The following is a 67,995-nucleotide window of genomic DNA, read 5'->3' as shown; positions in this document are numbered from 1 at the left end:
TGTTCAGTGTTTCACAGCTTCCCTAGGAAAGCATGACTGGTAGATGTGTGTGCGAGACATCATTTTATACTATTCAGCAAAGCAAAAGAAAGTATAACACAAACTTTCATTTTTAAACCATCTGTGAATGATGTCCATGAAGCTGAATAATACATTTAATGGAGAGTATAGACAAGTACCCATTTGTACAGGCACACAGTTAAGTGATTGTGAGCCCTTTGGTGTACCCAGATGAAGTACACTGGAAGTACGCATACAATAGAATAGGAGAATTCCTACATGTTCCTGATATTAGCTTACATTCTGTGCATGTTTACATCTAGTCAGCAGGATTTAAGTTCATATGATTACAGCCATGGTTTTTGTTTAAATGAAATGGTTCTGGATTTAAATCCATGGTTTTGGATTAGATGAAAGCAAGCTATAAGAAGGTATGCCAGATACTTCATAGAAATATAGGAAGCTGCCTTATACTGAGTCAGACCATTGGTCCATCTAGCTGACAACAGTCTACACTGACTAGAAGAGGTTCTCCAGTATTACAGGCAGGTGTCTTCCCCAACCCTACCTGTAGATATCAGAGATTGAACCTGGGACCTTCTGCAGTCAAGCAGATGCTCTATCACTAAGCTATGGTTCTTCCACCAGCTTGAGTTCCATGAATAGTTAGTTCCACCAGTGTGAGATCTAATATTTATTTCAACATAACCAGTAGTGTTAGGTGGCATGGGCATTGTACACCTGGCTTCCCAACATTGAGCTTTGGTGCTGGTTACCAAGATGGACAGCGGCAAGGTGGAGGGGAGCATGGTGCAGATGCAACCATGGGATTGAATCTACTGCTGCACCTACACTGCACTGAGCTCCCTACTGCCTTGCCCCCTGGGAAAGCAGATGAGCAACTCCATGCCACTATGCTACTCCGCTGCCCACTACTGAACATAACTTATTTACAAATGCAACACAAGGCACTGTTGTTCTAATCAGATGATAAAGTCATGAGGCCAGCCATGTCTCTTGTGGTTCATGATCTTGTTTACTGAAGAAAAGACTGAGGGTTTTATTCCTGTGCATGGAATACCATAATATGTGGAGTGCATGCATAAACTCAAATCAGTTCTTAATACAAGTCATTCATTCCCTATATTGACTCACAGTTCCCCCTAGGTGAAACATTTGAGATTATCTAATAGGAAAACAGGCATTTCATGCACAAAGTAACTATTTTAATACGGCTGGAGTTTGATTCCAACGGAAGAAGGAAGTCAAATCTCCAGTAAAAGGGGTCGAGGTCCACTCAGCCTTCCATCCATCCGTGGTTGGTAAAAGGAGTACCTGGCATATGCTGGGGGGGGGTAAAGAAAGGCCGGGGAAGGAACTGGCAATCCCACCCCATATATACGGTCTGCCTTGTAAACGTCACAAGACATCACCCTAACAGTCGGAAACGACTCGCACTATAAGTGCAGGGACACCTTTACCTTTTTATGCTCTAAAGATTTTTAGATGACAGTGGAAAACAGACTATTTCACAGATTTGGAAAGTGAAATTTGGGCTTTGATTTAGCCCATAAAAGAGCCACATCATCCTGCTCTGCTACAAGTAAAACTGAATAATCTGTAAAAAAAAATCTTTTCCAGTTTGTGAATTAATTATGTGTGATTTCTGATTTTTGTGCTGTTTCTAATTATATATATATATTGTTCCAATATATGCATTAAAAACAGAAGCATACCAGATCATTCACTATTAGAAAGTATTATTTAAGTAAAATTTGAATGGTGTACATTTTCAAAAGTTAAATTAAACAAAGTACAATAATTTAGCATGATAGTGTATATTGTATATAAAAAAGAAGCATATCAGAATGTCCCCTATTAGCAACTATTCTTAAGTAAAATTTGAAAGACGTACTTTTTTAAAAAAAAATCACACTAACCAAAAGACAGAGAAACAGGGCAATATTCAAGTAACTTTTTGTGCTAGCACTAGCACAACAGGGTTTTCCCCACTCCTTCCCTGTGTGTGGCGTGCACTATCTCAACTTCTAGAGGGTTGGGAGATAACTCGGGACAGATTTAGGAGACACATGCAGGGAGGAGAGACGGAGATTGTTTCATTGGGCGAGGAGAAGTCCTTGCACTGACAGAATGATTGCCTTAGCACTACATTGAATAATCTTGTATTTGATTAGGCAGCATTCAACGCTCTTGTCCCGCTGGTGCAAGAGACTTGCACTAGTGTAACAGAACATTCCCCTTCTCTACCCTGCAGTCCCCTGCATACCCTCAAAATTAACTCTGGAGGGTTGAGGGACCCTCCAGAGAAGATCTGGGGGACATACGGGGGAGGGGAGAAGAGGAGACAGAAATGCTGACATGCTTCAGTTTGAACCCCCATTATATGGTATTTGCATGGTACTTGCGATGGTGAAGCTCATCACAAACAGGAAGAAGGTGGAAAACACACACACACAAGACAGAGGGTGGGATGAAAGATGGAGAGAGATGGGCACGAAGGTGTAGAGAATGAGATGGGCAAGAGAGGAAAGGAGACAGGAAAGGAGGAGGCCAGCAAGACAAAATTTGCCAAAAAATAAAGATGGATAAGAAAGTAGGGAAAGGGAGAGAAAGAGACCATGATGACAGAGAGGTAGACCACATGGTGAAGAAGGCGGCAAGAGAGCAACAGAGGAAGTGTCATGAGAAAGAAAGAGAAGGTGGAGTGAGAGACAAAGACCCATAACAAAAAGTTGTGCATTAGTTCATGAGAGAGAGATAGAACATAGCTGAGAGAGAACAAGAGATTTTCCCATGGTTCACTGAGTAGGCTCCTAGACTAGGTGGTCTGAAAAGTTGTTTGGGAATTTATCAGCCAAAACATTGGCTGCAGCAGGCCTCTCAGATTATTCTACCGTTCAATTCCTAGTGACATTTTGGCAAAGAGTTATCACAGGATTGCACCGCTGCCTCCAAATATATTCAGGCATGTAGCAGCTAAAGTCCCTTGTTATGTTTCTCATGAAGCTCTTGGAGCACTTACCAGATTCACATGGGAAGACTTTAGACAGAGAGAAAAACTGCAGCCATGATTTATTGTTGTTAGAAGCCATAATCGATCTTAATACTGTTACACTGACAGAATAAACCATTCTGACCTTTCAATCACCGAATATGCCACACAAATAATGGCTTGCACTGTTACTACAGGGATGCGAGAGATCTACAGCATCCCTTCCCCATAAATCTAAGCCAAGCCCACAGAGTAGGCTCAGTATTAGCATCTAGCTTCAAATGGCAATGTTTGTTCACAAATGCTGTGTAACCACGAATCTTTAGCACAGTTTAAAATAACTGGCTTGCTGCTTTCCCATCTCCTTGCTGCCCCTCATTTTCAGCAGTCTTGAAGAGCTGCGGCAGGAGTCAGGGATGGGGAACTAACCCTGAGCCTCCCCATGCCACCCCACTCAACAGTTTCACCGTCCTCCACCCAGGAACAGAGACAGTTAGGTCAGGCTCCCATAACTGGCTTCTGCAAACAGGTCTCATTCAAGTCCCCAACCCCACCATAACCATTGTTCCTTCTTACCTGGGGAGACAGCAAGCTGGATAGGAGTTTGGGTGCTCCAACCCATCTTGCCTCTCCAGGCATGAGTGTCAGTGACAGTAGGCAGCTGTGCAGAGACACTAGCAGTCTCAGAGGGCCCGGAAGAGGAGACAGATGTTCATTTGTGAATCGCGCATATACCATAGTTTAATGGGGTGGTATATAAAAGCTATAAATAAACAAATAAATTCTGTGGTGGCAAGCTCCTCCTGTGCCTTTTGTGTCCTCAGTTCTCATGTCTTCTCTCTCCTCTGCCACATTTTTTCTGTGGTTGTCTCTTCTATGTCCCATTCTTGTGTGTGGGCTGGTTCACACAGAGGTTTAGTGCAGGTCTGGCGCTACTCACAGCCCCTTTTAATTTGCATGGATCACATGACATTGCAGGCAATCAGCAGCTAGAACGCAGTTTTCCCCTTTAAATCCGTAGTATATCAATGATCTTTTAATCCAAAAAGGGAAGGAAAAAAAGTCTCCAGTTCGTATCTCTTGTGCTTGTAGACGCTTTACTCTGATGCTTTAGGTGGGTGTGTCAATTGTCCCCTTTCCATGCCAACTCCCTCCTCCTTTCTTTCATTTCATTTCCTGTTTGGCTGCTAGCTCCCATTCTGTAAGTCTGCTGCAAGCCTGCTGCAAACTGTGCTTTATTTTTCTTTTCCCCCTAATTTGTGCACAAAAGCATAACACTGTTAAAGCAAATATTTGCATTCCAGCTGGATTGTAGCAGTGAAAATACAAAGAATTGTACTTCAGGTTTCTTTTCTTTTAATGAAACTCTGGAACAAACTGAGCATGCTCGGTTGCCAAGGTAACCAGAGGAAGTGGAATTTTGACCTTAAGAAGGTGTGGTCATTAGGAAGCTGCATGATTGATCCTTTCCCTTCAGTGTGAATTAAAAGCACCATGTTTGCAGCTGGCTTTGAGTCCCCTATGTGGACTGTGCAAACAGAAAATGGAGGTAAAAGCAGCGTCTTTAATATGATGTTTTGCTCCCATGTGGATAAGCTCTGTGTCTCCTTTTTTGGGTGAAGGACAATGTCAAAGTGGACCTGGCTGGTGTCTAAAAGTAAACATCAGAAGTCTGGTTTTCAAAAGCCTTTCCTATCAGCTATTCCACACTATTTTAAATCATTTCTATTATTTGTTTTTAAATTAAGTAGAAAAGATTACAATGAATACATACCTGTAGATCGGGGAGATATTTTCACATCACAGTATCACAGGGTGAGAACCGACAGGCTCAGTCAGTAATTTTTTAAAAAATGCATTTTTAATTTTTTACAATGACAATTGGGGGAGCTGGAGCCACAAAAAACCTGTTGCGTCACAGTATCACAGTTGGGGACTCATGGGAGCAGTCACTAATTTTTTTAAAACATGTTTTAAATTGACAAATTTGAGGGGCTGTGGCACAAAAACCTTTTGGCTTTATGGCATCATAGAGGAGGAGGATGGGATCAGACACTTTTTAAAAAAAATGACAAATACTGGGGTGTGTGGCTTGGGGGGGCTATAATACCTTTTATGGGGACTGGATATGGATTGCAGGTTGCCTACCCCTGACGTAACATGTAATCCAATGCATTGTTCTTGTAGAATGAGGAAAATTAAGGATAAGTTGAAAAAAAATCTGCTTTGTTCTATACCTGAAGAACGAAGTGGTAAACACTCATATCCAAAGTCATGTTCATACAAACCTTTGGACCGCTCTTTCTTATGCTTAAGGGAATAGTCAAGGATAATAAGTCAGAATGGATCCCTAGATCCTTCAAGAAGCTTCGTCACATAATTTCCGTACTGTTTCCTATGCACATTTACTTAGATGTAAACTCTGCTGAACTCAGTATCTGTTATTTTCCAAGTAGATATGTTTAGGACTGTGGTATAAATGTTTCTTGCTATCTTTTGGTTTCACAATTTCCTTACGGTCAGTTTGCAGCTCTGTAACTATCACTGATGTTTGGAAAGAAGCTGGGTTAATTCTCACCTGTTTTGCTTTGGCTTTGAGCAGCAGGGAAGATGGAATTTCTTTTCTTCTTCCAGAGCCAAGACCGTGATGACATGGGGATATTCTCTTCTGCTGGGCAGAAATAAAATACCAATATTATTTTTCAGTTCATTCATTCATTGAGTCCCTGTTTATCATGATTGCCATGTGAATACTCCTAAATAAAAAACAACAGTCCAGACCTAGCTAGTTAGCTTGATGGATACATACAATCTGATTTGCAATGAATGCAGAATAAACAGATTAATTTACTAGACATCTGCCTGATGTCTGAAATGTTAACCCAGATGTTAAAATGTCCAGGCAGTGCTACTTCCTTTGAGGTCCTTCCTTTAGAAAAACCTCTGGAGGTTTCTAGGTCCTGACATGAAGCAACAACTTTCTGCCAAGTAAAGACTTTTTTATTCCGATAGGCTTTTGAGATAGAAGGTGTTTAGGATTGGGTTCTACAAGGTTTGTTTATTGTTTTATGCTGTTATTTGTATTATTTTAAATTGTTTTTTAGTATTTTAAGTGCCTGTTTCATGGTTTTAAGGTTGCGTATAGTTTAATTGTATCTTAATTGTATATTTTTGTATGTTTTTAATTACATGTAGTTTTATTTGTAAGCCGCTCTGAGTTCCAGTTTGGAAAAAGGGCGGGGTAAAAATAAAGTCTCAAGTTTCATTCATTCATGCCAAGACACCCAAACCAGTTTTATAATTTTAAAATATGAATATAAACAAATAGTACAAAGTATGTAATAGTACATGTTGAACTTCCTGGTCGCTCCTGCTCCACTTTGTTCCACTCTGTGCAGGTGGAAGGCACAACAGATGCTGTGGAAAATGCTGTGAATGCCACAGACAAAATGAAGGCCTTTGACACTCCCATGTATGTTCAGTGCATTTAGGCAAGCTGAGCACCATGCTCTAAGCATGTAGTGGCACTGTTGGGGAAGGATATTGGGACAGAAGTCTGGGGGACCCCTTCAGCTGAGTGAATGAGCAGGAGGCCTCCAAACCAGAGCTTTATAAAATTGGCCTGGAGATGGAACACACAGGGAAGGAGGAATGTAGGAGCGGCCAGCATAGTGGGGTGGAGCCCTGGAGGCAGTGGTGGCTGGTGTCTCCATGTCAGTGGGGCGGTGGAATCCACTCCGGGTTTTAGTCTGAACTTCACCTTGTACAGCGCCTTGAAAGTTCAGACTAAAACCTGGAGTGGATTCCATTGCCCACTGGCATCGAGCATCTACTGCCTGGAGGAAGACTCTGCAGTACTGCCCCACTGCACTGACCACTCCATTAGAGCTCCAATGTCAGGAGAACTGAGTGCAGACCAACTCCCTGCCAGGTACCTGCTGCATGAATGCTGCATTTGGGCGTGTACTTGCAAAGGCAGCATGTATCCTGCTGCTGCTCTCCTATAGGTTTACAGGGAAGGAAATGAAGGGAATGTCATCAAAACAGGTGGCATGTGGAGGTAGGTAGGCAGCAGCTCCTGTGCCAGCAGCCATTCTTCTCCCTCTCCTATCTTCTTCCTCATAAATGTGTGTGTATGGGGGGGAGTTGTAACCGATGTTTACAATTCTCTGACAGGAACCTTCCTGTGGTGGACCTGTATCTTTGGAATACCCATGGAACTATGTATGACCCTCTCTTTGTTAGCCTTCAGGAGAACTCTAAAGATTTTTTTAAAAAATCCAGTCAGCATTTGGATGATTTTCAAGCTTTGTGTTTTTCCATTGTTTTAGCTCCTGCTGTTATTTTAATGCTATGTTATTGGGATTTTAATAACTTGGTTTTAACAAATAATATTATTGTATTGATGCTGCCCTGGGCTCCTGCTGGGAGGAAGAGCGGGATATAAATCAAATGGGTGGGTGAGCAGGGAGAAGTCAGTCTCTCCCAGCTATGTCCACCAGGGTACCTGGTCCAGCATCAGGGTAGACCTGAGGGTCGGGGAGGGGGGGTTGCTGTGGTCTGTAGGAGCTCCATCTCCCTCTGCAAGCACCCTGTCCATGTGACTACTGGTCTGGAGTGTTTGCACCTTATGTTGGGTCAACGGGACAGACTAGGGATACTGGCAGTTTTGGGGCGCCTTTGTTCGGGCGAGAGAGTGGCTGGCGGCCGGTGTGGTGCAACGGGTGTATTCATGTTGCCCGCTGTGCTCTTGGCGTTCTGGCCATAGTGGAGAGAGGGGAGAGGCTGTGGCAGTAGCGATTGGTTCGATGTGCTCTCCATTGGCCACGATAGTGGAACAGGACTCAAGACCAAGGAGGATAACAAGACGTTTTGGCCGCGACGGGAGACAAGAAGAAGAGGTCCAGCGACTGCAGGCAAGCCGACCCAACTTTATTTTGGGCCAAGAAAGACGTGGGCAATTTCTAAAATTTTTATTAGGGGTGGGGGACCTGCCTGATCGGCAGAGGGGGAGGAGGACATGTGCAGGCCAGAGGGGAGTACTGTGGGAGGGGCGGGGAGCCATGACATTACAAGGCTAGGCGGCAGATCCTGGAGAGGTGTGGGTGGCAGGCCACGCCAGTATAGGGGAACAGGGGATAGATGCATTATACCCATCCCCTGTTCCGGGCCTGTCCACAACCAGAAGATAACTGGGGGATGTAAGACTCCATCCAATCTTCGACTGTTGTTGTGTAACGCCAGGTCTGTAGTTCAGAAAACATCGCTTATCCATGATCTTATCCTGGATGAGAACGCAGACCTAGTGTGTATTACGGAGACCTGGCTGGATGAGGCCTCAGCTCCCATACTTGAGGCCATGTGCCCAGCCGGTTTCCAATACGCACAGCAGCCGAGGATCGGTAGGCAGGGAGGGGGAGTGGCAGTTATCTATCGGGAGTCCTTGGTTTTCACCAGACCTCCTCTCCATGAGACCAAGTTTGTTGATTGTATGTACTGGAGGTTGGGACCAAAGGGCAGTTTAGGGATTCTGCTTGTGTACCGCCCACCTCGCTGCACAGCAGACTCCCTGACCGAGGTGCTCGAGGTGGTCTCGGGTGTGCGGTTGTTCTCCCCAAACTTGTTAGTTTTGGGGGACTTCAACGTGCACGCTGAGACCACTCTCACTGGAGCCCCTCGGGATTTCATTGAAACCATGACTTCTTGGGAACTGCACCTAAGTAATATGGGTCCCACCCATGTAGCCGGTCATACTATTGACCTTGTGTTTGTCTCGGGAGAGGAGGGAAGTGTTCTGAAAATGGGGACTGTTTCTTCTAACCCCGTGTCATGGTCAGATCACTACCTGGTGAATATGGATCTCTCAATGCCGCATACCCTCCGCAGGAGACAAGGACCTATTAGGATGGTCCGCCCCAGATGCCTGATGGAGCCTAAGGGATTCCTGAATGCGCTGGGTGATTTGGAGCTGACTGAAGGACGCCCAGTCAAGACCTTGGTGATGAAGTGGAACAGGGAGATCACTAGGGCGATAGGCCGGGTGGCCCCAAAACGTCCTCTCCCCCTGAATAGAACTCAGACTGCACCCTGGTATACACCACGGTTACGCGGTCTGAGACAGGAGGTGAGATGACTAGAACGCTGGTGGTGGAAATCTTGCGCTGAAGACGATCGGACACTGGTTAGAGCGGCAATAGAGGCCTACCAGCTGGCAACAAAGGCAGCAAAGAGGCAATTATTTGCTGCCTCTATTGCGTCGGCAGAGTGCTGTCCCAGGAGGTTGTTCCAAGTGGTCCGAAGCCTGGTCGGTCCAGTTGCTCAGGAACCTATGGAGCATTCTAAAGCCTCCTGTGACACATTTGCTAAACACTTTGCCGATAAAATCGAGCACCTGAAGAGCATGATTCCGCACACCGTGGTTACAGGTAGTGGTCCAGAGTCGGCCAGTTGCATTCCGGTCTGCTGGGATCAGTTTCAGCCTCTTCTCTCTGAGGAAGTGGACAAGGTGTTCTCTACTGTGAAGCCAACCACTTGCTTGCTTGCTCCTTGCCCTTCGTGGCTCGTTATGAGCTGCAAAGAGAGACTGGGCAAAGGGATCAAGGCAGTGGTAAATACGTCCTTGGAAGAGGGTGCAATGCCACCAGCCCTGAAGGAGGCAGTGATAAAGCCCATCTTGAAAAAGTCCTCCTTGGATCCCCAAGAGTTGAACAACTTCCGCCCAGTCTCTAATTTACCATTCTTGGGCAAGGTGATTGAACGAGTGGTGGCTAAACAGTTACAGACACACTTGGATGAAGCAGATTACTTAGATCCTTTCCAATCGGGTTTCAGGACTCGACACGGAACTGAAACAGCCTTGGTCGCTCTGGTGGATGATATGAGGAGGGCGTTGGATAGGAGAGAATACACGTTCCTTGTCCTCCTGGATCTCTCAGCGGCTTTCGATACCGTTGACCACGGTATCCTTTTAAACCGCCTGGAGGGATTGGGAATAGGGGGCACTGTTTTACGGTGGTTCTGTTCCTATCTCTCCGGTAGACATGAACGGGTAGCACTGGGGGATGAGGTTTCAGACCCTTGGCCTCTTCATTGTGGAGTGCCACAGGGTTCTATCCTCTCCCCCATGCTATTCAACATCTATGTGAAACCGCTGGGAGCCATCATCAGGAGTTTTGGGTTGCAGTGTCACCAATATGCGGATGACACTCAGCTCTATCTCTCATTTAAGTCCTCACTAGAGTTGGCTGTGAATACCTTGTCCAAATCCCTGGAGTCCGTAAGTGGACGGATAAGAGAGAACAGGCTGAAGCTAAACCCCGACAAGACCGAGGTGTTGCTCGTGGGTGATAAGAGAAGGTTGGGAAATTTAGACTTGGTGCTTAATGGGGTGAGATTACCCCTGAAGGACCAGGTCCGCAGCCTAGGGGTCATTCTTGACTCCCAGCTGTCCATGGAGGCTCAGGTTTCGGCAGTGAGGCGGGCAGCTTGGTATCAATTACATCTGGTACAGAGGCTGCGACCCTACCTTCCTGTACATCTGCTCCCACGAGTGATACATGCCCTGGTCTCCTCTCGCTTAGACTACTGTAATGCGCTCTACGTGGGGTTACACTTGAAAACAGTCCGGAAATTGCAGCTGGTACAGAATGCGGCGGCACGCTTGATAAAGCAGAGCCGTCGCCGGGATCATATCACCCCAGTGTTGGTAGATCTACACTGGTTACCAGTTGTTTACCAGGCCCAATTCAAGGTGTTGGTACTGACCTTTAAAACCCTATACGGTTTCGGCCCAGTTTATCTGAAGGAACGCCTCCAGTATCACCAATTATGCCGCCAAACAAGATCAGCCTCACAAGACCTTCTCTCGGTCCCACCGGTGAAAACAGCTAGGCTGGTGCGGACCAGAGAGAGGGCATTTTCGATCGTGGCCCCCACCCTCTGGAACTTGCTTCCTTTTGACCTCCGACATGCCTCCTCCCTGATGGCTTTTTGCCGAGCCTTAAAGACCTGGCTATTTAGGCAGGCCTATGGGATTTCTGGGGCAGACTAGTTTTTATAGTGTATTAATTGAAAGATGGTTTTAGATGAATTGATGTTGATGTTGTGACTTGTTGACTGTATATTGTTTTATATTGTATTTTGTATTGTTGTACGTCACCCAGAGTGTCCGTTAATTCAGACAGATGGGCGACTAACAAATAAAATTTTATTATTATTATTATTTATTATTATTATTATATGTTGGTGTACCGCCCACCCCGCTGCCCCGCAGACTCCCTAGCTGAGCTGACGGAGGTGGTCTCGGGTGTACTGTTGAGATGCCCCAGACTGTTGGTTCTGGGGGATGTCAACATCCATGTCGAGGCCACCTTATCCGGGGCAGCTCAGGATTTCATGGTTTCCATGACAACCATTGGACTGTCCCAATACGCCATTGGCCGAACACATGTAGCAGGGCATACTCTAGATTTGGTTTTTGCAACTGGACATGGAGTTGGTGATCTGAATGTGGGGGGCCTTACATCAGTCCCTCTGTCATGGACAGATCACTGCTTGCTCAAGTTTAGACTCACAGCAGCTTTTCCCCTCTGCAAGGGTGGCGGACCTATTAAGTTGGTCCACCCCCAGAGACTAATGGATCTGGATGGTTTCCAAAGGGCTCTGGGGAGTTTTCCGGCTGATAGGGCTGGCGCTCCTGTCAAAACCCTGGTTGAACTGTGGAATACAGAAATGACCGGGGCGGTTGACATGATTGCTCCTGAGCGCCCTCTCCTGTGTAGAGCTCGTACGGCTCCATGGTATACCCCAGAGCTGAGAGCGATGAAACAATATAGGAGACAGCTTGAGTGCAGATGAAGACGAACTCCTGGTGGATGTAATTACACACTGTTAAGTGCCTATGATAAGCTGTATTTCGGGCAGTGAGGGCAGCAAAAAAACTATTTTGCTGCCACTATCAAATCATCAATCTGCTGCCCAGTGGAGCTGTTCAGAATTGTCCGGGGGCTATTACACTCTGGTCCCAGGGACAAGGTAGAACCATCTGAGGCTCCCTGTAATGAATTTGCTAGGCACTTGCAGGATAAAATCTTTAGCATCCGGCAGGACTTAGACTCCAGTGTTATAGCAGATGAATCAAATGAGATATCCAGAGCACAGCCTTGTCCCAATTTCTTGGATGAGTTTCAGTTGGTGCAGCTTAAGGACGTTGACAAGGTGCTTGGACAGGTTCTTGCAACCACTTCTGTGCTGGATCCTTGCCCTTCTTGGCTAATAAAAGCTACCAGGAATGGAACAGCCGGCTGGGCCAGGGAGGTGATTAATGCCTCTCTGCGAGAGAGGGTGGTCCCTGGCTGCCTGAAAGAGGCAGTAGTGAGACCACTCCTGAAGAGACCCTCCCTGGACCCACAAAATCTTAATAACTATAGGCTGGTAGCAAATGTTCTATTCCTGGGCAAGGTCCTTGAACGAGCGGTTGCGGGCCAGCTCCAGACACTCTTGGATGAGACCGATTATCTGAATCCATTTCAGTCGGGTTTCAGGCCTGGTTTTGACACAGAAACAGCCTTGGTCACCCTGTATGATGACCTTTGTCGGGAGAGAGACCGGGGGAGTGTGACTCTGTTGATTCTCCTTGATCTCTCAGCTGCTTTTGATACCATCGACCATGGTATCCTTCTGGGATGACTGGCTGAGTTGGGAGTGGGAGGTACTGCATTGCAGTGGTTCCGCTCCTACTTGGTGGGTCGCCTCCAGAAGGTGGTGCCTGGGGAACATTGCTTGGCACCCTAGACTCTCCAGTATGGGGTTCCACAGGGGTCAGTTCTGGCCCCCATGCTGTTCAACATCTACATGAAACCGTTGGGTGCGGTCATCCGGAGCTTTGGAGTGCGTTGCCATCAGTATGCTGATGACACACAGCTCTATTTCTCCTTTTCATCTTCTTCAGGTGAGGCTGTCAATGTGCTGAACTGGTGCCTGGCTGTGACAATGGACTGGATGAGGGCTAATAAACTGAGGCTCAATCCAGACAAGACTGAGATGCTGCTAGTGGGTGGTTCTTCTGACCGGATGTTGGATGTCCAACCTGTCCTGGATGGGGTTGCACTCCCCCTAAAGAAGCAGGTTCGTTGCTTGGGGGTTCTCCTAGAACCATCTCTGTCACTTGAGGCTCAGGTAGCCTTGGTGGCATGGAGTGCCTTCTACCAACTTCTGTTGGTGGCCCAACTACGTCCCTATCTGGACAAGGATAACCTGGCTTCAGTTGTCCATGCTCTGGTAACCTCCAAATTAGATTACTGCAATGCACTGTACATGGTGCTGCCTTTGAAGACGGTTTGGAAACTGCAGCTTGTGCAAAATGCAGCGGCCAGATTGGTAACGGGGACCAGACGGTCCGAACATATAAAATCGATTCTGGCCCGCTTGCACTGGCTGCCTCTATGTTTCTGAGCTCGATTCAAGGTGCTGGTTTTGACCTATAAAGCCTTACACGGCTTGGGACCACAATACCTGATGGAACACCTCTCCCGATACAAACCCACCCGTACACTACGTTTATGATCAAAGGCCCTCCTCCGGGTGCCTACTCCAAGGGAAGCTGGGAGTCTGGCAACAAGGGAGAGAGCCTTCTCAGTGGTGGCCCCCAAATTTTCCTGACGAGGTGTGCCTGGCGCCAACACTGTTATCTTTTCGGCGCCAGGTCAAGACTTTCCTCTTCTGCCAGGCATTTTCGCATGTGTTTTATACTGTTTAATTTTTAAATTGTGTTTTAAATTGTTTTTATAAGATCTGTTTTAAATTGTATTTGTTTTAATGTTTTTAATTACTGTAAAGTGCCCAGAGAGCTTCAGCTATGGGGCGGTATACAAGTATAATGAAATAAATAAATAAAATAATAAATAATCTTTCAAGCCTCAAGGCCTAGATTTTCTGGCAAAGGTTCTCTCATTCACTCTCTGTTTTAGAGGAGGGCCTGCATCAGGGCCAGCGCCAGAGGGCGGCCAGGTCGGGCCCTGGCTGAGGGCCCCTGAAGGGCCCCTCCTTAGGGTGGTGGGTAGCTCTCCCTTCTGCAATCCATGATCTGCGGCAGCATCGGCTCCTGACCCTGCTGGAGATTGTGAGAGGGAGCTCCCAGGCACCCCCCTACTGCTGCACAGGCCCACGACACCCGCCTGCATGCAACACCTACCTCTCCCTTGATGTAAATGCTGGTTGTGCTGCGGGCACAAACCTGCCATCAGCCAAGATGGCAGCCTAGGTTTCCCCAAGGGGCTGATGCCATTCACCAAGGGAAAGGTAGGTAGGTGGGACGTGTGTGTGTGTGTGTGTGCTGGGGCCTGGGGCAGCTGATGCCCAAGGGTCCTGGCATGCCTGGCGCCGGCCCTGGCCTTCATCAGTAGTAGGGCTGGGCAATAAATGTGATTCAGTTTGCATTTCAAACCTAAATATCAGAACCACATTTTCTGAAAAAAAATGAGAACCAAAACACAGCCATCCTTCAAAATTTGCACTTATCCAAATTTTGCAATGCAGTTTGCCAACAAAATAATGTTTTCAAAAATAGATACGTTAGAGGAGAGTGGGTATGAAAACAAATACATGAGTGCAAATAACATACAAAATGCATTATATGATTATAAATTGCTTGCAGAAATGTGTACATTAGTCAAAACTGCTTATAAAAATGTGTTTATTAGGAGAAATTTACACTAAAATTCTGGAGAATTTTCATGAGGACTTTTTTTTAAAAAAAATCACAAATTGCTGCAGAAATGCAGAGAACTGAATTTAAGATTGGAAAAATGAGAATCCAAGAAGACCTAAATTGACAGATCTTTCCATCCCTAGCAGCTTACAGTTCAGCATATTGCCTGTTATGTTTTAATACTGCATGTCTTCCGAAGCCCTTACAAGTTTGTTTGGTTTTAGCTGTATTTGCATCCCCAATGAAAGACAGCTGGGGTATATATTTCAGACCTACTTTATTCTCTGCATTAAACGGTACTTTTGGTGTTGTCTTTATTGAGTTTACCTGGCTTTAATTAACTTGTATCACTGTTTTGTTGTGGCTCGTTTTGGCAAAGGGTGCATCAGAAATCCTTTACATACATCCATACTGCAAGGCTCTTTCTCTTTCTTTTCATTGTTTATTATTTATTCCATTTAAAAGCTTTATAAACGGCTTAATATTCTAAAAATCTCTAAACGGTGCAGAACATTAAAACAAACAATATCATTGAAACAAAGGTACAACCTAAAACCAACAAAACAGCAGTATAAAAGCATATAAAAGCAAATAAAACAGAATCAAGGGATTCAAACACATTAAAAAAGGTCTGATCTTATGGGTCGGGGAAAGTTGGACATAAAGATTGTCTTTTTAAGACATCTGAAGCAACTGATGGTTGCTGCTTCACCTATGGCAGAGGAAAAGGCATTCCACAATATAGGAGGAAGAGCAGAAAACACCTGTTTTTAGATCACGTTATTCCAAAAGATGAGTTCCTTATCTTTAAACCAGACTTGGACAGTTACTGGATAGCCCTCAAACAGAGAACACATTCAAATAAAGGACTGCCCTTTGTAAAGTAGGACAGATGCCCACCCTAGAAGTTGGGAAGTGGCAGAAATACACCAGTGCTCCCCCCCCCTCTCTGAATAACAACAGTTGACTTCTTTCTTCTTGATTCATGTATAAGTTTGACTACATTACCACATAAATATGCACTCACAGGCTTTCCATCTCCACCCCGTAACTGAAGCAATATTCTATCGTTACCACATTATTTCACATATAATTTGTCTTTTCTAACCACATAGCTCTCTTGACCATTCAGGTTCTTTAGCCTTGGGCAATAATGTTGCGTAACATAATTACCAAACAACCTTCATCTTTGTATCCCTTTGAACTGCTTCCAAACTCTCTGTTGGCCTTCAGTTTTTGTAAAACACACACACACACAAGACAACACAGAAAATCACCATATGCCTTTAGGGCTGACTGCCTTATTATTCTTACCCCTATGATAGTAGAAATAATTGAAGGCAAATTTATATACAAGGAGTGATATATGAATACAATTAAGAGATAAAGCAGGAGAACAAGAGCATAGCAATTAATACCTCCTGTTATTACTCGCTATAATTTATTATGCTTATGTTATTTCTGCGCCTTTTGGCAATGCTCTACTGTGTTCCAACTGATCAAATTAAAATTAAACATGTTGAGGGAATAAATTTCAAAACTATTCTAGCTGTCCAATTTACTCTAACAATTATCTATGGTATATTAAGTGTGGGGGGAGTATTCATTTTACTAATTAGAATATTGCTTAAATTACGTTCAGGATTCTTAGCATTTATATAAAGGCATTAGGTGTTCAAAATGGTGCACAGATAACTGACCTCCCACAAACCTGAATAAATGATACAAGGACTGTAGCCCTATTGAGCCAGGGGCCATAGAATAGTATGGACCTCCCGGCCATGGTTGGAGAAGGAGGTCCACAGGGAGACAAGGAGGTTTGTCCCCGCAAGCCTTCTCATTTTGGACATAGAAATGGCTGCTGCTGCTGCTATTGTTCTGCTATAGCAGCCTTTCCCAACCAGTGTGCCTGCAGATGTTGTTGGACCACAACTCCCCTCAGCCTCAGCCAGCATTGCCAATGGTCAGGAAAGATGGGAGTTGTGGTCCAACAACATCTGGAGGCACACTGGTTGGGAAAGGCTGTGCTATAGTAAGTGGCAAATAAAGATATTCCAGAGGCATCAGGGGAGTGTCGGGGAGGGCTTTGAATTTACTGGGTCTAAAGCCCCCTCATTTGCAGGACACCTTTCCCTCCACAATGTGGGAAGAAACTATACAATTCCTGGAATTGGTGTAGTTGTCCGGGGTCTTGGGGGGAGTCCTAGTCCCCCTACTTTTTTGGGAGCAGGGTCCTATAGCATCCTATAAATCAATCAGCATGAAAAGGGAGTGTGTTAGTTACTGAGAACAGTCTTCTAACATGCTTCCTTGTCATTTCCTGCTGATTGGAGCTAATCAGAGCACAAGGAGGTGAGAAGACTCTTTTCAGTAGCTAACACTCCCCCCTTTCATGCTGATTGGCTCCTAGAGATGTCTGTTGTTGTGGGAGAAGGCATTAGCAAGGATCTCATTCTCAACCCATGAGCAAAAAAGGGTGTGTGTGGCTGTGACTATCATGAAGGGCAGGCCCACCCATAGCATGTGCGGGGCCTGGGGCAAAAGCATAGTTGCCCCCCCATTCTTTCTCTCTCTATATATATATTGAGAGAGAGAGAGAGAGAGAGAGAGATTTTATTTATAAATATATGTAATTATAATATTTACATATGAGGCTAACAACCTATTAAATACAAATATGATTACCTTCACTTCAGGGAATAGGCCTCTAGTCAACCTGTTCCATACATATCCATTTCTTCACTGGTCTCTCGACATCTGTCTTCCCTTTGTTGATATCTGCTAGATAAGGCAGTCTATTTCTAGGCATATTTTCCCATCTTTATCTTCCTAACTAAACAACTGAAAACACTTTGTGCGGAACCATTGTTTTAAATATTGAGGATGACATAATTTAATCATTTCTGTAAATGTCTGGGCCTGGCTGCTTTGTTGATGGGCAATTACTTTTGGATTAAAATAAAAATAATACAAATATAAGAAACTATATATAACTTCACAACTAATGAGCGGCGGCAGCACAGGGAAGCCACTGACTCAGGCACGCAGCCGAAGAGCAGGCAGGGGATTCAAACCTCCCACCTAAAATCAGCTCGGGAAGCGGCTGGCAAGACGGCCGCTGCACAGCTGAAGAGAGAGGAAAAACCCCGCCGCAGCCCAGCTTCTCAGATCGCCAAGCGCGGCCCCCCCAAAGCGTGTGGCCTGGGGCAACTGCCCTGCTTCCTGGTGCCTAGGGGCAGCTCTGATGAAGGGACCCTGCACTTCTGAATTTGCCACTACACAACTGGTTGGTGTACTTATTTTCCATCCCATTAGAAACAATTGTGTCTGTGTGTGGTAATTTTTTAATTAAAAGGAAGAAGTGGTGTGGGACAAGAAGATGAAAAAAGCTGAAGCCCCAATTGGCAGGAGATCTGCCATGGATTCTCTCTCCCTCATCCCCATAGGATTGCTCTGCCCAGTGTACTAAGAAAGAAAGAAGCTATGCACATTTACCTGCTAGTGAACACAGTGTGGAATTTCCTTCTGACTAAATATGCATACAATTGTTCTGTAATTTAATGCTTTCTTAGGGTGCAATCCAACTGCAATTTATGCCAGGCTAAAGGAAGTTGGATATGGCAGACCCCTCGCTAAGCCAGCAGGATCCTGGCTCAGCTGGGCTCTTCTGGCAGAAGCCCTCATGGCCTCATCCCAGTGCAGCTGGGACCCAGCTGGCTCACCCAGGGGTTTGCTGGGGTAACCCAGCCTGGCAGAAGGGAAACTAGTAGAATCTGGCATAAGGCACAAAAATGAGTATTCTGTCTGTGTGTCAGAGGAGGGGCCATGTGGGGGGGACTTAAGCCACATCCAACTCGTGTTCGGAGTGCTCCTGCAGATCTGGATCTGGGAAAAAGTTATGCCGGGAAAAAGGTCAGTCTAAGAAAATAATTGCAATGGAAGTCTATGAAGAGCAATTACTCAGTGGTAAGGGTATTCATAAGAGCTGGCTTTTACTTTCCTGTCCCTGTGCGCAGCTCCTGGCTGAGCCAGTGCTCAACCATCCCGGAGGCTCTCAAACAGCAATTGGATACTGCAGATCTTCCCGCCGGCTCCTCTTCTGCTAGCTTCCTCTGAGTTGGATTGCTCTGTTACTCCTATTTATTCTAGATTTATCAGCATTTCAATCACAAAAATGGCTTTTTCATGTTTATAGATTTTACAGTTTTACACATTTGTTCTTAATTTCTTCAGTAATCTTACGGATACTTGAGGAATTTGATCTTTGTGAATTGATCCATATCTCCCACGCTAATATAGCTATTGGAACATAGCTATCCGCAGGTTTTTGCATTTCTCAAAATGTGATGTAGAAGCAAAACAAAGAAGAAGCAAAATGTGTACGTTGAGATCAAATAATAATAATAATAATAATAATAAATTTAATTTCTGTGTCGCCTATCTGGCCGATGGCCACTCTAGGCGACGTACAAAACAGTTAAAACACAATATGATAAAATACAATACAATATAAAAACAGTATAAGAATAGTACAGCAGCAATAACAATATTAAAACAGGGTAGGAGGCATTTCAGTCATAGCAATTAACCCTCCCCGGAAATCCCAAAGGCCTGTTGAAAGAGCCAGGTCTTTAAGGCTTTACGAAATACATTTAGGGAAGAGGCGTGCTGGAGATCTTGTGGGAGGGAGTTCCAGAGGGTGGGGGCCGCCACTGAGAATGCCCTCTCTCTAGTACCCGCCAATCTTGCTGTTTTTGTTGGCGGGATTGAGAGAAGGCCCTGTGTGGCTGATCTTGTCGGGTGGCATAATTGGTGGCGTTGAAGGTGCTCCTTAAGATAAACTGGGCCGAGACCGTATAGGGATTTAAAGGTTAATACTAACACCTTGCATTGGGCCCGGAAAGCAACTGGAAGCCAGTGTAGATCGAACAACACTGGTGTGATGTGATCCCGGCGGCGACTGTTCATAAGTAGTCGAGCCGCCGCATTTTGTATAAGTTGTAATTTCCGGACCGTTTTCAAGGGTAACCCCACGTAGAGCGCATTACAGTAATCCAAACGAGAGGTGACCAGGGGTTCATATTTAGATGTTGGGTTTTGTGTGGCTTAAACAATTAGCAGATTAAGGCAAAATATGTAGAATGGAACCTAAGCAAAAGTCACATAGCCCAGAAATAGCTGCTCTGTCTTAAACAATGAATTTATTAGGGATGATGAATCAAAGACCAACATAGTATTGAGTTGTGTCCTATGCCGTTATGATGGCAGAAAAAGGCAAATCTGTGAGGTACAAGGTGCCATTGCCAATATGCTGGGAACAACCATCATCACCAGATGTATCAAAGTGATGTTTTGTAAAGCTTTTACATGGGTGGGCTAGAGAAAGTGTTCAGCTGGCACCTGTCAAAAGGCAAGGCCTATCGAGCATCCTGTTGGTGGGAGGGAGAAGCTTCCGCTTGGTGATCCATGGCAGTCTGGTTGCGGGACTCAGCACCTCAATGCTACTGTGGATCACAAAATGGGAGCTCTCAGGGAACCCCACCCACCAATATAGGCAATTTCTTCACTTAGAAATAAGTTCCAAAGTTCAATGAGACTTAGTGTGGGCTAAGTGGGTATAGGATTGCAGCCTGGATTAAATAAGCCTGCCTGCCTCACCTACCGGTCGCATCAGCATGCATGCTCCGCACACTGCACATGCATGTCTCCATCACCATAGATGGTGGTACGGACGTCCTTAAGGGGTTGATGTTGTTGATCTTGGGTGATGGCAGGCATGCACACGGGGTGTGTGCACAGATGTGCTGATGCGACAGGTAGGTGACTTGAGTAGGCTTATTTAAGACCAGCGCTGCCTGAATTGGGTAGGGTTGTTTGGCCTTATGGTGCTGTGGGCCAGGGCAGGCTGGTACCCAAGGGCCCAGTCATGTCTGGTGCTGGCCCTGATGTACTGTACAGTGAATACCACTTACCTATCTTGACTTGTTAAAGATAATATGTCTAAGATAAGTTTTGAAACAAATGATACATCAGTAATATTTACCTGAAAGATTTGTTATCATCCAGGTATCATATATGATAAGTTATTAGATGTCATTTAAATGGCTTCCACACTATTGTTCTCTAATTCTGCTGGGGCATTAGTAGTCTGCAATAATTGGAAATGACAATAAAATAGTGGCTCCATGAAGCTATTAAAATAGTGCTTTATTATTGGGCATTGCCTTCTCCCTGACCAGTTTGTATTTTCTGCAATTGTGTATATCTAGAAATCAAGAACTGGCTAATTAAGATGCTGTTGAGCAGGCTATTGGTCAGTAATGCTACTTCTCCACTCAACAAGAAATTATAAGGGGAGAAGCTATAAAGAAGATGCTACTAATGAATATTGCAGGGGACCTTTGATGAGCAGGACTTACTTCTGAGTAAACATTATAGAAGTATTGTGACCGTGGGGGCAGAAATTGCTCAATACTATAACATTATATTAAGAGGAAGCCATGAACATTGCAAGGGACCTTTGCTGAATGGAGCTTATTTTGATAATGCATACTCAGAAATATCTTCACCATGGGAACAGGAACTGCTTCATAATATAACTCTATTTTAAGTGTCATGTGAACCACTATATTTATTATTACTTTTACTACTACTGATGATGAACAAGAAGGAATTACAGGCATGAAAGCTGAAAAGAGGAGAAGCACATTTGCTCCTTCAAGGGGAGTGCTACCCCATCAAGAACAAATAAATTGCCTAATTTCCGGACTTAGGAACCACCAACCTACAAGGTCTCCATGTTATCAGGACTCAGTTTCACTTTATTGGCCCTCATCCACTCCATTGTTGTACCCAGGCACCTTCCCAGGACTTGTATAACCACGCCGCAGATGTAACAAAGAAACAAATTTGGGTGTCATCAGCATACTGATGAAACTGGTCTCCAGATCTCCTAATGACTGCTCCCAACAGGTTCATATAGATGTTAAACGACATTGGAGACAAGATGTCTGGGGGGCAAATTATAGTTACCCAGTGCCACTCTCTGGAACTGGCTCTATACGTAGGAGTGTAAACACTGCAAAACAGTGCCTCTAACTCCACCCAACTCACTAAGCTGGTTGAATAAGATACCATGGTCAATGGTATAAAGAGCCTCTAGAGGACTGAGAAGAAGCAACAAGGTAACATTCCCCTGCTCCTCTCCCTAATAAAGGTCATTCACAAGGGAAACCAAATCCAATTCACTCCCATTACCAGGGACCTAGACTTAAATGGGCTTAGATAAGTGGTTTCCTCTAAGAGTGCCTACAGTTGAGCTACCACAACTCTTTCAAGCACCCTTAACCAAAAAGGGGGTGTTAGCGATTGTATAGTAGTTGTCCTAAACTTTTGTGTCCCATCCAAGGCATGTTTTCCCCCTAGAAGCAGCCGCACTACAGCCTCTTTAAGGGCAGCAGGAACCCCCCCCAATGACACATTCATCAACTTGGACCCACCTGGCCAACAGGCTAACTCAAATGAACCATAATGGGCAAGGTTCAAGACAGCACATGGTCATTGAGCAGGGGGTTGGACTCGATGGCCTTATAGGCTCCTTCCAACTCTACAATTATATGATTCTGTGATGTAGATAAATACAAGTGCCTTGTCCGCATTCTCATGCCTCATAAGCTGGAACTGTTCTCACAAAATATGACTAGACACTTCACACAGAGTTATTTTAAGAATGGCATCTGATACATCAACACAAATTCCATTTCCAATTGATTGTGGACAAACAGTGCCTCAGTGCTGATATTGGCTCTCCAATAGTGTGTGTGGTTTAAATGCCCCAAATCAGGCCTGAAAAAAGAGGTGAAGGTGATACAAAAAACAATGGATTGGCAAAGATGTGTTCTTGGTTTGCTTGAAAAAGTGAATTGGTGGAAAATGATATTACTCAGTTTATGAATCGCTTCACACAAAAGGAGTGAAGTATTTTACTGAAATACTTTGATTATTTCTAAAGTAGGTGAAAGATCTGCTGGGCTTTTGCCAACATTTTTTACAAGAAGTAAATTTTGTTCAGTTTCTTGACAAATGGGCAAACCCACTCTTTCTGGGTGTTAACGTTTCATCATTGTTGAGCCATACTTCAAATGCAACAGCCTCGTCTCAGAGAGAAGAGACACAGAGAAATGGATTGCAGCATCACTGGGGGGAGAGGGGAAGAGAAAAAAAACACTGTGTTTCACAGCCAACAATGACCTTTTGAAATATTTCAGATTAAGGAGTGGCTTTTTCTTGAAAACGCTCCAGTAGATGACCAGGGCTGGATCTGTTCCCATGAAATCAGCATGAAATTAACATTTAACTTCCCTTCCCAAAACTGAAGCTATACTGTCCTTCAAAAGTTTAAACAAAAGTTTAAACTAGCTTCAGTACTATAAATGGGAAAGTTCCTTTTTTTTCTTTCTTCTTATTTCTCATATCTATGCAGTTGGAAACTGTGGCTCATTTCCCTCCCTGCACTAGCAAATTAATGCTAGTTTAAAATATAAAAAATAAACTTTTTTGTTTTTGCTTCTCTTATAATAAACTCAAAGCTTTCAAGACAGTAATATCTACATTATTTTATGAGACATTTTCAAAGCCTTTATGAACACATTTTCAGCTTTTATAAACAAGCTATCACATTTAAGTCATTGAACAAATAATGACCATGCAAGTCAAATTTTCCACTCCCAAGAAACTTCAGATAATAACTCTGCTGAACAAATGGTTTACTTAAAAAAAATTGAGCAAATTTACCTTCTTCCATGCTGAAGAAGATTGAGGATAATGAATTCACCCAGGGTATTTTGTTTTTTAAAAAAACAAGCTGCATCATGTGGAAGAATCTGACACAGAGCATGTTTAAAAATGCAGGAGCCTTGACATGGAACAGGGTATCATTTCCTGTGGAAATGAAGCAATGCTTCTGATGAAGAATCAGGTTTCTTATCTGGCCATCAGCCATGCCATTAGTTAAAAGGGCATACTTGCAGCCCAGTGGTTGTGCTCCACACTCCAGGGGCTCTGAAAAACACCATCCATTTCAATGCCCACAAAAATCCCACAGGAGCATTGGGATGTCTAAAAAGACTTTTCTCAATGCTGAAACGGGCAATCCATGCTTGAGTGAAACTCTGTAAGTACCACAGAGTCTTATGGAGCTCTGTACCATAACCAATGGCTGGACTGGTGCCTGCCAAATACGGTGATTTCTGTGGTCTTGCCCTGGCTTATTTGTCAGAAACAGGAATGTGAGACACATAGGTCATATAGTTGATACAGCATGCTGCCATGAGTTAAAGTTCAGAGAGTGCAGCTTGTCATGTGCTAAGTAAGAAAAAGGTAAGAAAAATGTATCTGCAAACATGCTATTAACAGTTACAGTTCCAAGTTTCCCAACACTGTTGGCTGTTCCTGTTTTGAAAGCTTTTAAGGCATTTATTTATGAAATCTCTGATCTGGATAGTCTCCCTGTAATGTCAGAAATTGCTTTCTTCTGGCAGTGCTGCAAGTGGATGACTGGATAACCAGGACTCCATGCTTTCATTCCTTAGAGGCCTATGAATCAATCCACGTCAGCTTTTGCTATAAATTCTTTCATAACCACAACTAGGGAAGAAGCACATCCCAAACAGAGCTCTATTTTGCAGCAAGTCAGCCAGAAAAACTTGTATTCTTAGCTTTGTTTGTTCACCGCCCTGAGAGCTATTTTGCTAAGGGCGGTATATAAATTGAAATAATAAATAAATAAATAAATAATTGTATTCTTAGCTTCTGCAGTAACTCTGAGATGTTATCACGTCATGCCTAAACCGCCATTCTATCACAACCTGTGATTATTTCTGTTATTCATTGTGCATAATGCATATTTTACCAGTGCTTTTTATTAACCTGGAGGGCAAGATTGCTGGTTTTGACCATAAAATTATCAGACATAATGAACACATTGACTAAAGTGGCAATTAGTATAAGCAATCCCTTTACCTGTAAATTATCAGCTGTTTCACAATACTTTTTTCCTGCCATACTGACTGAAATGGTAGATGAGCTAGGCAGATTTGTAATGTCTGACAATTGCTTTAAATTCAGCAATGCTAAAAAGGTACCTTCTTCCTATGGTCCTGCTACTACAGGAGTTGCCATGCTACAGCTATACCAGAGTTACAGCAGCATAACATGACTGTCATCTTATGAACTCCCAACAGCAAAGTAGAAAGCAAAAGAAAACAGTCTGTGTCTGTGCTGGAATTGCTTTTTAATAGGTTTTTAAACCTTTTCTTTTTCTAAAAAAGATGTTTTTAAAGCTTTTAAAAAGGTTTTGAAGATGTTTTGTTTTAATATATTTTAAAGTCTGTTTTTATTATTTCTAAAGTGTTTTTAGTGCTTTTGTTTGCAGCCCTGGGCGCCTACTGGGAGGAAGAGATATAAATAAAACAATAAATAAATAAAACAAGACATAACGGAGCAGCACTGAAAAACGCATTCACAGTGTCCCAGACAACTCCGCCAACACCAGCCAATCATGAGTCATGAGATGGAAACATCTCTCTGTTTTGGTTCTCTCAGTTTCTCATTTTCCCAATGTTAAATTCAGTTCTCTACATTTCTACAGCTATCTGTGAATTTTTTTAAAAAAAAATCCTCATGAAAATTCTCCACCATTTTAGTTTGGATTTCTCCAAATAAACACATTTTTGGATGCAGTTTTGAGAAAGGTACACATTTTTGCATGCCATTCCTCATCATTTCTTGCCTTTTTGCATGTTATTTTCACTTGTGTACTCATTTTTATGCACATTTTCCCTTAATATATGCATTTTTGTAAATGTTGTTTAGTTGGTGAACTGCATCCCAAAATTCTAATAAATGCAAATTTCGAAGGATGGCTGTGTTTCAGTTCTCATATTGTTATGGAAATGGCGAATTTGATAAATTCTGCTTGAAATGCGAACTGAATTGACATTTTCACCCATCCGTAGTCATGATGTTGTACACCGATGACACCCATACCCAACACTCATTTTATATATGGCACCAATGAACCTGTGGTGATGGCATCAATGCCAATATGATATCCTCACAGTCTCCCATGCAAAATTGTTAAGCGGGCCTCCCAGGGTATAACTTCAACTTGAAGTGCCACCGATTCCACTGCTAAAAAGAGTCTACATGTCAAACGCGAGGGTTCACAGAGGCATGCCACCTAATGAACAGATAAGGCCAGACCATAAATCTGCCAGAGGGTCAGCCAGTGTGTTTTACCATTTGGGAAGCACTGAAGGAGGAGGCAGAGAGTCCTTAAGGGAGTCCAAATGTCTAGAAATGAAGAGATCTGATCAGGCAGGGCAGGGTTCAAGGCACTGGTTTAACAGGATAGCTGGAGTAATGTCTGCAGCAAGGCTTGACATTGACTCTAGCAAGGAGTCTCCCTTTCCTTCCAGCCTTTTGTACTCTGTATGCTGGCCCAGGTGTTTCCAATCAGCCTGTGTTCTTGCGAGCTCTCCTGCTCCTTAATCGTGCTAATTGCCTTTGTTGCTGCAACACCTCTTGGTGCCTTCTCTCTGCTGGGGAAAGGGCAGCCTCCTGGTCGCTTCCTGATTCTGGCAGGCAGGCTCCCTCAGGGGCTTGTCTCTGGTCTGGTGAAGGGTCCTGGGCTGTCTCCCTGCTTGTTCCCTCTCCTGGGTCTGCAGTCTCCCATTCCTCTTCCTCCTCGGATGAGTCCTCTGAGGGGGGCATGACACTACAGCACTTCCCCTATCAGGGCCTTCATGGCCCAACTATAAGGAGGGCAGCAACCAAGGTCTGGAGCTGCAAGCTCTTGAGCTTTTCTCAAGCAGGGGTTTGAATGAATGAAATGGCAGCCCAAACACAGCAACCAGCAGCCTTGACATAGAAATAGACAATATGATTGCACTGAAGTCTCTCTTCTGGTTGCTAGATAATGGGAAGATTTTCATTTGCAGAAGTAGCACCGGCAAAGATTTGTCTAACGTTGGGAGGAAGGGCAAGATATAGATTAAATCATTAATAAATAATAAATAACATTTGTTGCCCCCCCTCCCAGTTTCACAGAACACACCTGTATGTCATCCACACATCCACAGTGGGTGGATTCCTAGATGGCAACATTAGAAATGAATTACGTAGACACTAAACTGGGGCAGGCAATAACAGGAGTTTAATGGGCTGCATAGCTAAGCTGGCAAAAGGAGTGCTGGAATTTGTAGCAGACAAAGGAAAGCAGACATTTTTCCCTGGGAGGAGGAAGAAGCAGTGGGGAGTGCCTCTGAGTCATAGAAGCCACTCCTTGCCAGGGCCATGCCTAAAGGCACACAGACTTTTTTGAAGCAGAGTGGAATTTTGCCCTAATCTCTCCTTTGCTTTTTCTCCAATATTTGTTACCCGCCCTTCACAAAAAGAATAAAGGAATAAAAATACAATCATATGTAAAACCAAAAAGCATAAAACACCAATTCAAAGTAAGACAATACAGCATCAGAAGGGAAAACTCGTATTCAGCCACCCCCAAAAGGCTTGGTGGAATGGAGCACCTTGGCCTATCACCCAAATGTGTACAATGTAGGTGCCAGGCACACTTCCAGGGGGAGGGAGTTCCAGATCTTGAGGACCACTACTGAGAAGGCTCTTCTATATGTGGCCACACCTCAAACCTCTAAGGGTACTATAATGTCTAACAGAGCCTCTCCCAATGAATGCAGCTTCTGGTTTGGTTCATATGCGAAGAATTGATCTTTCAGGTATGTTTTCTGCATGATCACTTATAGCACAAACGTATGCATATTTACGTGTATGCCCCATTACTCCCCCAGGCAAGTGGGCATAGGATTGCAGCCTTAAGCAGGATGAGATAGCAATTTTGAAATATCCTCCATGAATACCAGGGACAGTCTTGGACAGGCAGAGTTGGGCAGATCAGTAAGACAGAGTTTGGAGACTCTTTTGAGAAGGGCAGCTGCCACTGATTTCCAGTTAGCCAGATTTTTTCCCCCAATGAGATGCATCATCATCATCATCATCATCCACTCTTCACCAACAAGTCCCAGCAGGTCCGGCCCCAGGCATGCCGGGCCCTTGGACATCAGCTTTCCCTGGGCCCTGGTGTGTGTGTGTGTGTTTGCATGCGTGCATACGTGCACACACCCCCATGCCTCCACCTACCTGTCACCTGTCTTTAGCATTGCCATTAACCAAGATGGCGGCCACAGTTTCCCTAAGGGGATGAAGCATCCACTGCCATCTTGGTTGATGGCACATGTGCGTGCTACACACGCACATCTCTGCCATCAACCAAGATGGCAGCAGGGACTTCAGCACCTTAGGGAGACCTCGGCCGCCATCTTCATTAAGGGCAATGCTAAAAGGCAGAAGACAGGTTGGTGGGGCAAGGGAATGGCAGGCAGACGGAAGCTCCTGCCCTGCGACCCACAGCTGCTGCTGCCACGGATCATGGAAGGTGAGTAGCTCCAGGGGCCCATGGGCCAGTGCCCCACCTGGCCACCCTTTAGAACCGACCTGAGTCCCAGGGTGGGTTACAATAGTTTAAAATTCAGTTAAAATGCATTACAGCCACAGGAATAGGGTAGATCCTGAAAGCCCACTCAGGTGTCAAAAAGATCATACACTGAAGGTGCCAGACACACCTCTGTGAGGAAGGAATTACACAACTTGTGTGCTGGCACAGAAAAACCCCTCCCCCCCCGAAACCTCTGAGGGAGGTGGAACTACCAAGAGAGCCAGCTCTGCTGATCTTAACACTATCTCTCCCCTGGCTGCAGCCTTGCAAACACAATTATGTCATTGCCAGCTGAATTATTCACTGTATTTGAAGGCTTTCTTTAGCCTTCTGTACTTAATATATAAAAGTAAACATGCTTTGAGGTGGCCGTGTTTGCAGATTTCAGGCTGTGCTGAATCAGTGTACTCAATACTTCTTGCCTGCTACATACACATAGCCTGCACACAGTCTTGTGCTGCTCCTCCATGGTTGCACATAATAGTGGGTTTGAATTGCCATTTTATTGTTATTGTTATTGTTGTTGTTATTTGATTTATATCCCACCTTTCCTCCCAGCAGGAGCCCAGGGTGACAAACAAAAGCATCAAAAACATTAAAACCTCATTAAAACAAACTTTAAAACACATTAAAACAAAACATCTTCAAAAACATCACTTAAAAAAGCTTTCAAAACATCTAAGATTAAAAACATTTTTAAAAAGAAGGTATAAGAACATATCAAAAAGCAATTCCAACACAGACACAGACTTCTTATGAAGTGTAACTTCTTATGGCGGCTGGAGGAGCCGCCATCTGGAACTGAGCATGTGCTGGGGAAGTGTGCCTTTGCCAAACTGCCACCTTCCAGATGTTTTGGACTACAACTCCCATCAACCCCCACCAGCACAGCTAGATCAAAACACTTAGAGGATGCCAGATCGTCAAAGTCTGCTCTAGTGATATGCCACCATCACCAGTTCACCTCCTGAATAGGGCAGCACAACTGGGAAAAGGCATTTTGGCTCACAGTTTTGCCTCTTCCCTCCATGCTTAACTTGTTGTGTATCAAGATCTCACTAGGGCAGCCCCTTTTCAATACTAGGGCTGGGTCCTGGAATAGGAAAATAGGTACCTTTCCCTCACCTCTGAACAGCTGCAGTCTCCCCACCCACCCCACCTCACCCACACACAATTAGCATTTAGGAGCAGGTTGCTATAAACTAAAGCTGAGCCAACACCTCCTTCCAGTTTCACCACCCTCTTTACAGGTGGCGAAACGAGTCCGTTGTATGGAATTTTCAGAGGTATGCAAGCAATGAAGCTCCCCAGACTTACTGAGAGCTGCTTTCCTCTTGGTGGCTGGCGACTGCTCTTTCTCCCAAGATGTTACCTCCAAGGAACACTATGTAATGACAGTGGCTAGTATAAGGTCCAATTTGGTCCCATGACTGCCTCTGTGCTGTACTAATTAGCATGCATACCTTGACTCAGTTTAAGCTATTGATAGTGACCACGTTGTCCTGTGCTTCTCCCTTTACTTTGTCATGGCTTGGCCAGGAATGATAAAAGCAAAGAGTCATTGTAACAGTCAAACTGTTGGACCAGAACCTGGGAGATCAGGGTTCAAATCCCTACTCAGCCATGAAGTTCCCTGAATAACCTTGGGCCAGTCACTGTCTCTCAGCTAGGGATAGCGGGAAGGAATTTGATTTAGTTTGCATTTAAAGGTGAATTTACCTAATTTTCACTTTCCGAAACAATACATGTACTGAAACACAGCCATTCTTCAAAATTGGCACTGATTTTGCAATACAGTACTCCAGCAAAGTAATGAGGACAAAAATGCATATACTAGGGTAAAGTGTGAATATGCATTCATATATTAGTGAAAAGAACATGTAAAATGAATTGCATCGGGGATGATTGCTTTGCATAAATGTGTATATTAGGGAAAATTGCATACAAAGATGTGTATATTAGAAGACATTTGCTATGAATTTTCATGAGGACTTTTTTAAAAATCACAGATCAACATGAAAATGTAGAGAATTGAACTTCAGCATGGAAAAATCTGACAGGGTTGTTGTGAGGATAAGATGTGGAGGGCAAGGCCCATAATGCCACCTTAAGTTCTTTGGAGGAAAGGTAGGGTATAAATGCAAATAAATGAATAGCGAAGAATCTCTCTCTCTCTCTCTCTCTCTCTCTCTCTCACACACACACACACACACACCCCTACACCCCTACTTTGGTGGGATTCTAAAAGCCAGGTTTCCCCATATTTTGATCTGAGGAAAAGTCAATGATTAAATTTAGGCACTGAAAGAAAACAGTTTGGATTTGGGATCTGGCATGCAGGGTGGATGTTGCTTCATGTCCCCCATGTTTATATGCCTGCTTCTTTGCCACCTGCTCAACTTGAATAAGTGTCAATAAATAGATATTAAAGCCTTTGCCTCCAAGTCCCCAGTTACAAAGAAACTCACCCTGTAAAGTTACCACAAAACTTCCTATTGCTGAGACAAGTGGGACACATGAAACAATGATATACTATATTTCTGTAACACTTTCCAACTGCAATCCTCAGCACACATACCAGGGAGGAAGGTTCACCAAGCTCAGGACATTCCTGAGGAAATAAGATTAGGCTGTTACTTGACAGTCAGTTTCCAATGCGATCAGTGAGATCTACCTCAAAGTAGTTTTTTTTTAAAATGACTGCTGTATCTAGGTGCAAAATACTTCAGAATCATAGAGTGGAAGGTCGTCTAGTCTATTCCATTGCTCACTGCAGGTTCTACAACACAGAACACAACTACAGCATCCCTGACAGCTGGCTGCTTAAATGCCTCCAGCCTTTGAGATAGGTCCTTATAGCGTCCATTTTACTGATGGGCAACAGAGGCTGGGAGACAGAGTCATTTGTCAAGTGCCTCTTTCAGGCATTAAGTATTATTTGAACCCAGGTCTCCCAAGGCTAATAGCAATCTGATGCATAGTCACCAGGAAATAAAGCCACTGAACACAGTCAATTTACTTTGGAATAAACAAAGAAGGTTGAAATGATCATCTTTTTTAAGTAATGTAACAGAAAAATAAATCCTACCAGACTTTTAAAAGAAATGATCATGTTTGGTGAGAAAGTTGTTCTGCTGCTTCTCCTGTTGGCAGTCACTCACTGGTTTATAGGTTCACTATGTAAACATTTCTAGTTTTAAGAGAGAGAGAGAGACAGAGAGAGAGATTGCTGTTGCTCACTACAATGTATTTTTTAGGGGTTTCTGACTCATTAATTTCCTGAACAGGAGTTGTGAGTAATCGGCTTATGTCTGCCTACAAAGTAGCTGCAATGAGGCCAAACATTTTAAACATACTGTCCACATAACTTACTTGTTCTTTGGAAATGCTTCAGGCATGTTGTGCTTTTTGTGAGAGACAATGCTTTCCTTAATCAAGGAATATAGATTAGTAATAAGACTGTGGGCTATATCCCATGCTAGTCCTACACAGAGTAGACCCATAGAAATGAATAGGCATGGTGAACTTCAGTTCATTAATTTCATTTATTTATTTATTATTTGATTTATATCCCACCCTTCATCCCAGCAGGAGCCCAGTGGGTCTGCTCTGAGTCGAATTAACATTGGATACAACCCAGGGTATTTTTGGACTAATAGGTTTTCTTAAAGGTTGCCTGTCTTTGTCTTTTATTAGACAGGGCTCACTCTATCACAAGGCAGAGTGAGGGTACCTCCGGACTGACACTATTTGCAGGAAGGATTCAAGAGCATACCATAAGTTTAGGTTTGTGTAATTAAAGTGGATTAAAGCCCTTTGTTCCACTTTAATTACACAAACATAAACTTATGGTATGCTCTTGAATTTGGTCAAAGCTGAGACACCAGACTAAGATGCATCCAAACTCAGAGGAAGGCAATGGTAAACCACCTCTGGGTACCTCTTACCACGAATACCCTATGAACAGAGTATCGAAAACAAAACACGAGATAGTGCTGGAAGATGAGACCCCCCAGGTCAGAAGGCACTCACCGAGCTACTGGGGAAGAATAAAGGACAAGTACGAGTAGCACTGTGACTAATGACACAGCTGAGTCAAAGCCGAAAGGAAGCCCAGAGGCTGATGAGCACAGATGTGAAAGGAGAGTCTGGAGTTGTATGACGCACACAATAGGAACATGGAATGTGAGACGCATGAACCAGGGAAAGTTAGCAATTGTCAAGCAAGAAATGGAACATATCAACAATACAATACTTGGCGTGAGTGAATTAAAATGGGCAGGAATGGGACATTTTCAATCAGACAACTACAAAATATTTTATGCAGGAAATGAGAAATTAAGAAGAAACAAGGTTGCTTTGACAGTGAGAAGTGATGTAGCAAAAGCAATTAGGAGCTACAATGCAAGGTCTGAATGAGTGATATCAATGAGATTAAACGGGAAACCTATTAACATAACCATCATCCAAGTCTATGCTCCAACGGCAAATGCAGAAGAAGAGGTACTAGAGAGATTTTATGCAGAAGTACAGGAGGAAATTGATCACACACCAAAACAAATGTGCTGATAATCATGGGGGACTGGAATGCAAAAGTAGGGAACAGTGAACTGGTCATATCGAAAATCAGAGTAAAGCTAAAGAACAGCAACAAAGCAATCATAATGCCAAAATATAATTTAAATAACATGCCAGAAGAATATAAAGATCAAATAAGGAACAGATTTGAGGCTTTAAACTTAGTTGACAGAGAACCAGAAGAACTATGGACTGAAGTCAGAGACATGCTCAGGGAAGAATGCAAAAAGACAATACCTCTAGTTAAAAAGAGAGAAAGACCTCAATGGATGACTGAAGAAACTCTTAAAATGGTTAAAGAGAGAAGGAAAGCAAAAGCAAGAGGAGATAGAAGCACGGTCAGAACCCTAAATGCAACAATACAGCGACTAGTATGTAGGAAGAAAGAGAACTATTACAATAGTTATTGTATAGAAATAGAAGACAACAACAAAAAGGGAAGAACAAGATCCCTATTCCAAAAGATTAGAGAAATGAAAGGGAAATTTAAACCAAGAGTAGGGAATAATCAACAGGGAAATACAATGACTGACCGAGATGAAATAAAAGGAAGATGGAAGCAATACACTGAAGAACTCTATAAAAGAGAAGCCAGGATGACAGATTCATTCATGGAGGAACCGTATGATGAAGAACCAGAAATTTTAGAATGTGAGGTGAAAGCTGCTCTTAAAATACTTGGAAGAAACAAATCACCAGGAATAGATGGCATACCAATAGAGTTGCTTAAAGCTCCTGAGACTGAATCTATCCAAATTTTGACAAAAATTTGTCAAGAAATATGGAAAACTAAGTAATGGCCCACGGACTGGAAGCGTTCAATATACATCCCAATTCCAAAGAAAGGGGATCCCAGAGAATGCAGTAATTATCGAACTATTGCCTTAATATCCCATGCAAGTAAAGTAATGCTCAAGATTCTACAACAAAGGCTCTTATCATATATGGAGCGAGAAATGCCAGAGGTCCAAGCTGGATTTAGAAAAGGAAGAGGCACCAGAGATCATATCACAAACATACGTTGAATAATGGAACGGAGCAAGGAATTTCAGAAGAAAACCACCCTGTGCTTTACAGATTATAGCAAAGCCTTTGACTATGTAGATCATGGAAAACTATGGAATGCTTTAAAAGAAATGGGGGTACCTCAGCATACCAAATTCTTCCAAGCTACACAGGAAGTGGATTGGACTGTGAAAGACCAACCAAAATGGTGTTTCCATTTTGACCAATTTGTAGGGCAGTACAATATCTCAGAGGAGTTCAGGTCTCCTGCTCCCCTGGTGCATTCACTATAGCTGCCCAATTTCCCTGCTTTTTAAAGTTTGATAGAATAGCTGTGGGCTATAGGTACGTTCTTAAACTGCAAGGTATTTTGCCTATTAGTGAATTTCCCTGCTTTTTAATCCGGGAGGTAAAAAATGGGATCCTGTGCAAGTTTGCTGAGAATGGATTGATAATTTGCATGCTTATTGAGTTCAATGGGATTTACTCCCCTGCAATCATGCTTAGGATAGGTGAAACTGACCACAGGGCATGGGGAGGGGAGGAGGAGGGAGAGGAGGAAATGCAGAGGGGAGGACTGGGAAGGGAGCAGGCAGTATGGGGAGGGGAGGAGAAGAACAGGTTTGATCATTTGCATGTTTATTAAATTCAGTGTGATTTACTCCTGTGCAATCATGCTTAGGATAGGTAAAACTGACCGGGAGCAGGGAAGGGAGGGAGGGCTGGAGTGGGCAGGGGAGGAGGAAGGGAGAGGAGAGGGGGAAAGTAGATCTGATCATTTGCATGCTTATTTTCAATGGGATTTACTCCTATGCAATCTTGGTTAGAATAGGAAAAACTGACCATGGGGGAGGAGGAGGGGGATGGGAAGGAGCGTATTGGAGGGGACAGAGGAAGGGGGAGGGGAGGGCAGGTTTGATCATTTGCATGCTTATAGAGTTCCATGGTATTTACTTCTGTGAAATCATGCTTAAGATAGGTAAAACTGACCATGGGGAGGAGGAAGGGGAGGGGGAGGGGGGGGAGGGGGGAGGGGAGGAGGGGGAAGGGGAAAGAGGGGATTGGAAGGGGATGGGGAGTGAGGGGCAAAGGAAGGGGGAGGGAAGGGGCAAGAGGAGGGGATAGGAGGGAGGAGAAGGGAGGGTGGGTTTGATCATTTGCATATTTTTTTGAGTTCAATGGGATTTATTTCTATGCAATCATGTTTGAAAATGGAAATGGACTGCCTTCAAGTCAATCCCCACCTATGGCGACCCTTTGGATAGGGTTTTCATGGTAAATGATATTCAGAGGTGATTTCATCATTGCCTTCCTCTGAGGCTGAGAGGCAGTGACTAGCCCAAGGTCATCCAGTCAGCTTCATGGCTGTGTGGGGATTCGATCCCTGGTCTCCCAGGTCATAGTCCAACACTGACCCAGGGAAGCGGCAGGGAGTGGGAGGGGAGGAGATTGGGTGGGTGGGCACTGGGCAGAAAGGAAGCCCCTTTCCTTTCCAAAAGGAAAACATTGTAAACAGAATCATTCTTTTTCAGGCTTTCCCCCACCTTTTTATTCTACAGCAGACACATGTAGCCTCCTATCAAATTTAAACCAAAGCTTTCCCTGGCCACATCCACACCAGGCCTTTATTTCACTTTGGACAGTCATGGCTTCTCTCAAAGAATCCTGGGAAGTGTAGTTAGTGAAGGGTGCTGAGAGTTGCTAGGAGACGCACTGTTCATCTCACAGACCTTCAGTCAGAGTGGCTGACTGTTAAACCATTCTCTCAGGGGAATAGGAGTCTCTTAGCACCCTTCACAAACTACACTTCCCAGGATTCTTTGAGGGAAGCCATGACTGTCTCACATGAAATCAAAGTCTGGTGTGGGTGTGGCCCCCTGATTAGCTAAACTCAGCAGCTGTGAGGCTTTTAGAACTCTGACAGTTGGTTCTCACTGAGCATGCTCTGCGATATCATTGGGTTCCAGCCAAAATTTATTAAATTAATTAAAAATCAGCCAGGCATTTTTTCAACTTTTCAACTGCAGAAGATGAAGGTCAGAGTATGGGGCAAGGTCAGTATTAGGATTACAGGTACTCTGTGAATATGGCTGATTTTTAATGAATTTCAACAGATTATGAGAACTCTCAGAGAAAAAAGTCCAGCTGAATGTCAAAAAGACTAAAGTAATGATAACAGAAGATTTATGCAACTTTAAAGTTGACAATGAGGACACTGAACTTGTCAAGGATTATCAATACCTTGGCACAGTCCTTAACCAAAATGGAGACAATAGTCAAGAAATCAGAAGGCAGCTAGGACTGGGGAGGGCAGCTATGAGAGAACTAGAAGAGGTCCTCAAATGCAAAGTGTATCACTGTACACTAAAGTCAGGATAATTCAGACCATGGTATTTCTGATCTGCATGTATGGATGTGAAAGTTGGACAGTGAAAAAAACGGATAAGAGAAAAATCAATGCAAAAGCCCTTTGTTGCCATAGTGCAACAAATCCACTTTAAAAAAAGAATCAGACTTTTTGCTGTTTGGAAGTGACAGGAAAATGCTTTGAAACATGTGGAGTGAACAAATGGCTATAGGCAAGATGTATAAACGTCCCCCAAGCAAATCAGGATGAATGCATGATGAGTGTTCATTGTCATATAACTTGTCTTGTGAAAAATATTTTATACTTCAGTGCAGCAGCTTGTAACATTCTGAATTCTGAAAAAAATTGCAGAGTATCATTTGGATGAACTTGAACTGTGAAATGAACATAAACCAAAGTAGTTCATTTTGTACAAGAACAAATGTGAACTGAAATTAGTTTCTTTTTTGGTATGTTGAACTAGTTCCTTTTCAAAATGAACTTTCCAAGCTTTGTTTATACTACTACTACTACTATTATTATTCCATTCACCCAAAGGTCCCAGGGCAGGTTACAACACATTTAACCACATAATTAAAACAGTTAAAAAGAACCTAAAGAACATAACAGAAACTAAGGTGGGTCCTAAAAAATGCTCCATGTGCATGCTCACAAACCACACTTATACACTGGCTGAAACTTTTCCAAAGGACAAAATGAACAAGATACTTGGTCACTGCCTAGCAATCATCAAGTCCCTTCTGCATGTACAGATTAGAATTGATAGTGGGTTGATGCCTTGAGCCCTAGCAGACCAGCCATGCATGCAGCAGCTGGCGACTGCTGGAACATGAAGGAAGTGCGGAAATGTGAACCAATTCTCAGATGCAAGACAAGGAAATCTGCAGAGAGATTTACATTATGTACAGTAGAAGTCTGTCCTGGAACTGAATTGTATGAACTGGCCTATAGTATGGTAGAGTGTATACATGCATGTACATTTTTCTGTGCCCATTTTGGTATATGAACCATAACAATTGTGGTAGGCTACAAGGAAATTGCTTTGAACAGTGTATCAAAGAAACTGACAGAGCAATCCTACACATGTTGCCCTTTTCAGGAAGGTGTTACAAGGTGTATAGCCTGCAGCCTAATTGTTCACACCATTGACTTTAATGCATCAGGATTCATCCACCCCACTTATTCATCTGGGCCCAGCAGTTTCTTGATTAGCTCACAAAATCTATTTCTGCACTTCAGTGGATAGTTTGTTTCCAAGATATTTGGGTGTGTGTTTTGGCCCAATCCCATGCTTAGCCTTCCACCACTGAGCAACCAATCACTAGAGCTGTAGAAGTAAGCTTTGGTTGCTAGGTGTGGCTTCCTGGTAGCTTTATAAAAACCACAAGCCCACAGTCTGATCCTTCCAGTCTGTAGTTTTCCAGACAAGAGAATAGTATTACTGAGTTTTGAAAAGCAAAAAAGGTATGTTTTTTCATTCATTTTTCTTCTTGTAAATTGTAGAAACGTGTAATTTTTGGGCTGGAATCCTGAGCCTATTTGCTTTCAGATATTGTTTATTTGTAACAAAATGTGTATATGAACAAGATTGCAGTCTGTCTAAATATGTGCAGTAAGTTGTTTGCTGCTTGTACTTTTGGTGGGAGTGGAAAGGCAGCCTGACTTCTAAAACTATGAATGTAGTATTCTTTTTCTCTTTTAAGTTTGCACAAAACTAGTTCTTTTAGAACTAAAGAATACTATGCTTGGGTTTCTCTGTGTGTTACTGTGGAAAACAACTATTTTTAACAACCAAAGAGTGAGTTAAGAGGAAAAAAATGTGACTTCCTTATATGGAAAAAGTTAAAAAACACACCCTGTGGTTATGGCGTTGCTTAGCTGTTTTAATAACAGTAGAGTTTTCGTTCCTTGAAATGAAATGCATGTGAAATGAATTACATAGGAAATTAAAGTAGGAGCTCCCCTTCAAGAAAGGGGAGGAACTAGTAATTAGTTTTCTTTGTTGTTGTTGTTGTAGGCAGCTCCTCAGTATGTACGAGTAAGAGCAGCAGAATCTGACTCCTAGTCTGTTCATACTTTCCACAAATGCTTTCAAAAGAGGGTGAGGCTGTTTCTTTCTGGATGGTGGTTCTTTTGAGTCAAAGGGACAAGTTTTTCAAGTTTTCAACACATTCTGGACATGAAAGAAAATCGTTCATGGATAGCTGTGTCCTTGCTGTGAGCACTTTGACACACTTGAGTTGTTATCCTGTGCAAACTGACTTTGCAGAAAGTGTCCCTAAGCACAGCACAATTTACTTCTTAGTGAACATGTTGGAACGTTACAAATGATGTCCTTTCAAATACCTTGATTACAACACTCTTTAGGCCATTGCATCAGGCCACATTTTTGTAGACACATGACAAATCCTATTTTTTATGCAAGTATTGCATGTGAATTGTGTTTCCTAAGACTCCTCCCCAACTAACAGCAAAATGTTTGCAGTTATCCAAAAACCATGGTTTTGGAATTCTGGTTTCATAGATCTACCCAGTTAAATGTGTGTGTTAGTCACCTCTATTGAGTGCAGCTGTTCTGTATAAACTGCAAAGCATCCAGAACAACCCTTTAGCCTAGCTGGTGTCATAGAAACTAAATGTAAAAGGTCAGTGGCACCTCCATGACAGGTCCCTGAATGCATCCCAGGAACACTGATTTTCTCTGAAGTTAAGTACACTAGAATTGTCCCCCAAACTAGGGACAAAGTTCCTAGCTGCCTTTTGGGGGAAGTGAATGGGAAATTGGTCTCTCACATAGTACAAAAAATTAAAGAGATAGTAATACTTAGCTAAAATAATAACTGAATGGGCTTAGTAGTAATAACTGATTGAGCCAAGAAGGCAAAAAGTGTACTGAATCTTGATCTCCTAAGATCTCAAATCTTAGCTCAATCCAACTTTGTGGTTTTGTGTAAGCATCTCTGAGTCCAGTTCCTCCTTTGTTGCATGAAGATGGTAATTGTTTTACCAATCTGCTACTCCCCTTCCCAAATCCTCTAGTGATATGGAAGAGTGTCAGAGACAAGAATACATTATGGGGTTGTATATTTGGAGTAGACCCCCGGTGAAACCAATGGACTATTGGTCCATTGATTTCAGTGGGTCTACTCGGAATATGACTGAATTGGATACTCAAGTAAGGTACTAGTATCTCTCATAAAGATTCATATTGGGGGTGGCCACCTGGCAGCCTGCAGGTCTCTTTTGGCCATCATTTTGTTTCCTTCTGCCTCTCTCTTTACAGCTTTGAAGTAGTGGGTGAGTCTCTCTCTCACATGCTGCTTTTGGGCTGGGCAGTGTGACTCTGCTTCCTCCTCCATGGAAGTGGCACCACCAAGAAGGGAGAAATTCAATTTAGTTCACATAAAAAGGTGAACGTACCTAACTCACACTTTCTGAAACAATACATGAACTGAAACATAGCCGGCCTTCAAAATTTGCACTGGTCTGAATTTTTGCAATGCAGTTCTCCAGCCAACTAACATGTACAAAAATGCATCTACATATATACATGCACATGTCAGGGGACATAACATACAAAAATGCATTATATTAGGGAAGATTGCTTTGCAGAAATGTGTATATTAAGAGAAATTCACACTAAAATGCTGATGAATTTTCATGAGGACTTTTTAAAAACAACCACCACAAATTGATATGGAAATATGGAGAACTGAATTTAAGATTGGAAAAAATGAGAAACCGAAATTGACTTATTTCCTCATCTTTACTGCCAAGGCTAAAAGCAGCCTGTGAACAATATGCCTGCTCTTTCTGACCTTGTAGTGGCCCTCCCACTACAGAATGAGGATGTTCTACAGTCCTTTGCCTCATTTAGAGAGCTCTTGGGTGAAGGGGACAGACATTCATCTCCTTTCATGGTTCTCGGAATGCCCTGAAAATATAGATTATTAATTTTATAACACATAAAAAGGAGTTCTAAAACATCTCATTCTGTTCTTTGCTTTTCCCATTGCAGAAACCTTGACGCAACATGGCTTTTGTACAAGAATTTCTGAAGCAAGCCTATTTTATGGAGCAGGATGAACCACAATATGTGGTAAGATTCTTCTTCAAATAACAATACACATATAAAAAAGAAATGTGGGAAACAGAATTAGACAAATGGGGTTTGCGACAAAGTACTGCAATGTGGAGTGCTCCTGTTCAAGATACCTACTAACCAGTCATACCCTTTTCTGGGATACGTCATTCCCCCACAGTGGTCGATCATCATTCCACTACCAGTGAACAATGGCCACTCCTTATAGGGCTGTTTGGGGTTCCCTCTTCCCATTTAGCTTCCCCCCTAAAATATTTTGTACTTTTGCAAACCTTGGGGCTTCCCTAACTTCTCTAATTCCTCCTTCTTTGTGTAGATGGTGCCTTTTTGCAACCAGAAGGATTCTCCTTCATGGTCAGAGAATGTGTTTGCTATTAGTAATAGGATGTCAGCACACAAATAGATTTAAGAACATGGATGTGGCATGCAGACCTGGCACCAGAGGGTGGCCAGATTGGGCCCTGGCTGAGGGCCCCTGAAGGGCCCCTCCTGGGGATGGTGCTCCCATTCCTTGATCTGAAGCAGTGTTTGGTCCTGTAATATGATGCTGCCATGGATCGCCTAGCAGGAGCTCCCAGGCACCCCCCATACAGGCAGCCTGGGCTTCAGTAAGCCTGTTCACATGCCCCACCTACCTCTCCCATCAGTGTGCATACCGTGCTCATGGTGCCTGCATGTCTGTCATCACCCAAGATGGTGGCAGGAGCTTCTTTAGAGGGTTGACACCCCCACCACTATCTTGGTTGATGGCAGGCATGCATGCTGTGTGTGCACATCATGCATTCTGAAGCAAAAGGCAAGTGGAGCACACAGGCTTCTTAGCCCTGCACTGTATATATTGGGAGGGGGTGTTGAGCTATGGCACCACAGGGCCAGGTCAGGCTGGTGCCCAAGGGCCCAGTCATTCCTGGTGCCAGCCCTGGTGGCATGCCAAAGTGTCTTCCTATAACAGGGTTGTATAAGACTCCAAGTGCTGATAACACATTGCTGTTTACACAAGACTCCCTATTCAGGTGTTGTCCCTCACATGATGGCTTGTTGGCCACACCCCTCTGTCATGCCCCTATTGCCCATCTTTGACACATTCCATGCATGGGGAGTGGGGGGGAGGTCTGAAGGAAGAAGTCTGCTTGAGGCATGTAGGTTCACTGTATGATTTAGAACTCTGTATTATCATGGTTCTGAATTACACAGGCAGCCTACAGATGTAGAGCAGCCTCTGCACTTCAGATCTGTTTCCCTGACACCCCCACCCCAACAAGTGGAAGGGAGCAGGATGAGTAATGGAGATGTTACTGTTGTTTTATCCTGCTGTGCTATACATATGTACAGGGCTTTTTTGTGTGACAGTACCCACTGGCAGGGCTGCTGCCAGAGGGTGGCCAGGTCAGGCTCTGGCTGAGGGCCCCTCCCCGAGGGGGCTCTCCTTAGGGTGGGAGAGTAGTGGTCCCATTCTGCAGCAGTGTCGGCTCCTGACCCCACCGCAGATTGCAGAAAGGGAGCTCCCAGGCACCCTCCCAATATAGATAGCACACAGGCTTCAATAAGTTCGAACACTTGCCCCACCTATCTCTCCTGTTGTGGTGAATGCCGTGCACACTGCATGGGCACCATCAAGATGACAGCAGGGATGCCAGCCCGTTAGGGAAGCCCCCACTGACTGCTTGGTTCATGGCAGGACTGCTCACACAGCTCGCATGTCATTTGTGTGAGACTATGCACCATGAGAGGTAGTTGGGGTGTGTACACCTCAGGTCTAAGGCAGGCTGGTGCCCAAGGGCCCAGTAATGCCTGGCCCTGCCCCTGCCCACTGGTACAGACTACCAGCACCTCTTTATATATATATATATATATAGATATATAGCAAAAGGGGATGGGAGGTGGACTGCAGCTGCGCTGGGCTCAAGACTGGGGGCAGGAAGGGGCGAAAGGAAGCAAAGCCAAGTCACGCTGGGCTCAAGGCCAGGGCAGGGACTCTGACTGGCTCACATGATGGCAATGGCAGCCTCAGCAGGAGGCTGGTAAGTGGACTAAGCAGGGCAGATGCTTTGCTCCAGACAGGGCGGGGGGGAAGGCTGGTAAGCGGCTGTGGTAGGGCAGTGGCGGCAGCCTGGGCAGGTGGGAGGCTGGTCAAGTTTGTGAGTGCCCAGGGCAGGGGAGTGGTTTGTGTGCGCCTGTGTGTGCGCCTGTGTGTGCGCCTGTGTGTGCGCCTGTGTGTGCGCCTGTGCCTGTGCGCCTGTGCCTGTGCGCCTGTGCCTGTGCGCCTGTGCCTGTGCGCCTGTGCCTGTGCGTGCGCGTGCGCGTGCGCGCGCGCGCGCGCGCGCGTGTGTGTGTGTGTGAGTGAGTGAGAGAGAGAATCCCGAGGAAGGGCTTGGGGTGCCTATGGTGTGTGTGTGTGTTTGGGAGTGGGGGTTGGTTAGCAAAGTGAGCAGGGGAGGTCTGTCCCCCAGTATGCATATATTTAGTTTATGCATATGGTTTTTCATTTTGTTTAGTTCTGTTATGATTATGTTTCATGTTAGAATGCTTTTTGACTGTAACCTGCTCTGAGATATTTTCTTGCTAACGAAGAGCAGGCTATAAATACTTTAAATCAATAAAATGACAGAAGGGGCTTGGTCAGTGAGCACATCCCTACTCTTCCCCCCCTCTGGCAATGAGAATAAACACCAAAATACAGCTCTTATCTAAAACAAATACCGGTATCCCGTGAAAACCATTGAATTGTAGTTGCTGACATATGTAATATGCTAAATTAAAAATGTATTTATTATTTGATTTATACCCTGCCCTTCCTCCCAGCAGGAGCCCAGATTAGAAAATAAAGATTAAAAATGCATCAAGGATGTATGTATGCACACATAGATACACATACATGTATATACACACCAAGAGCATTCAATTTCAGATCAGCTGATGTGGAATTAATTCTATCCTTAGTATTCATAATTATCTGTAAGAACCAAGCCTCAATGCCCATTGAAAAAGTAGGGAAAAACTTCCAGTGGAATAAAACTGACTGACTATATTGTTTTTATTTTGCATCCTTTAATTAATTTATAGTTTAATCACCTGGTCCTAAACACAATTCATCCTGAACCTTCAGAAGATAAAAATGTAAAGCAAATAGAAGTTTCTCATCCGTTCAATTTTTTTCCTTCAGAAAAACACTAAAAGTGGTTCAGCAGTTAATGCTTATCCTGGCTTCAATCCATCCAAGGATGCTGCTGCACTGGATCAGGCCATCATGGCTAAAGGTATGATGAAAAGAATACAATATGCAAATGAAGGATCATGGTGGAGTGAATGAATGATCAAGGAGTGAAAAGACACTCCCAGAAGAAAAGTTTCCTGATTTTTAGTTGACTATCCCTTCTACCTGCAGATCATATTGTCACATGCCATTTAGTTCCAGAGGGCCCCCAAACCCCCAGGAGTGGATTTTCCAGGGCTACAGGGACTAAAGAAAGAAGGGGGGGGCAGGGATCCTTATTCTATAAACTGAACATAGGATATTTCACTTTAGAAAGGTTTAGGTTAACCACAGCAAACACCCTGTTCCTGATGTGGCACAGTCCTGTCATGGGCTTTTTCAACCTCAGAATGCATGTGGAATAAATTTGAAGCATCTACCATTGAAACTTCCCTAATCTATTGATGGCTGCTATTTTGAGGACTGGACTAGTTCCTCAGTCCTTTTTCTGAGTTTTTAATGGAAGCTGATTTTCAGCCAATGTCACATTATCCCAGCCTTCTAAATTGTTCAAGTATGTCCACCATTATCCCTGGGGTTTAGAGATCCTCCTTTAGATTGTTGGTATGTTTTGGGTTTTTCCTAGAAGTTTTGATTGAAACTAAAGATTCTACTTTGGTGAAGCTGAAATTTATCTGAGAATTTAAAAAAAAAAAAAAAATCTAAGCTCTGCCTGAGCTACTGGAGAATTTTAGTTCACCCTGGAGAATATTTGACAAAATGGCCTACCCAAGTTTGGGGGCAACTGTGGATTCAGTTTTAATACTGATTAAACTTATTTCAAATTTGCTAAAGAAAGCAATGGATTTTTCTTTCTTTGCTCATTAGTTGGGTAAAGGAAACAATAGAGTTCCCTTCAAGCTGGCATTTCTCAGGAGAGATTTCTGGAGGGGGGGGGGTTCTCCTACTCCAAGAATTTTCGGTGAAATGCCAGCCCAGTTCCCCACCCACAGATAGCATAGAGAATTTGGGGTATTCATCTTTTGGCAGCTCTAATGGAAAGTTCTCCCCTTAAACTAGTATGTAAATGTTCTCGTTTAAAAATCCTGTTGGTCATCATTGGTTCTCCTGGCTGCTTTTTCTTCCTTTAAAAAAAATTTTTTTTTTCATCAGTACGGAAAATGTTCATGAAAAAAGTGACTTGGGCCAATCATGGCTGAGAAGTCTTATTTGAACTTCAGCATTACAATTAGATAAAATAATTTGTTGCATACAATATTGTGCAGAAAGGTTTGACTTGTATAACTATTTGCAAAGATTTGTTCTTTACATTTCAGGAGTTGATGAAGCAACCATCATTGATATCTTGACTAAAAGAACCAATGCTGAACGCCAGCAGATCAAAGCTGCCTACCAGCAGTTAAAGGGAAAGGTACTGTCTCTAAGAAAATGTCACCCTTAGCGTCTTATATATGTGTTTTTGCATTTTGCCCAACATGAGGCATCATTTTAGGAAATAAAATAATTTTTTAAATCCTCAAGAATTTGATATTTTGAATATAGGTTTCTAAAGCTTGACTACAAGGCATCCTAGATTTGGCATAAGGGGGGGTGTATCCTCCCCCCCCCCAAAAAAGCACTATGGACCTCATATGAATTGAGGACCTTCCCTTGGCTCCTTTAACTTCCATTTTTAATCTGCTGGAGATCCCTTTCATAGGCCACCCATGTCATGCGTTGTTTTTCCCTAAACCAGGAAGAAAGAGATGAGGCTGAGATGCCATCTGTATTTGTGAGAAGGGGGTAAAGATAGGAAGCTAGAGGCAACTTTAACTACAATAAATTTGGTAGGGATGGCACTATTGCTGAGAGTGTGAGGACTGGTTGATTTTTCTCCTGACAATGAGCCTGCTTAAGGTGGCCTCACAAGTGTAATGGACCAAAGTAAATGGAGTGTATGAACCTTAAACAATATTCTTCCTGCCTGAGGTGAATTTGTTCCCAAGGATAGGAGGGAGATTAGACTGACCTTATCTAAGTGATATTTATTTTATAATCCAAATAACACTTTAAATTGCTTTTTTACAGTGATGTTGCTTTCTGATATAGCCTGTGGAAGAAGGATTTTATAATCCAAATAATGCTTTAAATTGTTATTTTATAGTTGTGTTGCTTTCTGTTATAGCCCCTGGAAGAAGCTTTGAAAAAAGCACTCAAAAGCCACCTAGAAGATGTTGTCTTGGCTCTGCTGAAGACTCCAGCCCAGTTTGATGCTGAAGAGCTCAGGTACTCCATGAAGGTACGTTTCTCTGACTGGTCTTGACTGGGCAATTTACCCAAGGTAGAGCTGGTCTCTGACAGCAAATCTAATAAATGTGTATAACCTCAATATGGCAAGACAGCTGTAGCAATGATACAAGGCCACAGAGTTCATGGGCTCCAACTCATGTACCATGTACCTGGCCTTCACCATGAGGTCCCAGAGAGATTTTCAACAATTTAAAAATACAATATTAAAATCAGTTAGAACAAGTTACCCTAGGGAGAATAGAGTGGGTCCTAAAATATATATATCAGGTGCCAAAGGCCAAGGTGTGTTCAGCAAACAAATAAACTATATAATGAAAATGCTGGATGGACCTCTGTGGTGAGGGAATTCTACAGCTTAGGGGCTACCATGGAGAATGCCCAAGAGTGTGTGGTGGGCTCTTGCTAGATGTCTTCAAGCAGACGTTGGCCAGCCATCTGTCAGGGGTTCTCTAGCTCTTGATTTTCTGCATCAAGCAAGGGATTGGACTAGGAGGGCTACAAGGACCTTTCCAACTCTTACCATTCTATATACGAACATCATTTGCTGTAACACTTAGGACAGCCTTTAGTGGCTTTACATTTTTTAGATAAAGGTGATAATACAGGACAATTTTGAATGTTTTCATATATGAGATTTAAATAGCTTTTGAGCCTCTGTCTGTGTATCATCAGATGACTGTTAATACAGAAGAGAGACATTTGTCATACAAAAGGACATTGTGTCTCATTCTTGGTATTCATTTAATTTCTGTCCCCCTTTCCAGCTATATGTGTGAAGCAGGACTTCCAAAAGAAGGGAAGCAAAAATCACTTTTAAGCCATGTGTGAACGAACACTTTTTGTTGCTGATGAAAAAAGAAAAATTGCTCTGGATGATTTTTATTCATCCAGATTTTGCACTTCTTAGACTGAAGTCATTTATATATATATTTGATTTACCACCAAACAGGGTCTTGGAACTGATGAAGATACCTTAATTGAGATTCTGGCATCAAGGAATAACAAACAAATCAGAGACGCCAACAGAGCATATCAGGAAGGTAATTTGCTGTTTGTGTTTAAAACAACAATAGAATATGCTGTTGCAAGAGGGAGAATAGAATGCTCTCAGCCATTTTGTCTGATAATGTCTCATAAGCCAGGAAAATCAACTTCTGTTCTGTTCAGGGTATAGAATACAGAGTAATTCAAACATCTGGCTAGTGTCACTCTTGGAACATAGCGAGCAATCTTACCATCCAATGTTTTGTTACCTGGTGGTGGTCTGTAGGGACCAGACAACCATGCCAAAATCTTCTCTTACACCCCCCCCCCAAGTGACTGCCTGCACAATGTCAGAACTTTTTTTAACTGTGACCAAGACAAATCAATTGAACAGCTACTAGGCTGCTAATGTTTGTCTACTTAGATACTGTTTCAAGTCAACAACTATGTATGTCTGAGAGAGCTATTCGCTATGGGCGGTTTAAAAATGAAATAAAATAAATAAATAAATAAAGAATTAAAGTTAAACATTGAAAAATGTCTGGGTATGTATCTGTTTCTAAAATTGGTCATATTCTCCTTTTGATTACATTTTTTGAAATAACATGCAGGTCAGTGGAACCTATTTCCTCCTGTCTTTCTCTGTCTCTGTCTGTCTTCTATTATCTCCCAGCCTGTCAAATGAAGGTAATATTGAGAATCTTTACATACAGTTTACAGGTCCTCTGCAAAAATACAGAAATAAAACCCACACTTTGAGGATATTATTCTATGCACAATAGGGATGTAGGAGAATTCTCACCAAAATGGAAGTAAGAGCAGAAATGTTTGCTTATACGTCCCATGTCCACAATGGAAATCAATCCAGTATTTGCTGCGCCTGCTGTTTTCAGTCTGCAAACAATATGCTATTGATTATTGTATTTCCTTTGCATTGAAACAAGGTAGAATAATGAAATGACCATGTAATTTACATAATTAATTATGTAATTAGGAAAGTTGTATAATTCTGTCACTGCGTACAGCAAGACATGACATAGTTTTTGGTGAAAGACGAACTACAGCAGAATGGAAACAGTGCTGTGTGTGCCAAATACAGGGTGGAATGGAAAATGGTGCCTTCTTACATCCCTAATGCACACCTACCTGGGAGTAGGAGTGATCATGTGGTGGAGTGGAGCTACAGAGCTGCCATCCTAACACCAGTGTTGCTGCAGCTTTCTGGGACAGTGACAAAGTTGGAGCTGCACAGGTACTGTGCAGGTGTACTGTTGGGAGTGCGGGATTGGTTCTGCTAGTGTGCTGGTGCAGCCATGACCTCACTGCCACCTCGCCCCAGCCTGGTAAGTAGCAGCAATGCTAGTGCTGGGAGGGCAGTTCTGAGGTTCTGCCCCACCACATGGGCTGCTACTTCCTGGCAGGAAACCCCATTGAACACATGTTTCTAAGTAAACATGCATTGGATTGCCCTGTAAGATTTCAGATGAGCATCTTTTTCAAGATGCCATTGGGAGTAAAAAGTCAATTTATTTATTTATTTATTATTTTATTAATTATATTTCTATACCGCCCAATAGCCGTAGCTCTCTGGGCGGTGCACAACATAAAAACATCCAATATACAAGTAAAAACATATATCAACAACTTAAAAACAATATACCAAAAGTAGTAGAACATAATTAAACATATAAACAACTACAACACAAGCCTAAAAATATTAAAACGTATTAAATCAGTTAAAATTATTAAGATGTTAAGTAATTAAAATTACTAAAATATTAAGAGCGTAAGTGCAAATGTAGGTGTTACAATAGATGTTAAAAATGTTGTTAAAATGTTGTTAAAAAGCCTGGGAGAACAAAAAGGGTTTTACCTGGCGCCGGAAGGACAGCAATGTTGGCGCCAGGCGTACCTCATCAGGGAGAGAGTTCCATAGTTCGGGGGCCACCACAGAGAAAGCCCGTTTTCTTGTTGTCACCTTCCGGGCTTCTCTCTGGGTGGGCCCCCGAAGGAGGCCCTTTGATGTTGAACGCAGAGTACGGGTAGGTTCATATCGGGAGAGGCGTTCCACCAGGTATCGTGGTCCCAAGCCGTGTAAGGCTTTATAAGTCAAAACCAGCACTTTGAATTGAGCCCGGAAGCATATAGGCAGCCAGTGCAAGCAAGCCAGAATCGGAGTTATATGTTCACATCTCTGAGTCCCTGTTAGCAATCTGGCTGCTGCGTTTTGCACGAGCTGCAGCTTCCGAACTGTCTTCAAAGGCAGCCCCACGTAGAGTGCATTGCAGTAGTCTGGGTTATCTCACCATGCTGAATGTTTTGTTTCAAAATAATGGAGTTCATTTTAATTGTTTATTTTAATTGTTTTGTTCTTTTGTCAGTTTTTAAGCGAGATCTTGCCAAAGACATTGCCTCAGATACATCTGGAGACTTCCAGAAGGCTTTGCTTGCCCTTGCAAAGGTATGCAGTTTGAACAATGCACAATTTAAAATTTTAAGAACTAGAACTTCTTATTTCTTCACTGGTAAGCCAAGATTATAGTATATAAAGTGGTGATAAGTGAACTTGAATTTTTGCAGGGTGACCGTGATGAAAATCCTCATGTAAATGAAGAGCTGGCAGATAATGACGCACGGGTAAGAGCAGGCTTGCATGTATTCTAATTGTTCTTTACCTAGGATATCTCTCCCCATGGAAGAACTTCTCCACTTGTGAATCCATCCCAAGAATCTGCTTCTCTCTCTTGCCAAGGACTAATGAGACCACCAGATCCTTTTCCTGCAGCCAGAACTCTGTTACCTGTTCAGCCATTCTCCTCAGTGTCCCAATTGATTTACCAGTTCATCAGATAATAAAATCCCATGAGATTATTCTAACAAAAGGATCTAAGCTCTACCCTTCCCCCATCCCCCACCATTAAACAGCGCTCTTTCAGGAGGATAGGGAGAACTGGGCCTAGTGGCGGTACAGGCCTCCGGTGATTTTACATGAGGCAGGTCTTAGGTCTCTTAACTTCTATATAGCCTCTGTGCCCCAGGAAATCATTAGCTTGGGGAAGTTTGTTCTAGGCGATGCTACATCACCACAGTTAGAGTCCTTCAAAGCAAGTCTCAGAGGTTGACTAGTATCACAAGCAGAGTCAAATGTTCCTTATTTAATTGCTTAAGGCACAATGACAGGTCCTAACTGGAAGCATCAGTTACTTGCTATGATGAGAGCCTATCTCCCCTTCTTAGGGCTATCTTTTGGCTTTGTGAGCTAGTGTTCTATACAGCAGAATTTCCTCTTAAACTTTATTACAGTTAGCTGTCCGTTAGCAGGAAGGATGTTTGTGGTGATGATAATCAACGAAGGCAACACTTTCTTGCACAGTAATCCTTTCCTATACAGCTTCATAGGCAACATACATGTTGCACACAAATAGGCATAATGAAGCCCCAATGGTAGCTTTCTGAGGGGGAAAAACTGCTTTGGGAGGGTGATTTTTAAGTGGGGGAAAGTGACATGGAAGTCACTCCTTTGTTTTTCTTTTGTGTTACATTCTCCTTCCAAGCTGATTTTCCCACTGTAGGGGGTAACACATGTCTGGAATTCTCCAATGACCTGGTTTCTTTATGAATGCTAAGCCAAACTATGGTTAGGCATGAATGAGCAAGCATGTTGGTGCATTTCCAAAATCACGGCTGCTTTGTTCCTTCCCAACTAAAGTAGCTAAAATTTGTTTAGATCCCAGTTTCTAACTCTGCAGAAGTGCACTTGCTTGTCCATATTTAGCAATGGCTTGGCTTAGCATTACATGTGAACCCTCTCTCTCTCTCTGTCTCTGAATGACATCAAATGCTTTAGGAAAACGGCCAGCAAGGAAAGGGTTAAGCACCTCCTTCCATCATTTCTTAGCCATATATGTGACTCTGTTGGTACACTCATTTGCAGGAATCCTAGTGTAGAGTGATAAATTGTGGAATGGACAGAAAATAATTTGACTTCCAGTTTGAATTCTACTGTGGTGTTGTTGGTTACTTATTTTATTTATTTATTTATTTATTTCATTTTTAAACCGCCCATAGCGAATAGCTCTCTGGGCGGTGAACAAAACAAGATTAAAATACAATATTACAATAAAATTACAATAAAATCAGCAACAAGTTAAACGAAAAAAAAAATTAAATGAAACACATTGAACATTAAAATGCCTGGGAGTATAGCCAGGTCTTAACCTGGCGCCTAAAAGAAAGTACCGAAGGCGCCAGGCGTATCTCCACAGGTAGGCTGTTCCACAGTTCGGGGGCCACTACAGAAAACGCCCTAGATCTAATAACAATCCTCCGGGCATCCTGATGAGTTGGTACCTAGAGGAGGGCCTTGGATATTGAACGAAGTGAACGGGTAGGTTCATAGCGGGAGAGGCGTTCCACAAGGTATTGTGGTCCCACACCGTGTAAGGCTTTATAGGTCAAAACCAACACCTTGAATCTGGCTCGGAAACAAATAGGCAGCCAGTGCAGGCGGGCCAGGACAGGTGTTATATGCGCAGACCAGCGGGTCCACGTTAACAACCTGGCTGCCGCATTTTGCACTAGCTGAAGTTTCCAAACGGTCTTCAAGGGCAGCCCTACGTAGAGCGCATTACAGTAGTCCAGTCTAGAGGTTACCAGAGCGTGAACAACTGAGGCGAGATCGTCACTGTCCAGATAGGGGCGTAGTTGGGCTACTAAGCGAAGATGGTAAAACGCATTCCGTGCCACCGAGGCCACTTGAGCCTCAAGCGACAAGGAAGGGTCAAAAAGGACCCCCAAGCTACGAACCTGTTCCTTCAAGGGGAGTGTAACCCCATCTAGAACAGGATCCACCATCTGGGCAGGTAAAGAGCTCACCAACAGTGTCTCAGTCTTGTCTGGATTAAGTTTCAGTTTATTAGCTCTCATCCAGTCCATTATCGCGATTAGGCAACGGTTCAGCACATCAACAGCCTCACCTGAAGAAGGTGAAAAGGAGAAGTAGAGTTGCGTGTCATCAGCGTACTGATGGCAACGCACTCCAAAACTCCTGATGACCGCACCCAGAGGCTGCATGTAGATGTTAAAGAGCATGGGGGACAAGACTGAACCCTGGGGGACTCCACAATGGAGAGTCCAGGGTGTCGAGCAATGTTCCCCAAGCACTACCTTCTGGCGACGATCCGCTAAGTAGGAGCAGAGCCACTGCCAAGCAGTGCCCCCAACTCCCAACTCCGCGAGCCTCCCCAGAAGGATACCATGGTCGATGGTATCAAACGCTGCTGAGAGATCAAGGAGAATCAACAGGGTCACACTCCCCCTGTCCCTCTCCCGACAAAGGTCATCATACAGGGCGAACAAGGCTGTTTCAGTGCCAAAACCAGGCCTAAAACCGGATTGAAACGGATCCAGATAATCGGTTTCATCCAAGAGCGCCTGGAGCTGGCCGGCGACCACCCGCTCCAGGACCTTGCCCAAAAAAGGGACATTCGCCACCGGTCTATAGTTGTTCAAAATATCTGGGTCCAAAGAAGGTTTCTTTAGAAGAGGTCTCACTACTGCCTCCTTGAGACTACCAGGGACTACTCCCTCTCTCAAGGAGGCGTTTATCACCTCTTTGGCCCAGCCGGTGGTTACAGCCCTGCTGGCCTTCACCAGCCAAGATGGGCAAGGATCAAGGGCAGACGTGGTCGCCCGCACCATTCCAAGCAGCTTGTCCACTTCCTCGAGCTGCACCAACTGAAACTCATCCAACAATGAAGGACAAGACCGCGCTCTGGACACTTCAATGGAGTCATCTGTCATAACATCAGAGTCTAAGTCCCGACGGATGCAAGCAATCTTATCCTGGAAGTGCTCCGCAAATTCTTTGCAGCGAGCTTCCGATGTTTCCTTAGTATCAGGAGGGCCAGAATGTAAAAGCCCTCGTACCACCCTAAAAAGCTCCGCTGGGCGGCAAAGAGATGATCTAATGGTGGCAGCAAAATATGACTTTTTTGCCGCCCTAACCGCTTTTAATACAACTTAGTGGAAGCACTCACCAAAGAATGACTACATCCGTCAGGAGTTCGCCTCCACCTGCACTCTAGCCTCCTTCTCTCTTGCTTCATCCCTCTCAGCTCCGGGGTATACCACGGTGCTGTTTGAGTTCTGCTCCGAAGGGGGCGCGCGGGAGCGATCATGTCAATGGCCCGGGTCATCTCCGCATTCCACAGATCGACCATGGCCTCGACAAGAGCGCCAGTGCTATCAGCCGGAAAAACTCCCAGAGCGCTCTGGAAAGCAACAGGATCCATAAGCCTCCGGGAGCGGACCAACTTAATAGGTCCCCCACCTCTGCAGAGGGAAAGGGTTGCCGTGAGTCTAAAGCTCAGCAAGCGGTGATCTGTCCATGACAATGGAGTAGATGAAAAATACCCCACCCTCAGATCACCATCTCCATGACCAGTGGCGAAGATCAAATCAAGAGTATGTCCTGATACATGCGTCGGGCCAGTAGCAACTTGAGACAGCCCCATGGTTGTCATGGAGGCCATGAAGTCCTGAGCTGCCCCGAACAAGACAGCCTCGGCATGAATGTTGACATCCCCCAGTACCACAAGTCTGGGGGATCTCAACAATACCTCCGAGACTATCTCCGTCAGCTCAGCTAGGGAAGCCATTGGGCAGCAAGGTGGGCGGTACACCAATAGTATTCCCAATCTGTCTCCTTGGCCCAGCACAAGATGAAGACACTCCAAACCAGTCGCCGTCTGGACAGGGTGCTTAGTGAGAGAGAAAGAACTCCAATAGACCACAGCAACCCCGCCTCCCCAGCCCTCAGATCTACCACAGTGCTGCACCGAATACCCAGGTGGGCAAAGCTGGGAAAGAGCAACTCCTCCCTGCTCACCCACCCAGGTTTCGGTAATACACACAAGGTCGGCACCCTTCTCCACAATCAAATCGTGGATAAGGGGGGTTTTATTAACGACCGACCTAGCATTTAAAAGCAGCACCTGGAGATCCGAGAGCTGGCTGACAGTACAACCAACAGTCCTGTGGATAGGAGGAGAACCGGAACAAGGCACAGACACAACTTGTCTGGGACGAGTTCCCCTTACCTGGCACGTTCTCCTCCCAACGCCATACCTCCCATTACCCGTCACAACGTTAATTGGGGCCCCCGAAAATCTCCCTGCGAGGCCCAAGGCATGTTCTCCCAGGCACATCTTAAAATAAATCTAATACAGCAAAACACTTAAACTCTCATTCACACAACAACAGACAGACAAACAAACAAACAAATTAAAATACAGCCAAACTTATTGCAAGTTATAAAACGGAGGGGAGGCGTTCCTGATCCCAAAAATAACACTAAAAGGTGATTAAAAGGTGTTAAAAGAAACATATGGTGGCGGAGCTCCAGCCGTAGCGAGCTCTTACGCCGCCATCTTCATTATGCCCAGCAGCAGATCTTCCCAGTACAAGCAGTTCAATGAGAAGCGCAGCAATGATGACAATCAAAAGAAGACAGGAGCAAACAGCAATAATAGCTCTCACTCCTTGGGCAGCTGGAACAAATGCTGTGTGTAAGAACCAAAGTAGCAGCCACAGCTGCTCTCTTTCTCTAAGCAACAACAATGTTCCTCTTCCTGTAGGCAAAAAGGTCTCCACACGTCCCTCAGTCCGCAGTCAACATATCCCTCCAAAGGGTAGATGGAAAAAATAAACCACGGCTGGCTAAGGTTCCTGGGACCCAATCCTGCAGGATATAGTGCAAATCAAACAACAGCAATCCAACAGGGAGGGATGATGATCTTGTTTTACATTTCTTTATTGCTGTCGCCAAACTACAGATGCAAAGAGAGACACATCTATGTGGCATTGTTCTTCAAAGTAGAATCATTTTCTTGGTTTTGGTTTTACCTTGATGGAGTCTGATTATACAGAATATTTTGGACTCCCATGCTATATTATCTGCTTTATTACAATAGGCCTTGTATGAAGCTGGAGAGAGAAAAAAGGGAACAGATGTTAATGTTTTCATTAACATCCTCACTACAAGAAGTTACCCTCATCTCCGAAGAGGTAGGTAGAAAGCAAGATTTTATTTCTTTGATGAGATTTTATCCCACATTTCAGTCGAACTCCCAGAGCCATCTAGATATTGTTGAACTACAGGTTGCCTATCCCTCCTGTTCATTTGACCTACGTTCCTGTTCTTTTCATGAAAAGTGGGAATTTGCATTTTTCTGATCAAAGTGATCAATGCATTGAATTTGTTTTGCTTTTTCAATTTGAGAAATTTCCGTTAACACAATATTGACTTGTATTGTAAAGACCTATTCCAGCTTCCTAATCCAAACAACTGCAAATACAGGAATAGATACACAAAATGCACTGACCTGGTGAATAAGTATGCAAAGTGCTTGAAGTTCTTGGAGACAAAGAAAGCTTGTTACATGCTAGGAACACACAGAACTTTCTCTGGCCTTCAAACGTATTGGGTGGTTTGGGCAAGTAACAATCTTTCATAGGCTTAAGTAAGAGGAAATGCTGCTCTAAGCTCCTCCGAAGAAGGTCTGGGTATACATTTAAAAAATAATTATGAGAGCCTAACTACCTGTGATGTCAATCATGTTGTTAGTTTTTCTTTCATCAGAAGTCCTTCTGTCAACCCCCCCCCCCTTTTTATTAGGACCACAACATGGGAGGATTTACTCTTCCTTATCCTGCTGTAATCTTGATCACCCTGCTACACTGCAGTTAGACTGCTGGGCCGAACCTTCCATTGGTGCCAATGGGAGGTGTTTTTTTTTATAAGACTAATGGTGGCATGGGCTGTGGCTAGGAAAATTTTGAACCGTGTCACTGGAAGAGGGAAGGGATGAACAAAAAGTCCACCAAGCCTGAAATGAAAGAAAAATTGAAAAAGCGATTTGGAAGTGATACAAGGATAGCAACACATATTGTTTGGTCCTGACTTAAGCATATTGGTAATTATGCCCTCTTGGTTTCAGTAGGACTTTATTGTGTCTGCCCTTTTAATGGATTGCATTGATAATATGTAGCCCATGGAAGAGAGACCCACATTTGAGGAAGTTTGGGGGCTTGAGCTACTCCAGCAGGGACAAAAATAGCAGAGTGCAAAATAATGATAGTTTTAAGGATAAACATAAGAACATAAGAACATAAGAAGAGCCTGCTGGATCAGGCCAGTGGCCCATCTAGTCCAGCATCCTGTTCTCACAGTGGCCAACCAGGTGCCTGGGGGAAGGCCGCAAGCAGGACCCGAGTGCAAGAACACTCTCCCCTCCTGAGGCATCCACAGCTTTGTTTGTAATAGTGCATTTCCTTACTATAGTTGGCCACTTCTAAGTGGACAAAACCTGTTAGAAAGGAGTAACTTAGTTGCATGAAACTTATATCTCGCTGGGTACAGCCTGCTTACATTTTTCCTTATGCTCTTGTTTTCAGTTTTCCAGAAATACACCAAGTACAGCAAGCATGACATGAACAAAGCTCTGGACCTGGAGCTGAAAGGAGACATTGAGAACTGCCTCACAGCAATTGGTATGTGACCTTATTCCTTAGTAAAAATTCATTTGTTCCTTAATTCTGTCCCTCTTTCAATAACAATAATTAGGTGAATAACAGTGTGATCCTATGCATGTCTACTCAGAAGTAAGTCCCACTGAGCTCATATGTACATATGTAGGATGGCAGCCTAAATCGGTGACTTTGATCTGACTGTATATTGTTTTGTTAAATTCACATTCACATTCACATTCCCTAAGCAACTTCATGGTAGCTGCAGTAGTGATAGTGTGCAGAGGCAGAAAAGTGGTAAGATATTATGGAGGTCTGGTAAAACATCCTAAACTAATTGCAGGTTCACACCTACTTGTAATTGTTATTTAGACACAAGATGAAAAGACATTTGTCTAGGCCTTTGGAACCTGATGCTGGTTGGAGCTGAAGCTTAGTGTCCCTATTTTTCTGATGGATGCATTATTTTGTTTCTGTTAATGTACATTATTGTTTGTATTGTATGTTGTGCTGTGTTGTAAGCCACCCTGTGCTCCCATCTGGAGGGGGAGTCCAAAAAATCTGAAATACTATCTACCCATTCATCTATCCACCCATCCATCTATCTATCCATTCTTCTACCCATCCTATGAGATTTTAAAACAGGGATGGGGAACCTGTGAACCTTCAAATGTTCCTTGACTCCAGCAGCCATCATCACTGACCTTTAGTCATGTTGGATGGAGCTGATGGGAGTTAGAGTCCAGGAACATCTAGGGTGCCACCAATTCCCCACCCCAAGTGGCTGGGGGCTGGTGAACTCTTTCTAGACATTGTCCCTCTCAAAGTCATTCCTCCAAGATTATTCTCTTCCCATGAAGAAAGAGGGAGGTTCAGCAGTCTGCTGTTCCCCCCCCCCAAACTTCCTGTGCTCAGACTGGTAGCCTCCTGAGGCTGCTTTTACATAAAATTGCATACAACTGTGTCTTTTGGCTTGATCCTTTTCCCATGCAAGGACCTGATGCCTACCTGTGGAGGGATCCTTATTGGGTGCAAAAATCCTCTTTCTTCAGTCCCTTCCACTTTGGGGCACACATAGGCATGCACAATGAATCCCGAGCATGAGAATTGTGTGCATGCCTCCCATATGCCCCCATCTAGTCTTCTCATGCACAGATCTCCCATTTCCCTGACTGCCCTGGCATGCTTCTTCTTCATGAATGCCCATGTGTGCCCCATGGAGGGAAGAGTCCTGTGGGGATCTCTTTTAATGTGTTGTGTGGACCGTGGACACTACATGGATATCTTTTCATATGTGGACAATGTGCCTTGCATCAAGAAGAAGCATGCACTACAAGTTCAAACCTAAAATCCATAGCTTTTCTAAATACACAGACTTCTGTTCCTGCCGTTGATGCTGCATTGTAATGCTTCATAGCCTCTTTCTGCAACTAACCTGTGCTTGCATGCACTCGTGTTGTACATAAAAGCCACTCTGCTCTAAAAGGCAGCATACTTATTAAAAACAATAAATAAGAAGGCCCAAGCTACTTTCTTGAGATTTCAGGCAGGCTTTTGGGGCGGGTTAGGTTTTAGTGTTATTGTTGGAATTTTAAGGTTTTAATGTGAATTATATGTTTTTATGTTGTACGTCGCCCAGAGTGGCTGGTAAACCAGCCAGATGGGCGACTAATAAATTTAATAAAATAAATAAATAAATAAATAAATAAATTGCCTTACTATTATTTTTCTTTGTGGTAAATCAGTAAAACTATAACCCTTTCCTCACTTTAAAACAGTAAAGCAGTTAGTTTGATTAAGATTGCCAACTCCTTTTTTAGCAGGACTCTTATGCTTTGAATTGTTGGTGGCTATCAGAAATTCAGCAGGGAAACTTACCAGAGCATGAAATTGCAGAGAGGGGGGAAAAACATGCTGAATTTATGCTATTAATGCAGCTCTTAATAGTGATGGAAACCTGACAGTTAAGAAGTTAGGCATTCCCATTTTGCTTAAATAAGCACTACTGGTTTGGAAATGAATATAAATGGCACCATGAATCTCTTCATGAATATGCATGCCTCATAATGAGATTCTTTTTGACTGCAGAAGAAGCAAGGACGGAGAGGAGGTTCTTAACCTTTCCTTGCTAACTGTGTTTTAAATCTAAATTGCCCTTGAGTTGCTTTGCCCTTCTCCAAGAGCTACTGGATTATTGTTTGCACATAGGAAATAGTTAAGCACTCTTCCTCCCTCACTGCTCCAACACCTGAAGCTGCTGGCAGGTTTTTGTTACATGCATTTGTGTATAACTGTAGTCCTCCTCAGGAGTTCAGCCTCGACACAAGAGGGCGAAAAGTGTGGTGGGAGCCATGCATCCTGGCCCTGACCCCTCCACTGCTGACCTTTGAGCAAATGGCTGAGAAGGGCTTCTAGGCAAGTTTATGAAAGTGTTTAGAAGCTTCCCTGTGATCAGGAATCCTTGTACTATCAGACCTTTGTGCTCCACATGGCAAGATTAAGATGGAGCAGGCATTGATTGCTTGTGGACCTTTATAAGCGTTTTGCCCTCATGCGTTTTTTATTTTTTTAATTGCATTTATATATCACCTTTCCGCCAAGGCACCCAAGGTGTTCAGGTCAAATGCCTGAAGAGGACTTGTAATTTGTGCTTAATTAACTCCCAACGGGAACTAAAGTCCATTGAGGTTGAAGTCTTCAGGATTTGAATTTGTTATTTTCCTCATACCTTGTTTTTGTTACCTTGCTGTCATAAGTAATCACAGTTCTGTTTGATTTCCAGTGAAATGTGCCACAAGCAAGCCAGCTTTCTTTGCTGAAAAGCTCCATTTGGCAATGAAGGTAAAATATACTTCAACAGCAGAATGGTAACAAGGAACTCTTGCTCTAAAGATGTATGCTAAAATCGTAGTTAGATTTTTACTTTCTTGGGCAAAGAAGCCAAGGGAAATAGTTTAATTTGTTCTTTCCTCTTATGGATGAAGAGGATAATTAAATGTCCCACCGGCACTACATATTTAAAGCAGTATCATATAACTTTAAACAGTCATGGCTTCCATCAAAGAATTCTGGGAACTGTAGTTTGTGAAGGGTGCTGAGAGTTGTTAGGAGATCCCGTTACACAGCTACAATTCTCAGAATGGCTTAACAGTCAATCTCTTTTTCCAGGGAACTCTTGAGAGCTGTAACTCTGTGAGGGGCATAGGGTCTCCTATCAATTTTCAGCTCTCATAACAAACTACAGGTCCCAGGATTCTGTGGGGAAGCTCCTTAAAGTGGTATGGTACTGCTTTAAATGTGGAGTGCAGAGGGGGCCTAAGTTGTGTACTATTCCCAGTAGAGTTGGGCCAGAATTTCTCAGAAAAGAAATTTCTGCTAAATTATATGAAAAACTCTAGTTTGGGGCTTCCTCCAAACTGCAGAAATCCAGCACCCTCTCCCCAGGATATATTCAGTGAAATGCTCCTCCTTTTCCAACTTCTCACCCATGGATTCAGTGAACAATGTCTGGAGCAGCTGAGGTTCCAGTTCTAACTGAGCTGAAATTTATCAAAGAGAAACTTTCTGGAAATTATTGGGTATCTTGAAACCACTGGAGAATTCTGCCCTCTCCAAAGAATATTTGGTGAGTCCACCTCCATCCCCCACCTCCAATTTGGGCACTAGCTTGTGGAAAGCCCTGAAATGGGACATTTTGGGATCGGGTGCCAGCAGATTCCTCAAAGGATATGGGCAAAGGACCATTTCATAGGTATAGACTTGCTAAGCTTCAGTACAGTGGTGACCTCATGTGCCTTCAGTACATATTTTGGCTTATATGGGTAATTTATTTTCATTTATTTTTAACAGGGTTCTGGAACACGCCACAAAACTCTGAACAGGGTCATGGTGTCGCGCTCTGAGGTTGACATGAATGAGATCAAAGGTTTTTACAGGTCAATGTATGGCAAGTCCCTCTGCCAGGCTGTCTTGGTATGTAACATGTTTTTAATTGCAGTAAACTTGATTGGGTAGCTAAAGAGTCAGTCGTGGGAGCCCTGAGTGCTTAGCTTGCAAAATGCCTTAAAGCAGGGTTTGGCTTGTGTATGTATATATTCCTGGTGACAAAAATTAAGTACCTTGGGAGTTTCAGAGCAATTATTAAGGCTGCACTCTAGGCACACTTATCTAGGAAGTAATTCCCATTGAGCTCAATAGGACTTTCTTCTGCTTATATAGGTTTGCGTTGTAAGACTCTCAGCATCACAAGACTGCATGTATTTTATATGTAGAAGAACATTTTGAGTAGCCTTGTTTAAAAAAACTAGTAGTCCTTTCTTCCAAATTGCTATTAAGCCAAATGAAGTGTTAGGGAGAGATCTGAATAGATCCTTTATCTAAGAGGATTCCCCATGTCAGGGCTCTGTTGATGCAGATTTTAATCCAGCTCTGCTCTTAAATGCTTGCTTGCGTATTTAAGCCTGTTCATGATACCTTCTGGCTAGATGAAAACAGGACTTTCGGAGCTTGATTGGCATTTCTTGACAGAGCTATAGACTTTTCCCAAAACTTGAAGAATGCTCCATTGCTTTCACTGGAGTTGCACTAGCACTGTGCCATGAACTCTGGGATGAGCCAGAAGACTCTTCCCTTTGTGAAGCTGCAGTAAACCCATGGAAACAAGTCCTCTTTAGCCATTTTTTCTCTACATGATCAACATTAACCCTCCATCACCATCACTACTATCCTCCTTGAATTGAAAAGGGGGGGGATCGGTAGCAGGGATCAGTTGTCTTCTACTCATGTAGGTTCCACGTGACACTTTAGATTTAAAACATCCATGGAGAAACAAACTCCTGAAAAGGACAAAAAGTAATGTGTGAGCATGGCCTTAGAATTTGCAGGAAAGGTCTGATCTTTATTACGTTATCATATAATATCTAGCAGTAGCAGACTCTCATTTTGTTGGTCACTTAACATTACTTTTTTTGTTTTTGCTCTTTCACATGTAGGATGAAACAAAAGGTGATTATGAAACTATTCTGGTGGCTTTGTGTGGTGGTGACAACTGAGCTTCATATCCTTCAGATACCTCTCAGCCTCTCCCTTGAGGATATCATTCCTTTTAAATTCATACTGTTACATATATATGTATAAGGAAGGCACTTAAAGAGAGTACTTGCCAAGTTAGACTATTGTCTAGTCTTGATATCTTGAAAAAACTGTAGCCTGGAAAAATATACTTTTGTTGTTGTTAATCTCTTGAGGCATTATCTCCTTTTTTATATTTATCCAAAGCCAAAGAACAGCTATGTTTGCTTTTACAGAGTTAGTAATTGTAAAAGGTATAGGACCTGCCTGAGCAGGCCCAAGTAACATTCCAAATAAAATTAACCTGTGATCTACACTGTCATGCTTTTATCTTTTGTCTTGTGTGTTTGCTTTAAGAACTTAAGAAAGATTTGAAGCATTGTTTAATCCAAGTGAAGGGGGCTCCACACAATGACAGTTGAGTGGAGCTGTGACACTGGCCGCACCCAAAGGCATTTTGCTGGCCCTTCCGCCTGAACATGCATCTGTTCATGCAGTTGTTAGTAGGGGGGAAGCTTACACATGAGAAGCTGCTTGTGCATAGGCTTTCACTTCGGGGGGGGGGGGCAGCGGCAGGCCATCAGAATAGCCCCAATTCTCAGTCATTGAGTGGAGCCCATTCAATATTAATCTTTTTCATTCTACACATACATCCATATTTATACCTTATCCCTGTTAAGCTGTCCCATTCTAGCTGTATGTAACCTTTCCTTGCTCCCCACGGCTCCTTTGGTGAGAAGAGCAGGATAAAAATGTAATAAATAAATAAAATTCTTCCAAGCCAGGTTGCCATGTATCAGGAACAGGACTTTCCCTGAACACAGGATGCAGCATTTTAGTTTGATCTATGCCTATTAAGGTTAAGCCAGTCACCCAAGCTAACTCAACCAGGAAGTTGGTAAGACAGTTGATCTTCCTTCTCTCCTTTTAGTGGAAAAAAAAAACCATTTCTGGTTGCAGAATTTTTTTTTTTACCTAGAACATGATATTCTTACCTAATCCCAACAGCTGGTGGCATGCAAAAGCAACCAATATTTTAGAGTTGCTTTGAATAGTGGCTGGCTCAGATAAAGTCTAGGTTTGGAAGATATCGGCTTATGCAGTGCAATTATATGTAGAGGTGCTGTAACTCTGTTCTCTGTAATTATGAGACAGGATGCTAGGTCCTGTTCTCCCATATTTATGGTGTAAATAATCCCTCATTCTCTCTCTCTTTGAGTGTGTATTGCGTTCACCTGTTTACCATGTCATAGTCGTTCCAAATAATATTTCAGTGTCAGGCCCTCAGACCCATCCATACTATTAGAATGTCAACACTTTGCCAGTGGGGAAAAATATATTTGCAAAAATCAGCTTCGTTGTCTAAGGTGAGATAGGGATCTCTTGTCACTTTGAAAAATCTAATGCGTACAGCAGCAGGGAAGCTAAAAAAGACTAACCTCTATAGGGATAGAAATAAGCAGGCTGTGGATTTGGGGTCATAAGGAGAGAAGAAGGAGTGATTCCACCTGTATGCCACCACTTGGTTCTGTCTAAAAGCAGGAGTGGTGGGCCACTACCCATTGCTGCCCTCTCAATAGCGATTTTGCTTTGACTTACCAGGATGAGGTAGGGCGGCAATGATAAGGTTGAGACTGCATGAGCACACTGGCAGTCTGGCTCCTGGCTCCTCCCCCCCCCCCGGTGCTTTGGTAAGTGGCAGTGTCACTGCTGCTGGAGGGACGGTTACATTGTCCTGTCTTGCAAAAAGAGGAATATGAAGGAAGCCTAGGCCACAATGAAACCTTTCATCAAAAACCTCCTGTATAAAGGACAGGCTGGCTAACTAATTTGAGCAACCCGCCATTCTGCTGCCACCGCAAGTTACTGCTTTCTTGCTGCCCTTTTGGTTTTCTAGCCTACTTTCCCTTGCCTCTAACATGACAGGAGTCAGGTCTGATCTTAATAATAACAGGCAGTGGAGATCTGGTGACACTCCACAACATCTAGAAAGGCTTCCAAGGTAAGCTTGCATGCATCAAGAAGGCAGTAGACAATCCTTGCCTCTGTCTCAGCTCCTCGTCTCCCTTAAAATACGTCTGGGGCTCACATTCACTTCAGTTCCTGGCCTTATGGTGATCTTTGTAGAGAAAAGTTTGGGATAAAAGATGACTGGATTTCCCTGGATGTTGGCCAAAAACTTGGTTTTCTATTTTATCATGGTTAAAATAGTACAGAAAATATGGGTCATTCAGGGCTCTGTTATCTAAGCCCCTTGCGCTTATGATGTTCTCCAGTCACTGCCTTCCTACGCTTTCCCCTGCATTGATCCAGAGTTTCCAGTACCAACTATTCACTGAAAAGGAGAGCAACAGTGATTACAAACAGTTGCTGAGGAGGGATGTTGGTTGCTTTTACTCACTGTTTAACCTCCTTCCATGCCTCCTGCTTCTGTTGGGTTCTCATTGGCTCCCTCATCCCTCTCTCTTCTAATCTGATCCAATCCAATCAGCAACACAACAATGGTGCAGAACTGGGGATGGGAGTGGGGTGGAAGACGGAAAGCAGGCACAGAGGCAAATGCAATTTCTTTTCATGACATTGTTCAGTTCTCAAGACATGTATGATGGCTTGAAGGGAATAACTGATTACACTTGCTATGTAATAATAGTGTGGCATCTTCCCCAAAAAGCAGCAAGTTTAAGGAACTGGGCACTACACCAGTTCTGGTTTGTGGCTGGTGTGGCAAATAATCTTTGTCAGGATTGGATTAAAGGATCTAGAAACTCTAAAAAGACATAAATTATGCATGCACACACGCCTAATGGTGTTCTCATATAACCTTTCCCTAACCTTGTTTATTCCCTGCAGCATCAGTCCTGGCCCAAAAGAAAGTAAATTCTTCTGGCATGGGGAGGTAAGAGAACAGAAGAGATCAAGTTGGGATGAATCAGACTGGGGAACAAAAGAGGTGGAGGTTCTGAGTTAACTATATCAGTTCTTCCTTATTTTACAAACTCTTGTTTCCACATGTAAGGTCGTACGGCTGGAACAGGAAATGCCTCTTTTGGGCAGGGCTTGTGCTTCAGTTTATTTAAGGTAGTTATTAATCTGTCATATACGTTTTAGTTTTCAACTGCTCATGCTCAATGGGAGCATTGTTCTGTACACAATACGTGTTTTGTACAGCTTAGGACTGATCAGGGCACATTGTCTTAGAACACCTTTTTAGTGTGACAATTTATCCCTGGGACTTTTGGGATACAAGAGTACCTCTGGACATGCATAAAGTTTCATCCCCATCACCAAATAAATCTTCACTAGTCAGTTAGGACTTGCCTTAAGATCAGAGCTTTGTAGTCTAAAAAGTTAAAATTCTGTCCACAGGCAATCCAAATTCTTTACCAAGAATGGTTGACTCCTATGCATTATATCTCTTATTCTACCTAACTTATTATTGTTTTGTTAATCATGGGGTGGGGTGAGGAGCAGTGAAAGGTACTGATGCCCTGCCCCTCAACTCTAGGGAATCTTAGTCAATTACTGTAAGCTGCCTTGAGTACTTTAAAGAAAGGTGGAGTATGGATTCAATTATCATCATAGTGGGTTGGATCCAAGAGTTCCCTTCCTTTAACAGAAAGTCTTTCTACCAATGGAGGGCATCCTTCCCCCGGAGGAAGACTCCTTCTTTCGGAAGAAAGAGACCTTTGGATTCCAAATCATTACCAACAACAGCCAACAATTAGCTTTCAGTCAGTATTGCCTGCATACTGTTAAGCCTACACAGCGATAAATGTAGATGTACTGCCTTCAAGTTGATCCGACTTATGACGACCCTATGAATAGGATTTTCATGGTAAGTGGTATTCAGAGGGGGTTTACCATTGCCCTCCTCTGAGGCTGAGAGGTCACCCAGTGAGCTTCATGGCTGTGTGGGGATTTGAACCCTGGTCTCCCAGGTTGTAGTCCAGCACCTTAACCACTACACCACACTGGCTCTCTCGGGTAGAAACTTGCTTTAAAAGCTAAACACCTGTGATTCTTGGGAAGCTGATTTCTGTCCCCAGTGTGATATTCTGCATTTTCTTCTGTGCTCCAGCAGAACTGTAGAATATACAGAGTCCTCCTAAATGCTTGCAGGGTCACAGGAGGTGACATGCCTGTAGGTAAACCTGTGCCCCAATGCTTCTCATTTTCTGGCCCTTGCTTTCCTGGAATGTTTGAGAGCAATATCCTCATTCTCACTGCACACACCTAGTTTAATATAATCCATTCCCCAGGTATGAATGATTAATAAACCCATAAGATATCTTTTCCGTGTCAAGACTGTGCTTGCAAATGGAAACAAACTAAGATGTCAAACTTTTGATTTGTCATCATGACTAACATTCTTTGTCAGGTTGTCTTTGTGCAGTCAGGTGTGGGAATATAAACGTTGGTGCCGTTGTGAGGTTGTTGGCACATAACAGTGATGTAGAATGGGTGCTTCCTCTTGTAGATGAGAAAACCTATGACTAACAAACAGAAATGTCTGAAGTGATTATTCTTCATACAATACATGAAGAAGATAGACAGAAGAGTTACTATGGGCTGTGATTAAAAGCTTAAGAAATTCTGAAAATTATCAGTATTTTAGCGCAAATTTCTCCTTACATGCACATGTTTTTATGCCATTTCTCCTAATATACACATTTTTCATACATTATTTTCACTAATACATGTATTTTTATGTACACTTTATCTCAGTGTGTGCATTTTTGTACACTTATTTTGTACACATTATTTGGCTGGAGAACTGCACTGCAAAACTTGGAAAAATGTGAAGTTTGAAGGATGGCTGTTTTTTTAAAAAATTGTATACTGTTTTGGAAAGTGTGAATTAGGTTCACCTTTAGATGCAAACTCCTAACTGGAAGTGGATCTGACTGGGAGAAAATCACATCCAGGGACAGACTGCAAGGATGTAAACAGCATATGCCGTAGCGTTCAGTACTCTGACAACCCACAAGTCATAATAAAACGTAGGACAAACCATGGTTATAACTCATGGTTAGTCTAAAGAGAGCTAAACCAAGAGCTAGGATGACATGCCATGCCAGACTACAGCTCCACACAGTGCAGTAGCAAAATGATTGAGGAGGCCCACGGTAGCTATGATTTCCTCTCCTAGAGACTGCACACTTGTTTGTGTGAAGCTGTGATTTGGTTTTTGTGTTTGTTGATAATGATGGTGTTGTTTTTAACAACCAGGTGCTAAGTGCAACTTGTTTGGGGATAGTGGTGGGTTTAGGGGAAGTTGTGGAACTGGGAGAGTGGCTGCCTCTGGTGAAACTGAGCAAATAGCATGCCTCAGGCATGTCAAGGCCAACATGCATCCTCTTAAAATAACTCCCATTTTGAGTGGGAAAGGCCACCTCCTGCTTTGAAGCCTGAGCTGCCAACTCTGCCAAAAGTTGCATATTAGCTGCTGCTCATGTTAAGCGAGGAAGGGCTGTAGCTCAGTGGCAGAGCATCCGCCTTGCATGCAGAAGGTCCCAAGTTCAATCTGGGAGAGGCTCCTGCCTGAAACCCTGGAGAGCCACTACCAGTCAGTGTAGACAATACTGAGCAAATTGGACCAATGGCTTGACTCAGTATGTGGCAGCTTCCTCTGTTCTGCGCCTTGTTTGGAGTTTGAATGCTGAAGTCTTCCTCCAGAAGCTGTCCTATAGGTGTGGGGAAGGCTGGAAAGGCTCAGAGAAGCACTTCCCCAGCCCACCTCATCACCATGCAGTCACAGGAGTGAGATGGGAGAGTTCTGAGGCAGCAGAACAGACTGTACCACATCAGCCAGCATTTGCTTTTTTTAAAAAAACCTGCAAATAGAACACCACTTCAACAAGAAGATGGTTTTCCTGGAACCTTTGTCCTTCATGTATTAATTTTTTGACCTGCTGGAAATGTTTGTTTTTTACACTGTGTAGAAGCATTTAAAAGTGACAACCCCTTCAGCAGTCCGGGAAGGTACAATCCATTATATTACCTCAGGATTTGTAGACCAAGTCTCCCCTCTAGGCAAAGAAAGGGGAGCCAGTTAAGCACTCTTCCCCTCTGCAATGTGATGAAAGAGCTGCCTTGCCAAAGGCAAGAGGGAATTTGATCATGACTCCTTCCTTTCTGAAACTGCAGGGAGGAGGTAAGCAAACAGTTCACACTTCTCCAGCCTATCTTGCCTGCAGGGAAGGAGTTTGTGGAGGGGCCGGTTGTCAGCTTCCAGACAAGCAGAACACAGTTGCTCATCATCCGATCAGCATAATGTAGTGTGGCTCTTAAGTTCTCATCACTTTCATCTAACTGGAGATGAAATGGTATTATTCCCAAATAGTATTATTTATGACATGGACAGATGAAAGAAAAGCATTTTGAAAGAAAACATCTTTCAATACTCTGGCAACTTTGCTAAACCCAAGCAACTTGCATAACAAATCAGCCTTTGCTACTTGATGGTGACTATGGGAATTGGGTGGAAGTTTACTTTGTTTGCTAGGTTCCACCCAGGATAGTGTGTGTCATAGGTTAAATTGGGGCTTCTGTATATATAAATAGGCA

General features: G+C 43.4%; 1 protein-coding gene across 1 annotated transcript; it reads left to right on the top strand.

Moving 5' to 3' along the window:
• Positions 1-37,596: 37,596 nt before the first annotated feature.
• ANXA1 (annexin A1) lies at positions 37,597-61,742 on the top strand. Its single transcript, XM_061627924.1, has 13 exons — positions 37,597-37,705; positions 40,260-40,340; positions 43,507-43,600; positions 44,874-44,968; positions 45,722-45,835; positions 46,796-46,886; positions 49,212-49,291; positions 49,411-49,467; positions 54,804-54,897; positions 56,287-56,382; positions 59,141-59,199; positions 60,208-60,330; positions 61,350-61,742. Exons 2-13 carry the CDS (start codon positions 40,275-40,277, stop codon positions 61,407-61,409), a joined length of 1,029 nt encoding a protein of 342 aa, XP_061483908.1. The 5' UTR covers positions 37,597-37,705; positions 40,260-40,274; the 3' UTR covers positions 61,410-61,742.
• Positions 61,743-67,995: the final 6,253 nt, after the last annotated feature.

Source organism: Rhineura floridana, chromosome 1 (genome assembly GCF_030035675.1).
Source record: "Rhineura floridana isolate rRhiFlo1 chromosome 1, rRhiFlo1.hap2, whole genome shotgun sequence".
In the NCBI taxonomy this organism is placed as follows: Eukaryota; Metazoa; Chordata; class Lepidosauria; order Squamata; family Rhineuridae; genus Rhineura; species Rhineura floridana.
This window is presented reverse-complemented; position numbering and strand designations above follow the sequence as displayed.

Excerpts from the sequence above, each read along its gene's own strand:
- ANXA1 (XM_061627924.1), top strand. The coding sequence starts at position 40,275 with ATGGCTTTTGTACAAGAATTTCTGAAGCAAGCCTATTTTATGGAGCAG. Across the intron at positions 49,468-54,803 it reads TGGCAGATAATGACGCACGG|GCCTTGTATGAAGCTGGAGA; the intron begins GTAAGAGCAGGC and ends TTATTACAATAG. Across the intron at positions 60,331-61,349 it reads CCCTCTGCCAGGCTGTCTTG|GATGAAACAAAAGGTGATTA; the intron begins GTATGTAACATG and ends TTTCACATGTAG.